Source organism: Anopheles funestus, unplaced genomic scaffold (genome assembly GCF_943734845.2).
Source record: "Anopheles funestus unplaced genomic scaffold, idAnoFuneDA-416_04 scaffold_8_ctg1, whole genome shotgun sequence".
NCBI lineage: Eukaryota > Metazoa > Arthropoda > Insecta > Diptera > Culicidae > Anopheles > Anopheles funestus.
In genome coordinates, this window is record NW_026045349.1 from 1 (window position 1) to 61,271 (window position 61,271).

Here is a 61,271-nt window from a genome sequence, read left to right on the forward strand (position 1 = left end):
GCCAAGACACATTAGCCAAGACACATTAGCCAAGACACCTTAGCCAAGACACCTTAGCCAAGACACCTTAGCCAAGACACATTAGCCGAGACACATTAGCCAAGACACATTAGCCAAGACACCTTAGCCAAGACACCTTAGCCGAGACACATTAGCCAAGACACCTAAGCCAAGACACTTTAGCCTAGACACATTAGCCAAGACACCTTAGCCAAGACACCTTAGCCAAGACACCTTAGCCAAGACACATTAGCCGAGACACATTAGCCAAGACACATTAGCCAAGACACCTTAGCCAAGACACATTAGCCAAGACACCTTAGCCAAGACACCTTAGCCGAGACACATTAGCCAAGACACCTAAGCCAAGACACTTTAGCCTAGACACCTTAGCCAAGACACCTTAGCCAAGACACCTTAGCCAAGACACATTAGCCAAGACACCTTAGCCAAGACACCTTAGCCAAGACACATTAGCCAAGACACCTTAGCCAAGACACCTTAGCCAAGACACCTTAGCCAAGACACATTAGCCAAGACACATTAGCCGAGACACATTAGCCAAGACACCTTAGCCAAGACACCTTAGCCAAGACACCTTAGCCAAGACACCTTAGCCAAGACACATTAGCCAAGACACCTTAGCCAAGACACCTTAGCCGAGACACATTAGCCAAGACACCTTAGCCAAGACACCTTAGCCAAGACACCTTAGCCAAGACACCTTAGCCAAGACACCTTAGCCAAGACACTTTAGCAAAGACACCTTAGCCAAGACACCTTAGCCAAGACACCTTAGCCAAGACACATTAGCCAAGACACCTTAGCCAAGACACCTTAGCCGAGACACATTAGCCAAGACACCTTAGCCAAGACACCTTAGCCAAGACACCTTAGCCAAGACACCTTAGCCAAGACACCTTAGCCAAGACACTTTAGCAAAGACACCTTAGCCAAGACACCTTAGCCAAGACACCTTAGCCAAGACACCTTAGCCGAGACACATTAGCCAAGACACCTTAGCCAAGACACCTTAGCCAAGACACCTTAGCCAAGACACTTTAGCAAAGACACCTTAGCCAAGACACCTTAGCCAAGACACCTTAGCCAAGACACATTAGCCGAGACACATTAGCCAAGACACCTTAGCCAAGACACATTAGCCGAGACACATTAGCCGAGACACATTAGCCAAGAAACCTTAGCCAAGACACATTAGCCAAGACACATTAGCCAAGACACATTAGCCAAGACACCTTAGCCAAGACACCTTAGCCAAGACACCTTAGCCAAGACACATTAGCCAAGACACCTTAGTCAAGACACCTTAGCCAAGACACATTAGCCGAGACACATAAGCCAAGACACCTTAGCCAAGACACCTTAGCCAAGACACCTTAGCCAAGACACCTTAGCCAAGACACATTAGAAAAGACACATTAGCCAAGACACCTTAGCCAAGACACATTAGCCAAGACACCTTAGCCAAGACACCTTAGCCGAGACACATTAGCCAAGACACCTAAGCCAAGACACTTTAGCCAAGACACATTAGCCAAGACACCTTAGCCAAGACACCTTAGCCAAGACACATTAGCCAAGACACATTAGCCAAGACACCTTAGCCAAGACACCTTAGCCAAGACACATTAGCCGAGACACATTAGCCAAGACACCGTAGCCAAGACACCTTAGCCAAGACACCTTAGCCAAGACACCTTAGCCAAGACACCTTAGCCAAGACACCTTAGCCAAGACACCTAAGCCGAGACACATTAGCCGAGACACCTTAGCCAAGACACCTTAGCCAAGACACCTTAGCCAAGACACCTTAGCCAAGACACCTTAGCCAAGACACTTTAGCAAAGACACCTTAGCCAAGACACCTTAGCCAAGACACCTTAGCCAAGACACATTAGCCAAGACACCTTAGCCAAGACACCTTAGCCGACACACATTAGCCAAGACACCTTAGCCAAGACACCTTAGCCAAGACACCTTAGCCAAGACACCTTAGCCAAGACACTTTAGCCAAGACACCTTAGCCAAGACACCTTAGCCAAGACACCTTAGCCAAGACACCTTAGCCGAGACACATTAGCCAAGAAACCTTAGCCAAGACACCTTAGCCAAGACACCTTAGCCAAGACACCTTAGCCAAGACACTTTAGCAAAGACACCTTAGCCAAGACACCTTAGCCAAGACACCTTAGCCAAGACACATTAGCCAAGACACCTTAGCCGAGACACATTAGCCAAGACACCTTAGCCGAGACACATTAGCCAAGACACATTAGCCAAGACACCTTAGCCAAGACACATTAGCCGAGACACATTAGCCAAGACACCTTAGCCAAGACACATTAGCCAAGACACCTTAGCCAAGACACCTTAGCCAAGACACCTTAGCCAAGACACCTTAGCCAAGACACCTTAGCCAAGACACATTAGCCGAGACACATTAGCCGAGACACATTAGCCAAGACACCTTAGCCAAGACACCTTAGCCAAGACACATTAGCCAAGACACCTTAGCCAAGACACCTTAGCCAAGACACCTTAGCCAAGACACCTTAGCCAAGACACATTAGCCAAGACACTTTAGCCAAGACACCTTAGCCAAGACACCTTAGCCAAGACACCTTAGCCAAGACACCTTAGCCAAGACACTTTAGCAAAGACACCTGAGCCAAGACACCTTAGCCAAGACACCTTAGCCAAGACACATTAGCCAAGACACCTTAGCCAAGACACCTTAGCCGAGACACATTAGCCAAGACACCTTAGCCAAGACACCTTAGCCAAGACACCTTAGCCAAGACACCTTAGCCAAGACACTTTAGCAAAGACACCTTAGCCAAGACACCTTAGCCAAGACACCTTAGCCAAGACACCTTAGCCGAGACACATTAGCCAAGAAACCTTAGCCAAGACACCTTAGCCAAGACACCTTAGCCAAGACACCTTAGCCAAGACACTTTAGCAAAGACACCTTAGCCAAGACACCTTAGCCAAGATACCTTAGCCAAGACACATTAGCCGAGACACATTAGCCAAGACACCTTAGCCAAGACACATTAGCCGAGACACCTTAGCCAAGACACCTTAGCCAAGACACCTTAGCCAAGACACCTTAGCGGAGACACCTTAGCCAAGACACCTTAGCCAAGACACATTAGCCGAGACACATTAGCCAAGACACCTTAGCCAAGACACCTTAGCCAAGACACCTTAGCCAAGACACCTTAGCCAAGACACCTTAGCCAAGACACCTTAGCCAAGACACCTTAGCCGAGACACCTTAGCCAAGACACCTTAGCCAAAACACATTAGCCAAGACACCTTAGCCAAGACACCTTAGCCAAGACACATTAGCCGAGACACATTAGCCAAGACACCTTAGCCAAGACACCTTAGCCGAGACACCTTAGCCAAGAAACCTTAGCCAAGACACCTTAGCCAAGACACCTTAGCCAAGACACATTAGCCAAGACACCTTAGCCAAGACACTTTAGCCAAGACACCTTAGCCAAGACACCTTAGCCAAGACACCTTAGCGGAGACACCTTAGCCAAGACACCTTAGCCAAGACACATTAGCCGAGACACATTAGCCAAGACACCTTAGCCAAGACACATTAGCCGAGACACATTAGCCAAGAAACCTTAGCCAAGACACATTAGCCAAGACACATTAGCCAAGACACATTAGCCAAGACACCTTAGCCAAGACACCTTAGCCAAGACACATTAGCCAAGACACCTTAGTCAAGACACCTTAGCCAAGACACATTAGCCGAGACACATTAGCCAAGACACCTTAGCCAAGACACCTTAGCCAAGACACCTTAGCCAAGACACCTTAGCCAAGACACATTAGCCAAGACACCTTAGCCAAGACACATTAGCCAAGACACCTTAGCCAAGACACCTTAGCCAATACACCTTAGAAAAGACACATTAGCCAAGACACCTTAGCCAAGACACATTAGCCAAGACTCCTTAGCCAAGACACCTTAGCCAAGACACATTAGCCAAGACACCTTAGCCAAAACACATTAGCCAAGACACATTAGCCAAGACACATTAGCCAAGACACCTTAGCCAAGACACATTAGCCAAGACACCTTAGTCAAGACACATTAGCCAAGACACCTTAGCCAAGACACATTAGCCAAGACACCTTAGCCAAGACACCTTAGCCAAGACACATTAGCCAAGACACCTTAGCCAAAACACATTAGCCAAGACACATTAGCCAAGACACATTAGCCAAGACACCTTAGCCAAGACACCTTAGCCAAGACACCTTAGCCAAGACACTTTAGCCGAGACACATTAGCCAAGACACCTTAGCCAAGACACCTTAGCCAAGACACCTTAGCCAAGACACATTAGCCAAGACACATTAGCCAAGACACCTTAGCCAAGACACCTTAGCCAAGACACATTAGCCAAGACACCTTAGCCAAGACACCTTAGCCAAGACACCTTAGCCAAGACACCTTAGCCAAGACACATTAGCCAAGACACCTTAGCCGAGACACATTAGCCAAGACACCTTAGCCAAGACATCTTAGCCAAGACACCTTAGCCAAGACACCTTAGCCAAGACACCTTAGCCAAGACACCTTAGCCAAGACACCTTAGCCAAGACACCTTAACCGAGACACATTAGCCAAGACACCTTAGCCAAGACACATTAGCCAAGACACCTAAGCCAAGACACTTTAGCCAAGACACATTAGCCAAGACACCTTAGCCAAGACACCTTAGCCGACACACCTTAGCGGAGACACATTAGCCAAGACACCTTAGCCAAGACACCTTAGCCAAGACACCTTAGCCAAGACACCTTAGCCAAGACACCTTAGCCAAGACACTTTAGCCAAGACACCTTAGCCGAGACACATTAGCCAAGACACCTTAGCCAAGATACCTTAGCCAAGACACCTTAGCGGAGACACATTAGCCAAGACACCTTAGCCAAGACACCTTAGCCGAGACACATTAGCCAAGACACCTTAGCCAAGACACCTTAGCCAAGACACCTTAGCCAAGACACATTAGCCAAGACACCTTAGCCAAGACACCTTAGCCAAGACACCTTAGCCAAGACACCTTAGCCAAGACACCTTAGCCAAGACACCTTAGCCGAGACACCTTCGCCAAGACACCTTAGCCAAGACACCTTAGCCAAGACACCTTAGCCAAGACACCTTAGCCAAGACACTTTAGCCAAGACACCTTAGCCGAGACACATTAGCCAAGACACCTTAGCCAAGACACCTTAGCCGAGACACCTTAGCGGAGACACATTAGCCAAGACACCTTAGCCAAGACACCTTAGCCAAGACACCTTAGCCAAGACACCTTAGCCAAGACACCTTAGCCAAGACACATTAGCCGAGACACCTTAGCCAAGACACCTTAGCCAAGACACCTTAGCCAAGACACCTTAGCCAAGACACCTTAGCCAAGACACATTAGCCAAGACACATTAGCCAAGACACCTTAGCCAAGACACATTAGCCAAGACACCTTAGCCAAGACACCTTAGCCAAGACACCTTAGAAAAGACACATTAGCCAAAACACATTAGCCAAGACACATTAGCCAAGACACATTAGCCAAGACACCTTAGCCAAGACACCTTAGCCAAGACACCTTAGCCAAGACACTTTAGCCGAGACACATTAGCCAAGACACCTTAGCCAAGACACCTTAGCCAAGACACCTTAGCCAAGACACCTTAGCCAAGACACATTAGCCGAGACACATTAGCCAAGAAACCTTAGCCAAGACACATTAGCCAAGACACCTTAGCCAAGACACCTTAGCCAAGACACCTTAGCCAAGACACCTTAGCCAAGACACCTTAGCCAAGACACCTTAGCCAAGACACATTAGCCAAGACACCTTAGCCGAGACACATTAGCCAAGACACCTTAGCCAAGACACATTAGCCAAGACACCTTAGCCAAGACACCTTAGCCAAGACACCTTAGCCAAGACACCTTAGCCGAGACAGCCGAGACACATTAGCCAAGACACCTTAGCCAAGACACCTTAGCCAAGACACCTTAGCCAAGACACATTAGCCAAGACACCTTAGCCAAGACACCTTAGCCAAGACACCTTAGCCAAGACACATTAGCCAAGACACCTTAGCCAAGACACCTTAGCCAAGACACATTAGCCAAGACACCTTAGCCGAGACACATTAGCCAAGACACCTTAGCCAAGACACCTTAGCCAAGACACCTTAGCCAAGACACATTAGCCAAGACACCTTAGCCAAGACACCTTAGCCAAGACACATTAGCCAAGACACCTTAGCCGAGACACATTAGCCAAGACACCTTAGCCAAGACACCTTAGCCAAGACACCTTAGCCAAGACACCTTAGCCAAGACACCTTAGCCAAGACACCTTAGCCGAGACACATTAGCCAAGACACATTAGCCAAGACACATTAGCCAAGACACCTTAGCCAAGACACCTTAGCCGAGACACATTAGCCAAGACACCTTAGCCAAGACACCTTAGCCAAGACACCTTAGCCAAGACACCTTAGCCAAGACACATTAGCCAAGACACCTTAGCCAAGACACCTTAGCCAAGACACCTTAGCCAAGACACCTTAGCGGAGACACATTAGCCAAGACACCTTAGCCAAGACACCTTAGCCAAGACACCTTAGCCAAGACACCTTAGCCAAGACACCTTAGCCAAGACACCTTAGCCAAGACACATTAGCCAAGACACCTTAGCCGAGACACATTAGCCAAGACACCTTAGCCAAGACACCTTAGCCAAGACACCTTAGCCAAGACACATTAGCCAAGACACCTTAGCCAAGACACCTTAGCCAAGACACCTTAGCCAAGACACCTTTGCCAAGACACATTAGCCAAGACACCTTAGCCAAGACACCTTAGCCAAGACACCTTAGCCAAGACACCTTAGCCAAGACACCTTACCCAAGACACTTTAGCAAAGACACCTTAGCCAAGACACCTTAGCCAAGACACCTTAGCCAAGACACCTCAGCCAAGACACCTTAGCCAAGACACCTTAGCCGAGACACATTAGCCAAGAAACCTTAGCCAAGACACCTTAGCCAAGACACCTTAGCCAAGACACTTTAGCAAAGACACCTTAGCCAAGACACCTTAGCCAAGACACCTTAGCCAAGACACCTTAGCCGAGACACATTAGCCAAGACACCTTAGCCAAGACACCTTAGCCAAGACACCTTAGCCAAGACACCTTAGCCAAGACACCTTAGCCAAGACACCTTAGCCGAGACACATTAGCCAAGACACCTTAGCCAAGACACCTTAGCCAAGACACATTAGCCAAGACACATTAGCCAAGACACCTTAGCCAAGACACATTAGCCAAGACACCTTAGCCGAGACACATTAGCCAAGACACCTTAGCCAAGACACCTTAGCCAAGACACATTAGCCAAGACACCTTAGCCAAGACACCTTAGCCAAGACACCTTAGCCAAGACACCTTAGCCAAGACACATTAGCCAAGACACATTAGCCAAGACACCTTAGCCAAGACACCTTAGCCAAGACACATTAGCCGAGACACATTAGCCAAGACACCGTAGCCAAGACACCTTAGCCAAGACACCTTAGCCAAGACACATTAGCCAAGACACTTTAGCAAAGACACCTTAGCCAAGACACCTTAGCCAAGACACCTTAGCCAAGACACCTTAGCCAAGACACCTTAGCCAAGACACATTAGCCGAAACACATTAGCCAAGACACATTAGCCAAGACACATTAGCCAAGACACATTAGCCAAGACACCTTAGCCAAGACACATAAGCCAAGACACCTTAGCCAAGACACATTAGCCAAGACACATTAGCCAAGACACATTAGCCGAGACACATTAGCCAAGACACATTAGCCAAGACACCTTAGCCAAGACACCTTAGCCAAGACACTTTAGCCAAGACACATTAGCCAAGACACCTTAGCCGAGACACATTAGCCAAGACACATTAGCCAAGACACATTAGCCAAGACACCTTAGCCAAGACACCTTAGCCAAGACACCTTAGCCAAGACACCTTAGCCAAGACACCTTAGCCAAGACACCTTAGCCAAGACACTTTAGCCAAGACACATTAGCCAAGACACCTTAGCCAAGACACATTAGCCAAGACACTTTAGCCAAGACACATTAGCCAAGACACATAAGCCGAGACACATTAGCCAAGACACATTAGCCAAGACACCTTAGCCAAGACACATAAGCCAAGACACCTTAGCCAAGACACCTTAGCCAAGACACCTTAGCCAAGACACATTAGCCGAGACACCTTAGCCAAGACACCTTAGCCAAGACACCTTAGCCAAGACACCTTAGCCAAGACACCTTAGCCAAGACACATTAGCCAAGACACTTTAGCCAAGACACCTTAGCCAAGACACTTTAGCCGAGACACATTAGCCAAGACACATTAGCCAAGACACCTTAGCCAAGACACCTTAGCCAAGACACATTAGCCAAGACACATTAGCCAAGACACCTTAGCCAAGACACCTTAGCCGAGACACATTAGCCAAGACACATTAGCCAAGACACCTTAGCCAAGACACTTTAGCCAAGACACATTAGCCAAGACACCTTAGCCAAGACACCTTAGCCGAGACACATTAGCCAAGACACCTTAGCCAAGACACTTTAGCCAAGACACCTTAGCCAAGACACATTAGCCAAGACACCTTAGCCAATACACATTAGCCAAGACACCTTAGCCAAGACACCTAAGCCAAGACACCTTAGCCAAGACTCCTTAGCCAAGACACCTTAGCCAAGACACCTTAGCCAAGACACCTTAGCCAAGACACCTTAGCCAAAACACATTAGCCAAGACACCTTAGCTAAGACACCTTAGCCAAGACACATTAGCCGAGACACCTTAGCCAAGACACCTTAGCCAAGACACCTTAGCCGAGACACATTAGCCAAGACACCTTAGCCAAGACACTTTAGCCAAGACACATTAGGCAAGACACCTTAGCCAAGACACCTTAGCCAAGACACCTTAGCCGAGACACATTAGCCAAGACATATTAGCCAAGATACCTTAGCCAAGACACCTTAGCCAAGACACCTTAGCCAAGACACCTTAGCCAAGACACCTTAGCCAAGACACCTTAGCCAAGACACTTTAGCCAAGACACATTAGCCAAGACACCTTAGCCGAGACACATTAGCCAAGACACATTAGCCAAGACACCTTAGCCAAGACACCTTAGCCAAGACACCTTAGCCAAGACACCTTAGCCAAGACACCTTAGCCAAGACACTTTAGCCAAGACACATTAGCCAAGACACCTTAGCCGAGACACATTAGCCAAGACACTTTAGCCAAGACACCTTAGCCGAGACACATTAGCCAAGACACCTTAGCCAAGACACCTTAGCCAAGACACATTAGCCAAGACACCTTAGCCAAGACACTATAGCCGAGACACATTAGCCAAGACACCTTAGCCAAGACACCTTAGCCAAGACACATTAGCCAAGACACCTTAGCCAAGACACCTTAGCCGAGACACATTAGCCAAGACACCTAAGCCAAGACACTTTAGCCAAGACACATTAGCCAAGACACCTTGGCCAAGACACCTTAGCCAAGACACATTAGCCAAGACACCTTAGCCAAGACACCTTAGCCGAGACACATTAGCCAAGACACCTTAGCCAAGACACATTAGCCAAGACACCTTAGCCAAGACACCTTAGTCAAGACACCTTAGCCAAGACACCTTAGCCAAGACACCTTAGCCAAGACACCTTAGCCAAGACACATTAGCCAAGACACCTTCGCGGAGACACCTTAGCTAAGACACCTTAGTCAAAACACATTAGCCAAGACACATTAGCCAAGACACCTTAGCCAAGACACCTTAGCCAAGACACATTAGCCAAGACACCTTAGCCAAGACACCTTAGCTAAGACACCTTAGCCAAGACACATAAGCCAAGACACCTTAGCCAAGACACCTTAGCCAAGACACCTTAGCCAAGACACCTTAGCCAAGACACATAAGCCAAGACACCTTAGCCAAGACACCTTAGCCAAGACACCTTAGCCAAGACACCTTAGCCAAGACACTTTAGCCAAGACACCTTAGCCAAGACACCTTAGCCAAGACACCTTAGCCAAGACACATAAGCCAAGACACCTTAGCCAAGACACCTTAGCCAAGACACCTTAGCCAAGACACCTTAGCCAAGACACCTTAGCCAAGACACCTTAGCCAAGACACTTTAGCCGAGACACATTAGCCAAGACACCTTAGCCAAGACACCTTAGTCAAGACACCTTAGCCAAGACACCTTAGCAAAGACACCTTAGCCAAGACACCTTAGCCAAGACACCTTAGCCAAGACACATTAGCCAAGACACCTTCGCGGAGACACCTTAGCTAAGACACCTTAGTCAAAACACATTAGCCAAGACACATTAGCCAAGACACCTTAGCCAAGACACCTTAGCCAAGACACATTAGCCAAGACACCTTAGCCAAGACACCTTAGCTAAGACACCTTAGCCAAGACACATAAGCCAAGACACCTTAGCCAAGACACCTTAGCCAAGACACCTTAGCCAAGACACCTTAGCCGAGACACATTAGCCAAGACACCTTAGCCAAGACACCTTAGCCAAGACACCTTAGCCAAGACACCTTAGCCAAGACACCTTAGCCAAGACACATTAGCCAAGACACATTAGCCAAGACACCTTAGCCAAGACACCTTAGCCAAGACACCTTAGCCAAGACACATTAGCCAAGACACCTTAGCCAAGACACCTTAGCCAAGACACCTTAGCTAAGACACCTTAGCCAAGACACATAAGCCAAGACACATAAGCCAAGACACCTTAGCCAAGACACCTTAGCCAAGACACCTTAGCCAAGTACCTTAGCCAAGACACATTAGCCGAGACACATTAGCCAAGACACCTCAGCGAAGACATCTTAGCCAAGACACATTAGCCAAGACACCTTAGCCAAGACACATAAGCCAAGACACCTTAGCCAAGACACCTTAGCCAAGACACATTAGCCAAGACACATAAGCCGAGACACATTAGCCAAGACACATTAGCCAAGACACCTTAGCCAAGACACATTAGCCAAGACACCTTAGCCAAGACACCTTAGCCAAGACACCTTAGCCAAGACACTTTAGCCGAGACACATTAGCCAAGACACCTTAGCCAAGACACCTTAGCCAAGACACCTTAGCCAAGACACCTTAGCCGAGACACATTAGCCAAGACACCTTAGCCAAGACACATAAGCCAAGACACCTTAGCCAAGACACCTTAGCCAAGACACCTTAGCCAAGACACCTTAGCCAAGACACTTTAGCCAAGACACCTTAGCCAAGACACCTTAGCCAAGACACCTTAGCCAAGACACATTAGCCAAGACACCTTAGCCAAAACACATTAGCCAAGACACCTTAGCTAAGACACCTTAGCCAAGACACATTAGCCAAAACACCTTAGCCAAGACACCTTAGCCAAGACACATTAGCCGAGACACCTTAGCCAAGACACCTTAGCCAAGACACCTTAGCCAAGACACCTTAGCCAAGACACCTTAGCCAAGACACCTTAGCCAAGACACTTTAGCCAAGACACCTTAGCCAAGACACTTTAGCCGAGACACATTAGCAAAGACACATTAGCCAAGACACCTTAGCCAAGACACCTTAGCCAAGACACCTTAGCCAAGACACCTTAGCCAAGACACATTAGCCAAGACACCTTAGCCAAGACACCTTAGCCAAGACACCTTAGCCAAGACACATTAGCCAAGACACATTAGCCAAGACACATTAGCCAAGACACCTTAGCCAAGACACCTCAGCCAAGACACTTTAGCCAAGACACATTAGCCAAGACACCTTAGCCAAGACACCTTAGCCAAGACACATTAGAAGAGACACATTAGCCAAGACACATTAGCCAAGACACCTTAGCCAAGACACCTTAGCCGAGACACATTAGCCAAGACACCTTAGCCAAGACACTTTAGCCAAGACACATTAGCCAAGACACCTTAGCCAAGACACCTTAGCCGAGACACATTAGCCAAGACACCTTAGCCAAGACACCTTAGCCAAGACACATTAGCCAAGACACCTTAGCCAAGACACCTTAGCCAAGACACCTTAGCCAAGACACCTTAGCCAAGACACCTTAGCCAAGACACCTTAGCCAAGACACATTAGCCAAGACACCTTAGCCAAGACACCTTAGCCAAGACACCTTAGCTAAGACACCTTAGCCAAGACACATTAGCCGAGACACCTTAGCCAAGACACCTTAGCCAAGACACCTAAGCCGAGACACATTAGCCAAGACACCTTAGCCAAGACACTTTAGCCAAGACACATTAGCCAAGACACCTTAGCCAAGACACCTTAGCCAAGTACCTTAGCCAAGACACATTAGCCAAGACACCTTAGCCAAGACACCTTAGCCAAGACACTTTAGCCAAGACACATTAGCCAAGACACCTTAGCCGAGACAAATTAGCCAAGACACCTTAGCCAAGACACCTTAGCCAAGACACCTTAGCCAAGACACCTTAGCCAAGACACTTTAGCCGAGACACATTAGCCGAGACACCTTAGCCAAGACACCTTAGCCAAGACACCTTAGCCAAGACACCTTAGCCAAGACACCTTAGCCAAGACACTTTAGCCAAGACACCTTAGCCAAGACACCTTAGCCAAGACACCTTAGCCAAGACACCTTAGCCAAGACACATTAGCCAAGACACATTAGCCAAGACACCTTAGCCAAGACACCTTAGCCAAGTACCTTAGCCAAGTACCTTAGCCGAGACACCTTAGCCAAGACACCTTAGCCAAGACACCTTAGCCAAGACACCTTAGCCAAGACACCTTAGCCAAGACACCTTAGCCAAGACACCTTAGCCAAGACACCTTAGCCAAGACACATTAGAAGAGACACATTAGCCAAGACACATTAGCCAAGACACCTTAGCCAAGACACCTTAGCCGAGACACATTAGCCAAGACACCTTAGCCAAGACACCTTAGCCAAGACACTTTAGCCGAGACACATTAGCCGAGACACCTTAGCCAAGACACCTTAGCTAAGACACCTTAGCCAAGACACCTTAGCCAAGACACCTTAGCCAAGACACTTTAGCCAAGACACCTTAGCCAAGACACCTTAGCCAAGACACCTTAGCCAAGACACATTAGAAGAGACACATTAGCCAAGACACATTAGCCAAGACACCTTAGCCAAGACACCTTAGCCGAGACACATTAGCCAAGACACCTTAGCCGAGACACATTAACCGAGACACCTTAGCCAAGACACCTTAGCTAAGACACCTTAGCCAAGACACCTTAGCCAAGACACCTTAGCCAAGACACTTTAGCCAAGACACCTTAGCCAAGACACCTTAGCCAAGACACCTTAGCCAAGACACCTTAGCCAAGACACATTAGAAGAGACACATTAGCCAAGACACCTTAGCCAAGACACCTTAGCCAAGACACCTTAGCTAAGACACCTTAGCCAAGACACATAAGCCAAGACACCTTAGCCAAGACACCTTAGCCAAGACACCTTAGCCAAGACACTTTAGCCAAGACACATTAGCCGAGACACATTAGCCAAGACACCTCAGCGAAGACATCTTAGCCAAGACACATTAGCCAAGACACCTTAGCCAAGACGCATAAGCCAAGACACCTTAGCCAAGACACCTTAGCCAAGACACATTAGCCAAGACACATAAGCCGAGACACATTAGCCAAGACACATTAGCCAAGACACCTTAGCCAAGACACATTAGCCAAGACACCTTAGCCAAGACACCTCAGCCAAGACACTTTAGCCAAGACACATTAGCCAAGACACATTAGCCGAGACACCTTAGCCAAGACACCTTAGCTAAGACACTTTAGCCAAGACACCTTAGCCAAGACACCTTAGCCAAGACACTTTAGCCAAGACACCTTAGCCAAGACACCTTAGCCAAGACACCTTAGCCAAGACACCTTAGCCAAGACACATTAGCCAAGACACATTAGCCAAGACACCTTAGCCAAGACACCTTAGCCAAGTACCTTAGCCAAGACACATTAGCCAAGACACCTTAGCCAAGACACCTTAGCCAAGACACTTTAGCCAAGACACATTAGCCAAGACACCTTAGCCGAGACAAATTAGCCAAGACACCTTAGCCAAGACACCTTAGCCAAGACACCTTAGCCAAGACACCTTAGCCAAGACACTTTAGCCGAGACACATTAGCCAAGACACATTAGCCAAGACACCTTAGCCAAGACACCTTAGCCAAGACACCTTAGCCGAGACACATTAGCCAAGACACCTTAGCCAAGACACCTTAGCCAAGTACCTTAGCCAAGACACATTAGCCAAGACACCTTAGCCAAGACACCTTAGCCAAGACACTTTAGCCAAGACACATTAGCCAAGACACCTTAGCCGAGACAAATAAGCCAAGACACCTTAGCCAAGACACCTTAGCCAAGACACCTTAGCCAAGACACCTTAGCCAAGACACTTTAGCCGAGACACATTAGCCAAGACACCTTAGCCAAGACACCTTAGCCAAGACACCTTAGCCAAGACACCTTAGCCGAGACACATTAGCCAAGACACCTTAGCCAAGACACATAAGCCAAGACACCTTAGCCAAGACACCTTAGCCAAGACACCTTAGCCAAGACACCTTAGCCAAGACACTTTAGCCAAGACACCTTAGCCAAGACACCTTAGCCAAGACACCTTAGCCAAGACACATTAGCCAAGACACCTTAGCCAAAACACATTAGCCAAGACACCTTAGCTAAGACACCTTAGCCAAGACACATTAGCCAAGACACCTTAGCCAAGACACCTTAGCCAAGACACATTAGCCGAGACACCTTAGCCAAGACACCTTAGCCAAGACACCTTAGCCAAGACACCTTAGCCAAGACACCTTAGCCAAGACACTTTAGCCAAGACACCTTAGCCAAGACACCTAAGCCGAGACACATTAGCCAAGACACCTTAGCCAAGACACTTTAGCCAAGACACCTTAGCCAAGACACCTTAGCCAAGACACCTTAGCCAAGACACATTAGCCAAGACACCTTAGCCAAGACACCTTAGCCAAGACACCTTAGCCAAGACACATTAGCCAAGACACCTTAGCCAAGACACCTTAGCCAAGACACCTTAGCTAAGACACCTTAGCCAAGACACATAAGCCAAGACACCTTAGCCAAGACACCTTAGCCAAGACACCTTAGCCAAGACACTTTAGCCAAGACACATTAGCCGAGACACATTAGCCGAGACACCTCAGCCAAGACATCTTAGCCAAGACACATTAGCCAAGACACCTTAGCCAAGACACATTAGCCAAGACACCTTAGCCAAGACACCTCAGCCAAGACACTTTAGCCAAGACTCATTAGCCAAGACACATTAGCCGAGACACCTTAGCCAAGACACCTTAGCTAAGACACCTTAGCCAAGACACCTTAGCCAAGACACCTTAGCCAAGACACTTTAGCCAAGACACCTTAGCCAAGACACCTTAGCCAAGACACCTTAGCCAAGACACATTAGCCAAGACACATTAGCCAAGACACCTTAGCCAAGACACCTTAGCCAAGTACCTTAGCCAAGACACATTAGCCAAGACACCTTAGCCAAGACACCTTAGCCAAGACACTTTAGCCAAGACACATTAGCCAAGACACCTTAGCCGAGACACCTTAGCCAAGACACCTTAGCCAAGACACCTTAGCCAAGACACCTTAGCCAAGACACCTTAGCCAAGACACTTTAGCCGAGACACATTAGCCAAGACACCTTAGCCAAGACACCTTAGCCAAGACACCTTCGCCAAGACACCTTAGCCGAGACACATTAGCCAAGACACCTTAGCCAAAACACCTTAGCCAAGAACCTTAGCCAAGACACATTAGCCAAGACACCTTAGCCAAGACACCTTAGCCAAGACACTTTAGCCAAGACACATTAGCCAAGACACCTTAGCCGAGACAAATTAGCCAAGACACCTTAGCCAAGACACCTTAGCCAAGACACCTTAGCCAAGACACCTTAGCCAAGACACTTTAGCCGAGACACATTAGCCAAGACACCTTAGCCAAGACACCTTAGCCAAGACACCTTAGCCAAGACACCTTAGCCGAGACACATTAGCCAAGACACCTTAGCCAAGACACATAAGCCAAGACACCTTAGCCAAGACACCTTAGCCAAGACACCTTAGCCAAGACACCTTAGCCAAGACACTTTAGCCAAGACACCTTAGCCAAGACACCTTAGCCAAGACACCTTAGCCAAGACACCTTAGCCAAGACACCTTAGCCAAAACACATTAGCCAAGACACCTTAGCTAAGACACCTTAGCCAAGACACATTAGCCAAGACACCTTAGCCAAGACACCTTAGCCAAGACACATTAGCCGAGACACCTTAGCCAAGACACCTTAGCCAAGACACCTTAGCCAAGACACCTTAGCAGAGACACCTTAGCCAAGACACCTTAGCCAAGACACTTTAGCCAAGACACCTTAGCCAAGACACTTTAGCCGAGACACATTAGCAAAGACACATTAGCCAAGACACCTTAGCCTAGACACCTTAGCCAAGACACCTTAGCCAAGACACCTTAGCCAAGACACATTAGCCAAGACACCTTAGCCAAGACACCTTAGCCAAGACACCTTAGCCAAGACACATTAGCCAAGACACCTTAGCCAAGACACCTTAGCCAAGACACCTTAGCTAAGACACCTTAGCCAAGACACATAAGCCAAGACACCTTAGCCAAGACACCTTAGCCAAGACACCTTAGCCAAGACACCTTAGCCAAGACACTTTAGCCAAGACACATTAGCCGAGACACATTAGCCAAGACACCTCAGCGAAGACACCTTAGCCAAGACACCTTAGCCAAGACACTTTAGCCAAGACACCTTAGCCAAGACACCTTAGCCAAGACACCTTAGCCAAGACACCTTAGCCAAGACACCTTAGCCAAGACACCTTAGCCTAGACACCTTAGCCAAGACACCTTAGCCAAGACACCTTAGCCAAGACACATTAGCCAAGACACCTTAGCCAAGACACCTTAGCCAAGACACCTTAGCCAAGACACCTTAGCAGAGACACCTTAGCCAAGACACCTTAGCCAAGACACTTTAGCCAAGACACCTTAGCCAAGACACTTTAGCCGAGACACATTAGCAAAGACACATTAGCCAAGACACCTTAGCCTAGACACCTTAGCCAAGACACCTTAGCCAAGACACCTTAGCCAAGACACATTAGCCAAGACACCTTAGCCAAGACACCTTAGCCAAGACATATAAGCCAAGACACCTTAGCCAAGACACATAAGCCAAGACACCTTAGCCAAGACACCTTAGCCAAGACACATTAGCCAAGACACATAAGCCGAGACACATTAGCCAAGACACATTAGCCAAGACACCTTAGCCAAGACACATTAGCCAAGACACCTTAGCCAAGACACCTCAGCCAAGACACTTTAGCCAAGACACATTAGCCAAGACACATTAGCCGAGACACCTTAGCCAAGACACCTTAGCTAAGACACCTTAGCCAAGACACCTTAGCCAAGACACCTTAGCCAAGACACTTTAGCCAAGACACCTTAGCCAAGACACCTTAGCCAAGACACCTTAGCCAAGACACCTTAGCCAAGACACATTAGCCAAGACACATTAGCCAAGACACCTTAGCCAAGACACCTTAGCCAAGTACCTTAGCCAAGACACATTAGCCAAGACACCTCAGCGAAGACATCTTAGCCAAGACACATTAGCCAAGACACCTTAGCCAAGACACATAAGCCAAGACACCTTAGCCAAGACACCTTAGCCAAGACACATTAGCCAAGACACATAAGCCGAGACACATTAGCCAAGACACATTAGCCAAGACACCTCAGCGAAGACATCTTAGCCAAGACACATTAGCCAAGACACCTTAGCCAAGACACATTAGCCAAGACACCTTAGCCAAGACACCTCAGCCAAGACACTTTAGATAAGACACATTAGCCAAGACACATTAGCCGAGACACCTTAGCCAAGACACCTTAGCTAAGACACCTTAGCCAAGACACCTTAGCCAAGACACCTTAGCCAAGACACTTTAGCCAAGACACCTTAGCCAAGACACCTTAGCCAAGACACCTTAGCCAAGACACCTTAGCCAAGACACATTAGCCAAGACACATTAGCCAAGACACCTTAGCCAAGACACCTTAGCCAAGTACCTTAGCCAAGACACATTAGCCAAGACACCTCAGCGAAGACATCTTAGCCAAGACACATTAGCCAAGACACCTTAGCCAAGACACATAAGCCAAGACACCTTAGCCAAGACACCTTAGCCAAGACACATTAGCCAAGACACTTAAGCCGAGACACATTAGCCAAGACACATTAGCCAAGACACCTTAGCCAAGACACATTAGCCGAGACACATTAGCCAAGACACCTTAGCCAAGACACCTTAGCCAAGACACCTTAGCCAAGACACATTAGCCAAGACACATTAGCCAAGACACCTTAGCCAAGACACCTTAGCCAAGTACCTTAGCCAAGACACATTAGCCAAGACACCTTAGCCAAGACACCTTAGCCAAGACACTTTAGCCAAGACACATTAGCCAAGACACCTTAGCCGAGACAAATTAGCCAAGACACCTTAGCCAAGACACCTTAGCCAAGACACCTTAGCCAAGACACCTTAGCCAAGACACTTTAGCCGAGACACAATAGCCAAGACACCTTAGCCAAGACACCTTAGCCAAGACACCTTAGCCAAGACACCTTAGCCGAGACACATTAGCCAAGACACCTTAGCCAAGACACATAAGCCAAGACACCTTAGCCAAGACACCTAAGCCAAGACACCTTAGCCAAGACACCTTAGCCAAGACACTTTAGCCAAGACACCTTAGCCAAGACACCTTAGCCAAGACACTTTAGCCGAGACACATTAGCCAAGACACCTTAGCCAAGACACCTTAGCCAAGACACCTTAGCCAAGACACCTTAGCCAAGACACATTAGCCAAGACACCTTAGCCAAGACACATTAGCCGAGACACCTTAGCCAAGACACATTAGCCAAGACACATTAGCCAAGACACATTAGCCAAGACACCTTAGCCAAGACACCTTAGCCAAGACACATTAGCCAAGACACCTTAGCCAAGACACCTTAGCCAAGACACATTAGCCAAGACACCTTAGCCAAGACACCTTAGCCAAGACACATTAGCCAAGACACCTTAGCCAAGACACCTTAGCCAAGACACATTAGCCAAGACACCTTAGCCAAGACATATTAGCCAAGACACCTTAGCCAAGACACCTTAGCCAAGACACCTTAGCCAAGACACCTTAGCCAAGACACCTTAGCCAAGACACATTAGCCAAGACACATTAGCCAAGACACCTTAGCCAAGACACATTAGCCAAGACACATTAGTCAAGACACCTTAGCCAAGACACCTTAGCCAAGACACCTTAGCCAAGACACATTAGCCGAGACACCTTAGCCAAGACACCTTAGCCAAGACACATTAGCCAAGACACCTTAGCCAAGACACCTTAGCCAAGACACATTAGCCAAGACACATTAGCCAAGACACATTAGCCAAGACACCTTAGCCAAGACACCTTAGCCAAGACACATTAGCCGAGACACCTTAGCCAAGACACCTTAGCCAAGACACATTAGCCAAGACACCTTAGCCAAGACACCTTAGCCAAGACACATTAGCCAAGACACAATAGCCAAGACACCTTAGCCGAGACACATTAGCCAAGACACATTAGTCAAGACACCTTAGCCAAGACACCTTAGCCAAGACACCTTAGCCAAGACACATTAGCCGAGACACCTTAGCCAAGACACCTTAGCCAAGACACATTAGCCAAGACACCTTAGCCAAGACACCTTAGCCAAGACACCTTAGCCAAGACACATTAGCCAAGACACCTTAGCTAAGACACCTTAGCCAAGAAACATTAGCCAAGACACCTTAGCCAAGACACCTTAGCCAAGACACATTAGCCGAGACACCTTAGCCAAGACACCTTAGCCAAGACACCTTAGCCAAGACACCTTAGCCAAGACACCTTAGCCAAGACACCTTAGCCAAGACACTATAGCCAAGACACCTTAGCCAAGACACTTTAGCCGAGACACATTAGCAAAGACACATTAGCCAAGACACCTTAGCCAAGACACCTTAGCCAAGACACCTTAGCCAAGACACCTTAGCCAAGACACATTAGCCAAGACACCTTAGCCAAGACACCTTAGCCAAGACACCTTAGCCAAGACACATTAGCCAAGACACATTAGCCAAGACACATTAGCCAAGACACCTTAGCCAAGACACCTCAGCCAAGACACTTTAGCCAAGACACATTAGCCAAGACACCGTAGCCAAGACACCTTAGCCAAGACACATTAGAAGAGACACATTAGCCAAGACACATTAGCCAAGACACCTTAGCCAAGACACCTTAGCCGAGACACATTAGCCAAGACACCTTAGCCAAGACACTTTAGCCAAGACACATTAGCCAAGACACCTTAGCCAAGACACCTTAGCCGAGACACATTAGCCAAGACACCTTAGCCAAGACACCTTAGCCAAGACACATTAGCCAAGACACCTTAGCCAAGACACCTTAGCCAAGACACCTTAGCCAAGACACCTTAGCCAAGACACCTTAGCCAAGACACATTAGCCAAGACACCTTAGCCAAAACACATTAGCCAAGACACCTTAGCTAAGACACCTTAGCCAAGACACATTAGCCGAGACACCTTAGCCAAGCCACCTTAGCCAAGACACCTAAGCCGAGACACATTAGCCAAGACACCTTAGCCAAGACACTTTAGCCAAGACACATTAGGCAAGACACCTTAGCCAAGACACCTTAGCCGAGACACATTAGCCAAGACATATTAGCCAAGACACCTTAGCCAAGACACCTTAGCCAAGACACCTTAGCCAAGACACCTTAGCCAAGACACCTTAGCCAAGACACTTTAGCCAAGACACATTAGCCAAGACACCTTAGCCGAGACACATTAGCCAAGACACATTAGCCAAGACACATTAGCCAAGACACCTTAGCCAAGACACCTTAGCCAAGACACCTTACCCAAGACACCTTAGCCAAGACACCTTAGCCAAGACACCTTAGCCAAGACACCTTAGCCAAGACACATTAGCCAAGACACTTTAGCCAAGACACCTTAGCCGAGACACATTAGCCAAGACACCTTAGCCAAGACACCTTAGCCAAGACACCTTAGCCAAGACACTTTAGCCGAGACACATTAGCCAAGACACCTTAGCCAAGACACTTTAACCAAGACACATTAGCCAAGACACCTTAGCCAAGACACCTTAGCCGAGACACATTAGCCAAGACACCTAAGCCAAGACACTTTAGCCAAGACACATTAGCCAAGACACCTTAGCCAAGACACCTTAGCCAAGACACATTAGCCAAGACACCTTAGCCAAGACACCTTAGCCGAGACACATTAGCCAAGACACCTTAGCCAAGACACATTAGCCAAGACGCCTTAGCCAAGACACCTTAGTCAAGACACCTTAGCCAAGACACCTTAGCCAAGACACCTTAGCCAAGACACCTTAGCCAAGACACCTTAGCCAAGACACATTAGCCAAGACACCTTGGCGGAGACACCTTAGCCAAGACACCTTAGTCAAAACACATTAGCCAAGACACATTAGCCAAGACACCTTAGCCAAGACACCTTAGCCAAGACACATTAGCCAAGACACCTTAGCCAAGACACCTTAGCTAAGACACCTTAGCCAAGACACATAAGCCAAGACACCTTAGCCAAGACACCTTAGCCAAGACACCTTAGCCAAGACACCTTAGCCGAGACACATTAGCCAAGACACCTTAGCCAAGACACCTTAGCCAAGACACCTTAGCCAAGACACCTTAGCCAAGACACCTTAGCCAAGACACATTAGCCAAGACACATTAGCCAAGACACCTTAGCCAAGACACCTTAGCCAAGACACCTTAGCCAAGACACCTTAGCCAAGACACATTAGCCAAGACACCTTAGCCAAGACACCTTAGCCAAGACACCTTAGCTAAGACACATTAGCCAAGACACATAAGCCAAGACACCTTAGCCAAGACACCTTAGCCAAGACACATTAGCCAAGACACATTAGCCAAGACACCTTAGCCAAGACACCTTAGCCAAGACACCTTAGCCAAGACACATTAGCCAAGACACCTTAGCCAAGACACTTTAGCCAAGACACATTAGCCGAGACACATTAGCCAAGACACCTCAGCGAAGACATCTTAGCCAAGACACATTAGCCAAGACACCTTAGCCAAGACACATTAGCCAAGACACCTTAGCCAAGACACTTTAGCCAAGACACATTAGCCAAGACACACAAGCCGAGACACATTAGCCAAGACACATTAGCCAAGACACCTTAGCCAAGACACATTAGCCAAGACACCTTAGCCAAGACACCTCAGCCAAGACACTTTAGCCAAGACACATTAGCCAAGACACATTAGCCGAGACACCTTAGCCAAGACACCTTAGCCAAGACACCTTAGCCAAGACACCTTAGCCAAGACACCTTAGCCAAGACACTTTAGCCAAGACACCTTAGCCAAGACACTTTAGCCGAGACACATTAGCCAAGACACCTTAGCCAAGACACCTTAGCCAAGACACATTAGCCGAGACACATTAGCCAAGACACATTAGCCAAGACACCTTAGCCAAGACACCTTAGCCGAGACACATTAGTTTAGACACCTTAGCCAAGACACTTTAGCCAAGACACATTAGCCAAGACACCTTAGCCAAGACACCTTAGCCGAGACACATTAGCCAAGACACTTTAGCCAAGAAACATTAGCCAAGACACCTTAGCCGAGACACATTAGCCAAGACACTTTAGCCAAGACACCTTAGCCGAGACACATTAGCCAAGACACCTTAGCCAAGACACCTTAGCCAAGACACCTTAGCCAAGACACCTTAGCCAAGACACTTTAGCCGAGACACATTAGCCAAGACACCTTAGCCAAGACACTTTAGCCAAGACACATTAGCCAAGACACATTAGCCAAGACACCTTAGCCAAGACACCTCAGCCAAGACACTTTAGCCAAGACACATTAGCCAAGACACCTTAACCAAGACACCTTAGCCAAGACACATTAGAAGAGACACATTAGCCAAGACACATTAGCCAAGACACCTTAGCCAAGACACCTTAGCCAAGACACATTAGCCAAGACACCTTAGCCAAGACACATTAGCCAAGACACCTTAGCCAAGACACTTTAGCCAAGACACATTAGCCAAGACACATAAGCCGAGACACATTAGCCAAGACACATTAGCCAAGACACCTTAGCCAAGACACATAAGCCAAGACACATTAGCCAAGACACCTTAGCCAAGACACCTTAGCCAAGACACATAAGCCGAGACACCTTAGCCAAGACACCTTAGCCAAGACACCTTAGCCAAGACACCTTAGCCAAGACACCTTAGCCAAGACACCTTAGCCAAGACACCTTAGCCAAGACACATTAGCCGAGACACATTAGCCAAGACACCTTAGCCAAGACACCTTAGCCAAGACACCTTAGCCAAGACACCTTAGCCAAGACACCTTAGCCAAGACACATTAGCCAAGACACCTTAGCCAAGACACCTTAGCCAAGACACCTTAGCCGAGACACATTAGCCAAGACACCTTAGCCAAGACACTTTAGCTGAGACACATTAGCCAAGACACCTAAGCCAAGACTCTTTAGCCAAGACACATTAGCCAAGACACCTTAGCCAAGACACCTTAGCCAAGACACATTAGCCAAGACACCTTAGCCAAGACACATTAGCCAAGACACATTAGCCGAGACACATTAGCCAAGACACCTTAGCCAAGACACATTAGCCGAGACACATTAGCCAAGACACCTTAGCCAAGACACCTTAGCCAAGACACCTTAGCCAAGACACCTTAGCCAAGACACATTAGCCAAGACACTTTAGCCAAGACACATTAGCCAAGACACCTTAGCCAAGACACCTTAGCCAAGACACATTAGCCAAGACACCTTAGTCAAGACACCTTAGCCAAGACACATTAGCCAAGACACTTTAGCCGAGACACATTAGCCAAGACACCTTAGCCAAGACACCTTAGCCAAGACACATTAGCCAAGACACCTTAGCCAAGACACCTTAGCCAAGACACCTTAGCCAAGACACCTTAGCCAAGACACATTAGCCAAGACACCTTAGCCAAGACACCTTAGCCAAGACACCTTAGCCGAGACACATTAGCCAAGACACCTAAGCCAAGACACTTTAGCCAAGACACATTAGCCAAGACACCTAAGCCAAGACACCTTAGCCAAGACACATTAGCCAAGACACATTAGCCAAGACACCTTAGCCAAGACACCTTAGCCAAGACACATTAGCCAAGACACATTAGCCAAGACACCTTAGCCAAGACACATTAGCCAAGACACATTAGCCAAGACACCTTAGCCAAGACACCTTAGCCAAGACACATTAGCCAAGACACCTTAGCCAAGACACCTTAGCCAAGACACCTTAGCCAAGACACCTTAGCCAAGACACCTTAGCCAAGACACCTTAGCCAAGACACATTAGCCAAGACACTTTAGCCAAGACACATTAGCCAAGACACCTTAGCCAAGACACATTAGCCAAGACACATTAGCCAAGACACCTTAGTCAAGGCACCTTAGCCAAGACACATTAGCCGAGACACATTAGCCAAGACACCTTAGCCAAGACACATTATCCAAGACACCTTAGCAAAGACACCTTAGCCGAGACACATTAGCCAAGACACATTAGCCAAGACACCTTAGCCAAGACACCTTAGCCGAAGCACATTAGCCAAGACACCTAAGCCAAGACACTTTAGCCAAGACACATTAGCCAAGACACCTTAGCCAAGACACCTTAGCCAAGACACATTAGCCAAGACACCTTAGCCAAGACACCTTAGCCAAGACACATTAGAAAAGACACCTTAGTCAAGACACCTTAGCCGAGACACATTAGCCAAGACACCTAAGCCAAGACACTTTAGCCAAGACACATTAGCCAAGACACCTTAGCCAAGACACCTTAGCCAAGACACATTAGCCAAGACACCTTAGCCAAGACACCTTAGCCGAGACACATTAGCCAAGACACCTAAGCCAAGACACTTTAGCCAAGACACATTAGCCAAGACACCTTAGCCAAGACACCTTAGCCAAGACACATTAGCCAAGACACATTAGCCAAGACACCTTAGCCAAGACACCTTAGCCAAGACACATTAGCCAAGACACATTAGCCAAGACACCTTAGCCAAGACACATTAGCCAAGACACATTAGCCAAGACACCTTAGCCAAGACACCTTAGCCAAGACACCTTAGCCAAGACACTTTAGCCAAGACACATTAGCCAAGACACCTTAGCCGAGACACATTAGCCAAGACACCTTACCCAAGACACATTAGCCAAGACACATTAGCCGAGACACATTAGCCAAGACACCTTAGCCAAGACACCTTAGCCAAGACACCTTAGCCAAGACACCTTAGCCAAGACACATTAGCCAAGACACATTAGCCAAGACACCTTAGCCAAGACACCTTAGACAAGACACTTTAGCCAAGACACCTTAGCCAAGACACCTTAGCCGAGACACATTAGCCAAGACACCTTAGCCAAGACACATTAGCCAAGACACATTAGCCGAGACACATTAGTCAAGACACCTTAGCCAAGACACATTAGCCAAGACACCTTAGCCATGACACCTTAGCCAAGACACATTAGCCGAGACACATTAGCCAAGACACCTTAGCCAAGACACCTTAGCCAAGACACCTTAGCCAAGACACATTAGCCAAGACACATTAGCCAAGACACCTTAGCCAAGACACCTTAGCCAAGACACCTTAGCCAAGACACTTTAGCCAAGACACCTTAGCCAAGACACATTAGCCAAGACACATTAGCCAAGACACCTTACCCAAGACACATTAGCCAAGACACATTAGCCGAGACACATTAGCCAAGACACCTTAGCCAAGACACATTAGCCAAGACACATTAGCCAAGACACCTTAGCCAAGACACCTTAGCCAAGACACCTTAGCCAAGACACTTTAGCCAAGACACATTAGCCAAGACACCTTAGCCGAGACACATTAGCCAAGACACCTTACCCAAGACACATTAGCCAAGACACATTAGCCGAGACACATTAGCCAAGACACCTTAGCCAAGACACCTTAGCCAAGACACCTTAGCCAAGACACCTTAGCCAAGACACATTAGCCAAGACACATTAGCCAAGACACCTTAGCCAAGACACCTTAGCCAAGACACTTTAGCCAAGACACCTTAGCCAAGACACCTTAGCCGAGACACATTAGCCAAGACACCTTAGCCAAGACACATTAGCCAAGACACATTAGCCGAGACACATTAGTCAAGACACCTTAGCCAAGACACATTAGCCAAGACACCTTAGCCATGACACCTTAGCCAAGACACATTAGCCGAGACACATTAGCCAAGACACCTTAGCCAAGACACATTAGCCAAGACACCTTAGCCAAGACACCTTAGCCAAGACACCTTAGCCAAGACACATTAGCCAAGACACCTTAGCCAAGACACCTTAGCCGAGACACCTTAGCCGAGACACATTAGCCAAGACACCTTAGCCAAGACACCTTAGCCAAGACACCTTAGCCAAGACACCTTAGCCAAGACACCTTAGCCAAGACACATTAGCCAAGACACATTAGCCAAGACACCTTAGCCAAGACACCTTAGCCAAGACACATTAGCCGAGACACATTAGCCAAGACACCTTAGCCAAGACACCTTAGCCAAGACACCTTAGCCAAGACACCTTAGCCAAGACACCTTAGCCAAGACACATTAGCCAAGACACTTTAGCTGAGACACATTAGCCAAGACACCTTAGCCAAGACACCTTAGCCAAGACACCTTAGCCAAGACACCTTAGCCAAGACACTTTAGCCAAGACACATTAGCCAAGACACCTTAGCCAAGACACCTTAGCCGAGACACATTAGCCAAGACACCTAAGCCAAGACACATTAGCCAAGACACTTTAGCCAAGACAAATTAGCCGAGACACATTAGCCAAGACACATTAGCCAAGACACATTAGCCAAGACACCTTAGCCAAGACACCTTAGCCAAGACACCTTAGCCAAGACACCTTAGCCAAGACACATTAGCCAAGACACCTTAGCCAAGACACATTAGCCAAGACACATAAGCCAAGACACATTAGCCAAGACACATTAGCCAAGACACCTTAGCCAAGACACATTATCCAAGACACATTAGCCAAGACACATTAGCCAAGACACATTAGCCAAGACACCTTAGCCAAGACATCTTAGCCAAGACACATTAGCCAAGACATCTTAGCCAAGACACCTTAGCCAAGACACCTTAGCCGAGACACATTAGCCAAGACACCTTAGCCAAGACACCTTAGCCGAGATATATTAGCCAAGACACCTAAGCCAAAACACTTTAGCCAAGACACATTAGCCAAGACACCTTAGCCAAGACACCTTAGCCGAGATATATTATCCAAGACACCTAAGCCAAAACACTTTAGCCAAGACACATTAGCCAAGACACCTTAGCCAAGACACCTTAGCCAAGACACATTAGCCAAGACACCTTAGCCAAGACACCTTAGCCAAGACACATTAGCCAAGACACCTTAGCCAAGACACCTTAGCCGAGACACATTAGCCAAGACACCTAAGCCAAGACACTTTAGCCAAGACACATCAGCCAAGACACCTTAGCCAAGACACCTTAGCCAAGACACATTAGCCAAGACACATTAGCCAAGACACCTTGGCCAAGACACCTTAGCCAAGACACATTAGCCAAGACACATTAGCCAAGACACCTTAGCCAAGACACCTTAGCCAAGACACATTAGCCAAGACACCTTAGCCAAGACACCTTAGCCAAGACACCTTAGCCAAGACACTTTAGCCAAGACACATTAGCCAAGACACCTTAGCCGAGACACATTAGCCAAGACACCTTAGCCAAGACACATTAGCCAAGACACATTAGCCAAGACACCTTAGCCAAGACACCTTAGCCAAGACACCTTAGCCAAGACACTTTAGCCAAGACACATTAGCCAAGACACCTTAGCCGAGACACATTAGCCAAGACACCTTAGCCAAGACACATTAGCCAAGACACATTAGCCGAGACACATTAGCCAAGACACCTTAGCCAAGACACATTAGCCAAGACACCTTAGCCAAGACACCTTAGCCAAGACACATTAGCCGAGACACATTAGCCAAGACACCTTAGCCAAGACACCTTAGCCAAGACACCTTAGCCAAGACACCTTAGCCAAGACACATTAGCCAAGACACCTTAGCCAAGACACCTTAGCCAAAACACCTAAGCCAAGACACTTTAGCCAAGACACATTAGCCAAGACACCTTAGCCAAGACACCTTAGCCAAGACACATTAGCCAAGACACCTTAGCCAAGACACCTTAGCCGAGACACATTAGCCAAGACACCTAAGCCAAGACACTTTAGCCAAGACACATTAGCCAAGACACCTTAGCCAAGACACCTTAGCCAAGACACATTAGCCAAGACACATTAGCCAAGACACCTTGGCCAAGACACCTTAGCCAAGACACATTAGCCAAGACACCTTAGCCAAGACACCTTAGCAGAGACACATTAGCCAAGACACATTAGCCAAGACACCTTAGCCAAGACACCTTAGCCAAGACACCTTAGCCAAGACACTTTAGCCAAGACACATTAGCCAAGACACCTTAGCCGAGACACATTAGCCAAGACACCTTAGCCAAGACACATTAGCCAAGACACATTAGCCGAGACACATTAGCCAAGACACCTTAGCCGAGACACATTAGCCAAGACACCTTAGCCAAGACACCTTAGCCAAGACACATTAGCCGAGACACATTAGCCAAGACACCTTAGCCAAGACACCTTAGCCAAGACACCTTAGCCAAGAGACTTTAGCCAAGACACATTAGCCAAGACACCTTAGCCAAGACACCTTAGCCAAGACACCTTAGCCGAGACACATTAGCCAAGACACCTTAGCCAAGACACCTTAGCCGAGACACATTAGCCAAGACACCTAAGCCAAGACACTTTAGCCAAGACACATTAGCCAAGACACCTTAGCCAAGACACCTTAGCCAAGACACATTAGCCAAGACACCTTAGCCAAGACACATTAGCCAAGACACATTAGCCAAGACACATTAGCCAAGACACATTAGCCGAGACACATTAGCCAAGACACCTTAGCCAAGACACCTTAGCCAAGACACATTAGCCGAGACACATTAGCCAAGACACCTTAGCCAAGACACCTAAGCCAAGACACCTTAGCCAAGACACCTTTGCCAAGACACATTAGCCAAGACACTTTAGCCAAGACACATTAGCCAAGACACCTTAGCCAAGACACCTAAGCCAAGACACATTAGCCAAGACACCTTAGTCAAGACACCTTAGCCAAGACACATTAGCCGAGACACCTTAGCCAAGACACCTTAGCCAAGACACCTTAGCCAAGACACCGTAGCCAAGACACCTTAGCCAAGACACATTAGCCAAGACACATTAGCCAAGACACCTTAGCCAAGACACATTAGCCAAGACACCTTAGCCAAGACACCTTAGCCGAGACACATAAGCCAAGACACCTTAGCCAAGACACTTTAGCCAAGACACATTAGCCAAGACACCTTAGCCAAGACACCTTAGCCAAGACACATTAGTCAAGACACATTAGCCAAGACACCTTAGCCAAGACACCTTAGCCAAGACACATTAGCCAAGACACATTAGCCAAGACACCTTAGCCAAGACACATTAGCCAAGACACATTAGCCAAGACACCTTAGCCAAGACACCTTAGCCAAGACACCTTAGCCAAGACACTTTAGCCAAGACACATTAGCCAAGACACCTTAGCCGAGACACATTAGCCAAGACACCTTAGCCAAGACACCTTAGCCAAGACACCTTAGCCAAGACACATTAGCCAAGACATATTAGCCAAGACACATTAGTTTAGACACCTTAGCCAAGACACTTTAGCCAAGACACATTAGCCAAGACACCTTAGCCAAGACACCTTAGCCGAGACACATTAGCCAAGACACTTTAGCCAAGAAACATTAGCCAAGACACCTTAGCCGAGACACATTAGCCAAGACACTTTAGCCAAGACACCTTAGCCGAGACACATTAGCCAAGACACCTTAGCCAAGACACCTTAGCCAAGACACCTTAGCCAAGACACCTTAGCCAAGACACTTTAGCCGAGACACATTAGCCAAGACACCTTAGCCAAGACACTTTAGCCAAGACACATTAGCCAAGACACATTAGCCAAGACACCTTAGCCAAGACACCTCAGCCAAGACACTTTAGCCAAGACACATTAGCCAAGACACCTTAGCCAAGACACCTTAGCCAAGACACATTAGAAGAGACACATTAGCCAAGACACTTTAGCCAAGACACATTAGCCAAGACACCTTAGCCAAGACACCTAAGCCAAGACACATTAGCCAAGACACCTTAGTCAAGACACCTTAGCCAAGACACATTAGCCGAGACACCTTAGCCAAGACACCTTAGCCAAGACACCTTAGCCAAGACACCGTAGCCAAGACACCTTAGCCAAGACACATTAGCCAAGACACATTAGCCAAGACACCTTAGCCAAGACACATTAGCCAAGACACCTTAGCCAAGACACCTTAGCCGAGACACATAAGCCAAGACACCTTAGCCAAGACACTTTAGCCAAGACACATTAGCCAAGACACCTTAGCCAAGACACCTTAGCCAAGACACCTTAGCCAAGACACATTAGCCAAGACACCTTAGCCAAGACACCTTAGCCAAGACACATTAGCCAAGACACATTAGCCAAGACACCTTAGCCAAGACACATTAGCCAAGACACATTAGCCAAGACACCTTAGCCAAGACACCTTAGCCAAGACACCTTAGCCAAGACACTTTAGCCAAGACACCTTAGCCAAGACACTTTAGCCAAGACACATTAGCCAAGACACCTTAGCCAAGACACCTTAGCCAAGACACATTAGCCAAGACACCTTAGCCAAGACACATTAGCCAAGACACATTAGCCAAGACACCTTAGCCAAGACACCTTAGCCGAGACACATAAGCCAAGACACCTTAGCCAAGACACTTTAGCCAAGACACATTAGCCAAGACACCTTAGCCAAGACACCTTAGCCAAGACACATTAGTCAAGACACATTAGCCAAGACACCTTAGCCAAGACACCTTAGCCAAGACACATTAGCCAAGACACATTAGCCAAGACACCTTAGCCAAGACACATTAGCCAAGACACATTAGCCAAGACACCTTAGCCAAGACACCTTAGCCAAGACACCTTAGCCAAGACACTTTAGCCAAGACACATTAGCCAAGACACCTTAGCCGAGACACATTAGCCAAGACACATTAGCCAAGACACCTTAGCTAAGACACCTTAGCCAAGACACCTTAGCCAAGACACCTTAGCCGAGACACATTAGTTTAGACACCTTAGCCAAGACACTTTAGCCAAGACACATTAGCCAAGACACCTTAGCCAAGACACCTTAGCCGAGACACATTATCCAAGACACTTTAGCCAAGAAACATTAGCCAAGACACCTTAGCCGAGACACATTAGCCAAGACACTTTAGCCAAGACACCTTAGCCGAGACACATTAGCCAAGACACCTTAGCCAAGACACCTTAGCCAAGACACCTTAGCCAAGACACCTTAGCCAAGACACTTTAGCCGAGACACATTAGCCAAGACACCTTAGCCAAGACACTTTAGCCAAGACACATTAGCCAAGACACATTAGCCAAGACACCTTAGCCAAGACACCTCAGCCAAGACACTTTAGCCAAGACACATTAGCCAAGACACCTTAGCCAAGACACCTTAGCCAAGACACATTAGAAGAGACACATTAGCCAAGACACATTAGCCAAGACACCTTAGCCAAGACACCTTAGCCAAGACACATTAGCCAAGACACCTTAGCCAAGACACATTAGCCAAGACACCTTAGCCAAGACACTTTAGCCAAGACACATTAGCCAAGACACATAAGCCGAGACACATTAGCCAAGACACATTAGCCAAGACACCTTAGCCAAGACACATAAGCCAAGACACCTTAGCCAAGACACCTTAGCCAAGACACCTTAGCCAAGACACATTAGCCGAGACACCTTAGCCAAGACACCTTAGCCAAGACACCTTAGCCAAGACACCTTAGCCAAGACACCTTAGCCAAGACACCTTAGCCAAGACACCTTAGCCAAGACACATTAGCCGAGACACATTAGCCAAGACACCTTAGCCAAGACACCTTAGCCAAGACACCTTAGCCAAGACACCTTAGCCAAGACACCTTAGCCAAGACACATTAGCCAAGACACCTTAGCCAAGACACCTTAGCCAAGACACCTTAGCCGAGACACATTAGCCAAGACACCTTAGCCAAGACACCTTAGCCGAGACACATTAGCCAAGACACCTAAGCCAAGACACTTTAGCCAAGACACATTAGCCAAGACACCTTAGCCAAGACACCTTAGCCAAGACACATTAGCCAAGACACCTTAGCCAAGACACATTAGCCAAGACACATTAGCCAAGACACATTAGCCAAGACACATTAGCCGAGACACATTAGCCAAGACACCTTAGCCAAGACACATTAGCCGAGACACATTAGCCAAGACACCTTAGCCAAGACACCTTAGCCAAGACACCTTAGCCAAGACACCTTAGCCAAGACACCTTAGCCAAGACACATTAGCCAAGACACTTTAGCCAAGACACATTAGCCAAGACACCTTAGCCAAGACACCTTAGCCAAGACACATTAGCCAAGACACCTTAGTCAAGACACCTTAGCCAAGACACATTAGCCAAGACACTTTAGCCGAGACACATTAGCCAAGACACCTTAGCCAAGACACCTTAGCCAAGACACATTAGCCAAGACACCTTAGCCAAGACACCTTAGCCAAGACACCTTAGCCAAGACACCTTAGCCAAGACACATTAGCCAAGACACATTAACCAAGACACCTTAGCCAAGACACCTTAGCCGAGACACATTAGCCAAGACACCTAAGCCAAGACACTTTAGCCAAGACACATTAGCCAAGACACCTAAGCCAAGACACCTTAGCCAAGACACATTAGCCAAGACACATTAGCCAAGACACCTTAGCCAAGACACCTTAGCCAAGACACATTAGCCAAGACACATTAGCCAAGACACCTTAGCCAAGACACATTAGCCAAGACACATTAGCCAAGACACCTTAGCCAAGACACCTTAGCCAAGACACATTAGCCAAGACACCTTAGCCAAGACACCTTAGCCAAGACACCTTAGCCAAGACACCTTAGCCAAGACACCTTAGCCAAGACACATTAGCCAAGACACTTTAGCCAAGACACATTAGCCAAGACACCTTAGCCAAGACACATTAGCCAAGACACATTAGCCAAGACACCTTAGTCAAGGCACCTTAGCCAAGACACATTAGCCGAGACACATTAGCCAAGACACCTTAGCCAAGACACATTATCCAAGACACCTTAGCAAAGACACCTTAGCCAAGACACATTAGCCAAGACACATTAGCCAAGACACCTTAGCCAAGACACCTTAGCCGAAGCACATTAGCCAAGACACCTAAGCCAAGACACTTTAGCCAAGACACATTAGCCAAGACACCTTAGCCAAGACACCTTAGCCAAGACACATTAGCCAAGACACCTTAGCCAAGACACCTTAGCCAAGACACATTAGAAAAGACACCTTAGTCAAGACACCTTAGCCGAGACACATTAGCCAAGACACCTAAGCCAAGACACTTTAGCCAAGACACATTAGCCAAGACACCTTAGCCAAGACACCTTAGCCAAGACACATTAGCCAAGACACCTTAGCCAAGACACCTTAGCCGAGACACATTAGCCAAGACACCTAAGCCAAGACACTTTAGCCAAGACACATTAGCCAAGACACCTTAGCCAAGACACCTTAGCCAAGACACATTAGCCAAGACACATTAGCCAAGACACCTTAGCCAAGACACCTTAGCCAAGACACATTAGCCAAGACACATTAGCCAAGACACCTTAGCCAAGACACATTAGCCAAGACACATTAGCCAAGACACCTTAGCCAAGACACCTTAGCCAAGACACCTTAGCCAAGACACTTTAGCCAAGACACATTAGCCAAGACACCTTAGCCGAGACACATAAGCCAAGACACCTTACCCAAGACACATTAGCCAAGACACATTAGCCGAGACACATTAGCCAAGACACCTTAGCCAAGACACCTTAGCCAAGACACCTTAGCCAAGACACCTTAGCCAAGACACATTAGCCAAGACACATTAGCCAAGACACCTTAGCCAAGACACATTAGCCAAGACACATTAGCCAAGACACCTTAGCCAAGACACCTTAGCCAAGACACCTTAGCCAAGACACTTTAGCCAAGACACATTAGCCACGACACCTTAGCCGAGACACATTAGCCAAGACACCTTAGCCAAGACACATTAGCCAAGACACATTAGCCGAGACACATTAGTCAAGACACCTTAGCCAAGACACATTAGCCAAGACACCTTAGCCATGACACCTTAGCCAAGACACATTAGCCGAGACACATTAGCCAAGACACCTTAGCCAAGACACATTAGCCAAGACACCTTAGCCAAGACACCTTAGCCAAGACACATTAGCCAAGACACATTAGCCAAGACACCTTAGCCAAGACACCTTAGCCGAGACACCTTAGCCGAGACACATTAGCCAAGACACCTTAGCCAAGACACCTTAGCCAAGACACCTTAGCCAAGACACCTTAGCCAAGACACCTTAGCCAAGACACATTAGCCAAGACACATTAGCCAAGACACCTTAGCCAAGACACCTTAGCCAAGACACATTAGCCGAGACACATTAGCCAAGACACCTTAGCCAAGACACCTTAGCCAAGACACCTTAGCCAAGACACCTTAGCCAAGACACCTTAGCCAAGACACATTAGCCAAGACACTTTAGCTGAGACACATTAGCCAAGACACCTTAGCCAAGACACCTTAGCCAAGACACCTTAGCCAAGACACCTTAGCCAAGACACCTTAGCCAAGACACTTTAGCCAAGACACATTAGCCAAGACACCTTAGCCAAGACACCTTAGCCGAGACACATTAGCCAAGACACCTAAGCCAAGACACATTAGCCAAGACACTTTAGCCAAGACAAATTAGCCGAGACACATTAGCCAAGACACATTAGCCAAGACACATTAGCCAAGAAACCTTAGCCAAGACACCTTAGCCAAGACACCTTAGCCAAGACACCTTAGCCAAGACACATTAGCCAAGACACCTTAGCCAAGACACATTAGCCAAGACACATAAGCCAAGACACATTAGCCAAGACACATTAGCCAAGACACCTTAGCCAAGACACATTATCCAAGACACATTAGCCAAGACACATTAGCCAAGACACATTAGCCAAGACACCTTAGCCAAGACATCTTAGCCAAGACACATTAGCCAAGACATCTTAGCCAAGACACCTTAGCCAAGACACCTTAGCCGAGACACATTAGCCAAGACACCTTAGCCAAGACACCTTAGCCGAGATATATTAGCCAAGACACCTAAGCCAAAACACTTTAGCCAAGACACATTAGCCAAGACACCTTAGCCAAGACACCTTAGCCAAGACACATTAGCCAAGACACCTTAGCCAAGACACCTTAGCCGAGACACATTAGCCAAGACACCTAAGCCAAGACACTTTAGCCAAGACACATCAGCCAAGACACCTTAGCCAAGACACCTTAGCCAAGACACATTAGCCAAGACACATTAGCCAAGACACCTTGGCCAAGACACCTTAGCCAAGACACATTAGCCAAGACACATTAGCCAAGACACATTAGCCAAGACACCTTAGCCAAGACACATTAGCCAAGACACCTTAGCCAAGACACCTTAGCCAAGACACCTTAGCCAAGACACTTTAGCCAAGACACATTAGCCAAGACACATTAGCCAAGACACCTTAGCCGAGACACATTAGCCAAGACACCTTAGCCAAGACACATTAGCCAAGACACATTAGCCAAGACACCTTAGCCAAGACACCTTAGCCAAGACACCTTAGCCAAGACACTTTAGCCAAGACACATTAGCCAAGACACCTTAGCCGAGACACATTAGCCAAGACACCTTAGCCAAGACACATTAGCCAAGACACATTAGCCGAGACACATTAGCCAAGACACCTTAGCCAAGACACATTAGCCAAGACACCTTAGCCAAGACACCTTAGCCAAGACACATTAGCCGAGACACATTAGCCAAGACACCTTAGCCAAGACACCTTAGCCAAGACACCTTAGCCAAGACACCTTAGCCAAGACACATTAGCCAAGACACCTTAGCCAAGACACCTTAGCCAAGACACCTTAGCCAAGACACATTAGCCGAGACACATTAGCCAAGACACCTTAGCCAAGACACCTTAGCCAAGACACCTTAGCCAAGACACCTTAGCCAAGACACTTTAGCCAAGACACATTAGCCGAGACACATTAGCCAAGACACCTTAGCCAAGACACCTTAGCCAAGACACATTAGCCAAGACACCTTAGCCAAGACACCTTAGCCGAGACACATTAGCCAAGACACCTAAGCCAAGACACTTTAGCCAAGACACATTAGCCAAGACACCTTAGCCAAGACACCTTAGCCAAGACACATTAGCCAAGACACATTAGCCAAGACACCTTGGCCAAGACACCTTAGCCAAGACACATTAGCCAAGACACCTTAGCCAAGACACCTTAGCAGAGACACATTAGCCAAGACACATTAGCCAAGACACCTTAGCCAAGACACCTTAGCCAAGACACCTTAGCCAAGACACTTTAGCCAAGACACATTAGCCAAGACACCTTAGCCGAGACACATTAGCCAAGACACCTTAGCCAAGACACTTTAGCCAAGACACATTAGCCGAGACACATTAGCCAAGACACCTTAGCCGAGACACATTAGCCAAGACACCTTAGCCAAGACACCTTAGCCAAGACACATTAGCCGAGACACATTAGCCAAGACACCTTAGCCAAGACACCTTAGCCAAGACACCTTAGCCAAGACACCTTAGCCAAGAGACTTTAGCCAAGACACATTAGCCAAGACACCTTAGCCAAGACACCTTAGCCAAGACACCTTAGCCGAGACACATTAGCCAAGACACCTTAGCCAAGACACCTTAGCCGAGACACATTAGCCAAGACACCTAAGCCAAGACACTTTAGCCAAGACACATTAGCCAAGACACCTTAGCCAAGACACCTTAGCCAAGACACATTAGCCAAGACACCTTAGCCAAGACACATTAGCCAAGACACATTAGCCAAGACACATTAGCCAAGACACATTAGCCGAGACACATTAGCCAAGACACCTTAGCCAAGACACCTTAGCCAAGACACATTAGCCGAGACACATTAGCCAAGACACCTTAGCCAAGACACATTAGCCGAGACACCTTAGCCAAGACACCTTAGCCAAGACACCTTAGCCAAGACACCGTAGCCAAGACACCTTAGCCAAGACACATTAGCCAAGACACATTAGCCAAGACACCTTAGCCAAGACACATTAGCCAAGACACCTTAGCCAAGACACCTTAGCCGAGACACATAAGCCAAGACACCTTAGCCAAGACACTTTAGCCAAGACACATTAGCCAAGACACCTTAGCCAAGACACCTTAGCCAAGACACATTAGTCAAGACACATTAGCCAAGACACCTTAGCCAAGACACCTTAGCCAAGACACATTAGCCAAGACACATTAGCCAAGACACCTTAGCCAAGACACATTAGCCAAGACACATTAGCCAAGACACCTTAGCCAAGACACCTTAGCCAAGACACCTTAGCCAAGACACTTTAGCCAAGACACATTAGCCAAGACACCTTAGCCGAGACACATTAGCCAAGACACCTTAGCCAAGACACCTTAGCCAAGACACCTTAGCCAAGACACATTAGCCAAGACACATTAGCCAAGACACCTTAGCCAAGACACATTAGCCAAGACACATTAGCCAAGACACCTTAGCCAAGACACCTTAGCCAAGACACCTTAGCCAAGACACTTTAGCCAAGACACATTAGCCAAGACACCTTAGCCGAGACACATTGGCCAAGACACCTTAGCCAAGACACATTAGCCAAGACACATTAGCCAAGACACCTTAGCCAAGACACCTTAGCCAAGACACCTTATCCAAGACACCATAGCCAAGACACCTTAGCCAAGACACCTTAGCCAAGACACATTAGCCAAGACACATTAGCCGAGACACATTAGCCAAGACACCTTAGCCAAGACACCTTAGCCAAGACACCTTAGCCAAGACACCTTAGCCAAGACACCTTAGCCAAGACACATTAGCCAAGACACCTTAGCCAAGACACCTTAGCCAAGACACCTTAGCCGAGACACATTAGCCAAGACACCTTAGCCAAGACACCTTAGCCGAGACACATTAGCCAAGACACCTAAGCCAAGACACTTTAGCCAAGACACATTAGCCAAGACACCTTAGCCAAGACACCTTAGCCAAGACACATTAGAAAAGACACCTTAGCCAAGACACATTAGCCAAGACACATTAGCCAAGACACATTAGCCGAGACACATTAGCCAAGACACCTAAGCCAAGACACTTTAGCCAAGACACATTAGCCAAGACACCTTAGCCAAGACACCTTAGCCAAGACACATTAGCCTAGACACCTTAGCCAAGACACATTAGCCAAGACACATTAGCCAAGACACATTAGCCAAGACACATTAGCCAAGACACCTTAGCCAAGACACATTAGCCAAGACACCTTAGTCAAGACACCTTAGCCAAGACACCTTAGCCGAGACACATTAGCCAAGACACCTTAGCCAAGACACCTTAGCCAAGACACCTTAGCCAAGACACATTAGCCAAGACACATTAGCCGAGACACATTAGCCAAGACACCTTAGCCAAGACACATTAGCCAAGACACATTAGCCAAGACACCTTAGCCGAGACACATTAGCCAAGACACCTTAGCCAAGACACCTTAGCCAAGACACCTTAGCCAAGACACCTTAGCCAAGACACTTTAGCCAAGACACATTAGCCAAGACACCTTAGCCGAGACACATTAGCCAAGACACCTTAGCCAAGACACCTTAGCCAAGACACCTTAGCCAAGACACATTAGCCAAGACACATTAGCCAAGACACCTTAGCCAAGACACATTAGCCAAGACACATTAGCCAAGACACCTTAGCCAAGACACCTTAGCCAAGACACCTTAGCCAAGACACTTTAGCCAAGACACATTAGCCAAGACACCTTAGCCGAGACACATTGGCCAAGACACCTTAGCCAAGACACATTAGCCAATACACATTAGCCAAGACACCTTAGCCAAGACACCTTAGCCAAGACACCTTAGCCAAGACACCATAGCCAAGACACCTTAGCCAAGACACATTAGCCAAGACACATTAGCCAAGACACCTTAGCCAAGACACCTTAGCCAAGACACATTAGCCAAGACACCTTAGCCAAGACACCTTAGCCAAGACACATTCGCCAACACACATTAGCCGAGACACATTAGCCAAGACACCTTAGCCAAGACACATTAGCCAAGACACCTTAGCCAAGACACCTTAGCCAAGACACATTAGCCGAGACACATTAGCCAAGACACCTTAGCCAAGACACCTTAGCCAAGACACATTAGCCTAGATACATTAGCCAAGACACATTAGCCAAGACACCTTAGCCAAGACACCTTAGCCAAGACACCTTAGCCAAGACACCTTAGCCAAGACACATTAGCCAAGACACCTTAGCCAAGACACATTAGCCAAGACACCTTAGCCAAGACACCTTAGCCAAGACACATTAGCCAAGACACCTTAGCCAAGACACCTTAGCCAAGACACCTTAGCCAAGACACATTAGCCAAGACACATTTGCCAAGACACATTAGCCAAGACACCTTAGCCAAGACACCTTAGCCAAGACACATTAGCCAAGACACCTTAGCCAAGACACCTTAGCCAAGACACATTAGCCAAGACACATTAGCCAAGACACCTTAGCCAAGACACCTTAGCCAAGACACATTAGCCAAGACACCTTAGCCAAGACACCTTAGCCAAGACACATTAGCCAAGACACATTAGCCGAGACACATTAGCCAAGACACCTTAGCCAAGACACATTAGCCAAGACACCTTAGCCAAGACACCTTAGCCAAGACACATTAGCCGAGACACATTAGCCAAGACACCTTAGCCAAGACACCTTAGCCAAGACACATTAGCCTAGATACATTAGCCAAGACACATTAGCCAAGACACCTTAGCCAAGACACCTTAGCCAAGACACCTTAGCCAAGACACCTTAGCCAAGACACATTAGCCAAGACACCTTAGCCAAGACACCTTAGCCAAGACACATTAGCCAAGACACCTTAGCCGAGACACATTAGCCAAGACACCTTAGCCAAGACACATTAGCCAAGACACCTTAGCCAAGACACCTTAGCCAAGACACATTAGCCAAGACACCTTAGCCAAGACACCTTAGCCAAGACACCTTAGCCAAGACACCTTAGCCAAGACACCTTAGCCAAGACACATTAGCCAAGACACCTTAGCCAAGACACCTTAGCCAAGACACATTAGCCAAGACACATTAGCCAAGACACCTTAGCCAAGACACCTTAGCCAAGACACATTAGCCAAGACACATTAGCCAAGACACCTTAGCCAAGACACCTTAGCCAAGACACATTAGCCAAGACACCTTAGCCAAGACACCTTAGCCAAGACACATTAGCCAAGACACATTAGCCAAGACACCTTAGCCAAGACACCTTAGCCAAGACACCTTAGCCAAGACACTTTAGCCAAGACACATTAGCCAAGACACATTAGCCAAGACACATTAGCCAAGACACCTTAGCCAAGACACCTTAGCCAAGACACATTAGCCAAGACACCTTAGCCAAGACACCTTAGCCAAGACACCTTAGCCAAGACACCTTAGCCAAGACACCTTAGCCAAGACACATTAGCCAAGACACATTAGCCAAGACACCTTAGCCGAGACACCTTAGCCAAGACACCTTAGCCAAGACACCTTAGCCAAGACACTTTAGCCAAGACACATAAGCCAAGACACCTTAGCCGAGACACATTAGCCAAGACACACTAGCCAAGACACCTTAGCCAAGACACCTTAGCCAAGACACATTAGCCAAGACACATAAGCCAAGACACCTTAGCCAAGACACATTAGCCAAGACACATTAGCCAAGACACCTCAGCCGAGACACATTAGCCAAGACACCTAAGCCAAGACACTTTAGCCAAGACACATTAGCCAAGACACATTAGCCGAGACACATTAGCCAAGACACCTTAGCCAAGACACTTTAGCCAAGACACATTAGCCAAGACACCTTAGCCAAGACACATTAGCCGAGACACATTAGCCAAGACACCTTAGCCAAGACACCTAAGCCAAGACACCTTAGCCAAGACACCTTAGCCAAGACACGTTAGCCAAGACACCTTAGCCAAGACACATTAGCCAAGACACATTAGCCAAGACACCTTAGCCAAGACACATTAGCCAAGACACATTAGCCAAGACACCTTAGCCGAGACACATTAGCCAAGACACCTAAGCCAAGACACTTTAGCCAAGACACATTAGCCAAGACACATTAGCCGAGACACATTAGCCAAGACACCTTAGCCAAGACACATTAGCCAAGACACCTTAGCCAAGACACCTTAGCCAAGACACATTAGCCAAGACACCTTAGCCAAGACACATTAGCCAAGACACATTAGCCAAGACACATTAGCCAAGACACATTAGCCAAGACACATTAGCCAAGACACCTTAGCCGAGACACATTAGCCAAGACACCTAAGCCAAGACACTTTAGCCAAGACACATTAGCCAAGACACATTAGCCGAGACACATTAGCCAACACACCTTAGCCAAGACACATTAGCCAAGACACCTTAGCCAAGACACCTAAGCCAAGACACCTTAGCCAAGACACCTTTGCCAAGACACATTAGCCAAGACACTTTAGCCAAGACACCTTAGCCAAGACACCTAAGCCAAGACACATTAGCCAAGACACCTTAGCCAAGACACCTTAGCCAAGACACATTAGCTGAGACACCTTAGCCAAGACACCTTAGCCAAGACACATTAGCCGAGACACATTAGCCAAGACACCTTAGCCAAGACACCTTAGCCAAGACACCTTAGCCAAGACACCTTAGCCAAGAGACTTTAGCCAAGACACAATAGCCAAGACACCTTAGCCAAGACACCTTAGCCAAGACACCTTAGCCGAGACACATTAGCCAAGACACCTTAGCCAAGACACCTTAGCCGAGACACATTAGCCAAGACACCTAAGCCAAGACACTTTAGCCAAGACACATTAGCCAAGACACCTTAGCCAAGACACCTTAGCCAAGACACATTAGCCAAGACACCTTAGCCAAGACACATTAGCCAAGACACATTAGCCAAGACACATTAGCCAAGACACATTAGCCAAGACACCTTAGCCAAGACACATTAGCCGAGACACATTAGCCAAGACACCTTAGCCAAGACACCTTAGCCAAGACACCTTAGCCAAGACACATTAGCCAAGACACATTAGCCAAGACACCTTAGCCAAGACACATTAGCCAAGACACCTTAGCCAAGACACCTTAGCCAAGACACCATAGCCAAGACACCTTAGCCAAGACACATTAGCCAAGACACATTAGCCAAGACACATTAGCCAAGACACCTTAGCCAAGACACCTTAGCCAAGACACCTTAGCCAAGACACATTAGCCAAGACACCTTAGCCAAGACACATTAGCCAAGACACATTAGCCAAGACACATTAGCCAAGACACATTAGCCAAGACACATTAGCCAAGACACATTAGCCGAGACACCTTAGCCAAGACACATTAGCCAAGACACCTTAGCCAAGACACCTTAGCCAAGACACATTCGCCAAGACACATTAGCCGAGACACATTAGCCAAGACACCTTAGCCAAGACACATTAGCCAAGACACCTTAGCCAAGACACCTTAGCCAAGACACATTAGCCGAGACACATTAGCCAAGACACCTTAGCCAAGACACCTTAGCCAAGACACATTAGCCTAGATACATTAGCCAAGACACATTAGCCAAGACACCTTAGCCAAGACACCTTAGCCAAGACACCTTAGCCAAGACACCTTAGCCGAGACACATTAGCCAAGACACCTTAGCCAAGACACATTAGCCAAGACACCTTAGCCAAGACACCTTAGCCAAGACACATTAGCCAAGACACCTTAGCCAAGACACCTTAGCCAAGACACCTTAGCCAAGACACATTAGCCAAGACACATTAGCCAAGACACCTTAGCCGAGACACATTAGCCAAGACACCTTACCCAAGACACATTAGCCAAGACACCTTAGCCAAGACACCTTAGCCAAGACACATTAGCCAAGACACCTTAGCCAAGACACCTTAGCCAAGACACCTTAGCCAAGACACCTTAGCCAAGACACCTTAGCCAAGACACATTAGCCAAGACACCTTAGCCAAGACACCTTAGCCAAGACACATTAGCCAAGACACATTAGCCAAGACACCTTAGCCAAGACACATTAGCCAAGACACATTAGCCAAGACACCTTAGCCAAGACACCTTAGCCAAGACACATTAGCCAAGACACCTTAGCCAAGACACCTTAGCCAAGACACATTAGCCAAGACACATTAGCCAAGACACCTTAGCCAAGACACCTTAGCCAAGACACCTTAGCCAAGACACTTTAGCCAAGACACATTAGCCAAGACACATTAGCCAAGACACCTTAGCCAAGACACCTTAGCCAAGACACATTAGCCAAGACACATTAGCCAAGACACCTTAGCCAAGACACCTTAGCCAAGACACCTTAGCCAAGACACTTTAGCCAAGACACATTAGCCAAGACACATTAGCCAAGACACATTAGCCAAGACACCTTAGCCAAGACACCTTAGCCAAGACACATTAGCCAAGACACCTTAGCCAAGACACCTTAACCAAGACACCTTAGCCAAGACACCTTAGCCAAGACACCTTAGCCAAGACACATTAGCCAAGACACCTTAGCCGAGACACCTTAGCCAAGACACCTTAGCCAAGACACCTTAGCCAAGACACTTTAGCCAAGACACATTAGCCAAGACACCTTAGCCGAGACACATTAGCCAAGACACACTAGCCAAGACACCTTAGCCAAGACACCTTAGCCAAGACACATTAGCCAAGACACATAAGCCAAGACACCTTAGCCAAGACACATTAGCCAAGACACATTAGCCAAGACACCTCAGCCGAGACACATTAGCCAAGACACCTAAGCCAAGACACTTTAGCCAAGACACATTAGCCAAGACACATTAGCCGAGACACATTAGCCAAGACACCTTAGCCAAGACACTTTAGCCAAGACACATTAGCCAAGACACCTTAGCCAAGACACATTAGCCGAGACACCTAAGCCAAGACACCTTAGCCAAGACACCTTAGCCAAGACACGTTAGCCAAGACACCTTAGCCAAGACACATTAGCCAAGACACATTAGCCAAGACACATTAGCCAAGACACATTAGCCAAGACACCTTAGCCAAGACACATTAGCCAAGACACATTAGCCAAGACACCTTAGCCGAGACACATTAGCCAAGACACCTAAGCCAAGACACTTTAGCCAAGACACATTAGCCAAGACACATTAGCCGAGACACATTAGCCAAGACACCTTAGCCAAGACACATTAGCCAAGACACCTTAGCCAAGACACCTTAGCCAAGACACATTAGCCAAGACACCTTAGCCAAGACACATTAGCCAAGACACATTAGCCAAGACACATTAGCCAAGACACATTAGCCAAGACACATTAGCCAAGACACCTTAGCCGAGACACATTAGCCAAGACACCTAAGCCAAGACACTTTAGCCAAGACACATTAGCCAAGACACATTAGCCGAGACACATTAGCCAACACACCTTAGCCAAGACACATTAGCCAAGACACCTTAGCCAAGACACCTTAGCCGAGACACATTAGCCAAGACACCTAAGCCAAGACACTTTAGCCAAGACACATTAGCCAAGACACCTTAGCCAAGACACCTTAGCCAAGACACCTTAGCCAAGACACCTTAGCCAAGACACATTAGCCAAGACACCTTAGTCAAGACACCTTAGCCAAGACACATTAGCCGAGACACATTAGCCAAGACACCTTAGCCAAGACACATTAGCCAAGACACCTTAGCCGAGACACATTAGCCAAGACACCTTAGCCGAGACACCTTAGCCAAGACACATTAGCCAAGACACCTTAGCCAAGACACCTTAGCCAAGACACCTTAGCCGAGACACATTAGCCAAGACACCTTAGCCAAGACACATTAGCCGAGACACATTAGCCAAGACACCTAAGCCAAGACACTTTAGCCAAGACACATTAGCCAAGACACCTTAGCCAAGACACCTTAGCCAAGACACATTAGCCGAGACACATTAGCCAAGACACATTAGCCAAGACACCTTAGCCAAGACACCTTAGCCAAGACACCTTAGCCAAGACACCTTAGCCAAGACACATTAGCCTAGATACATTAGCCAAGACACATTAGCCAAGACACCTTAGCCAAGACACCTTAGCCAAGACACCTTAGCCAAGACACCTTAGCCAAGACACATTAGTCAAGACACCTTAGCCGAGACACCTTAGCCAAGACACCTTAGCCAAGACACATTAGCAAAGACACCTTAGCCAAGACACCTTAGCCAAGACACATTAGCCAAGACACCTTAACCAAGACACCTTAGCCAAGACACCTTAGCCGAGACACATTAGCCAAGACACCTTAGCCAAGACACCTTAGCCAAGACACCTTAGCCAAGACACATTAGCCAAGACACCTTAGCCAAGACACATTAGCCAAGACACCTTAGCAAAGACACCTTAGCCAAGACACTTTAGCCAAGACACCTTAGCCAAGACACCTTAGCCAAGACACCTTAGCCGAGACACATTAGCCAAGACACCTTAGCCAAGACACCTTAGCCAAGACACCTTAGCCAAGACACATTAGCAAAGACACCTTAGCCAAGACACCTTAGCCAAGACACCTTAGCCGAGACACATTAGCCAAGACACCTTAGCCAAGACACCTTAGCCAAGACACATTAGCCAAGACAAATTAGCCAAGACACCTTAGCCAAGACACCTTAGCCAAGACACATTAGCCAAGACACATTAGCCAAGACACCTTAGCCAAGACACATTAGCCAAGACACATTAGCCAAGACACCTTAGTCTAGACACCTTAGCCAAGACACCTTAGCCAAGACACTTTAGCCAAGACACATTAGCCAAGACACCTTAGCCGAGACACATTAGCCAAGACACCTTAGCCAAGACACCTTAGCCAAGACACATTAGCCAAGACACATTAGCCAAGACACATTAGCCAAGACACCTTAGCCAAGACACATTAGCCAAGACACCTTAGCCAAGACACCTTAGCCAAGACACCTTAGCCAAGACACCTTATCCAAGACACTTTAGCCAAGACACATTAGCCAAGACACCTTAGCCGAGACACATTAGCCAAGACACCTTAGCCAAGACACCTTAGCCAAGACACCTTAGCCAAGACACATTAGCCAAGACACATTAGCCAAGACACCTTAGCAGAGACACATTAGCCAAGACACATTAGCCAAGACACCTTAGCCAAGACACCTTAGCCAAGACACATTAGCCAAGACACCTTAGCCAAGACACCTTAGCCGAGACACATTAGCCAAGACACCTAAGCCAAGACACTTAAGCCAAGACACATTAGCCAAGACACCTTAGCCAAGACACCTTAGCCAAGACACATTAGCCAAGACACATTAGCCAAGACACCTTAGCCAAGACACCTTAGCCAAGACACATTAGCCAAGACACATTAGCCAAGACACCTTAGCCAAGACACATTAGCCAAGACACATAAGCCAAGACACCTTAGCCAAGACACCATAGCCAAGACACCTTAGCCAAGACACTTTAGCCAAGACACATTAGCCAAGACACCTTAGCCGAGACACATTAGCCAAGACACCTTAGCCAAGACACCTTAGCCAAGACACCTTAGGCAAGACACATTAGCCAAGACACATTAGCCAAGACACCTTAGCCAAGACACATTAGCCAAGACACATTAGCCAAGACACATTAGCCAAGACACCTTAGCCAAGACACCTTAGCCAAGACACCTTATCCAAGACACTTTAGCCAAGACACATTAGCCAAGACACCTTAGCCAAGACACATTAGCCAAGACACATTAGCCAAGACACCTTAGCCAAGACACATTAGCCAAGACACCTTAGCCAAGACACATTAGCCAAGACACCTTACCCAAGACACCTTAGCCAAGACACCTTAGGCAAGACACATTAGCCAAGACACATTAGCCAAGACACCTTAGCCAAGACACATTAGCCAGGACACATTAGCCAAGACACATTAGCCAAGACACCTTAGCCAAGACACCTTAGCCAAGACACCTTATCCAAGACACCTTAGCCAAGACACATTAGCCAAGACATCTTAGCCAAGACACATTAGCCAAGACACATTAGCCAAGACACCTTAGTCTAGACACCTTAGCCAAGACACCTTAGCCAAGACACATTAGCCAAGACACCTTAGCCGAGACACATTAGCCAAGACACCTTAGCCAAGACACCTTAGCCAAGACACCTTAGCCAAGACACCTTAGCCAAGACACATTAGCCAAGACACATTAGCCAAGACACCTTAGCCAAGACACATTAGCCAAGACACCTTAGCCAAGACACATTAGCCAAGACACATTAGCCAAGACACCTTAGCCAAGACACCTTAGCCAAGACACATTATCCAAGACACTTTAGCCAAGACACATTAGCCAAGACACCTTAGCCGAGACACATTAGCCAAGACACCTTAGCCAAGACACCTTAGCCAAGACACCTTAGCCAAGACACATTAGCCAAGACACATTAGCCAAGACACCTTAGCCAAGACACCTTAGCCAAGACACATTAGCCAAGACACATTAGCCAAGACACCTCAGCCAAGACACATTAGCCAAGACACCTTAGCCAAGACACCTTAGCCGAGACACATTAGCCAAGACACCTAAGCCAAGACACCTTAGCCAAGACACATTAGCCAAGACACCTTAGCCAAGACACATTAGCCAAGACACCTTAGCCAAGACACCTTAGCCAAGACACCTTAGCCAAGACACCTTAGCCAAGACACCTTAGCCAAGACACTTTAGCCAAGACACATTAGCCAAGACACCTTAGCCGAGACACATTAGCCAAGACACCTTAGCCAAGACACCTTAGCCAAGACACCTTAGCCAAGACACATTAGCCAAGACACATTAGCCAAGACACCTTAGCAGAGACACATTAGCCAAGACACATTAGCCAAGACACATTAGCCAAGACACCTTAGCCAAGACACATTAGCCAAGACACCTTAGCCAAGACACCTTAGCCGAGACACATTAGCCAAGACACCTAAGCCAAGACACTTTAGCCAAGACACATTAGCCAAGACACATTAGCCGAGACACATTAGCCAAGACACATTAGCCGAGACACATTAGCCAAGACACATAAGCCAAGACACCTTAGCCGAGACACATTAGCCAAGACACCTAAGCCAAGACACTTTAGCCAAGACACATTAGCCAAGACACATTAGCCGAGACACATTAGCCAAGACACCTTAGCCAAGACACATTAGCCAAGACACCTTAGCCAAGACACCTTAGCCGAGACACATTAGCCAAGACACCTTAGCCAAGACACTTTAGCCAAGACACATTAGCCAAGACACCTTAGCCAAGACACCTTAGCCAAGACACCTTAGCCAAGACACATTAGCCAAGACACCTTAGCCAAGACACCTTAGCCAAGACGCATTAGCCAAGACACCTTAGCCAAGACACATTAGCCAAGACACCTTAGCCAAGACACATTAGCCAAGACACATAAGCCAAGACACCTTAGCCAAGACACCATAGCCAAGACACCTTAGCCAAGACACATTAGCCAAGACACATTAGCCAAGACACCTTAGCCAAGACACATTAGCCAAGACACATAAGCCAAGACACCTTAGCCGAGACACATTAGCCAAGACACCTAAGCCAAGACACTTTAGCCAAGACACATTAGCCAAGACACATTAGCCGAGACACATTAGCCAAGACACCTTAGCCAAGACACATTAGCCAAGACACCTTAGCCAAGACACCTTAGCCGGGACACATTAGCCAAGACACCTTAGCCAAGACACTTTAGCCAAGACACATTAGCCAAGACACCTTAGCCAAGACACCTTAGCCAAGACACCTTAGTCAAGACACCTTAGCCAAGACACATTAGCCGAGACACATTAGCCAAGACACCTTAGCCAAGACACATTAGCCAAGACACCTTAGCCAAGACACCTTAGCCAAGACACCTTAGCCGAGACACATTAGCCAAGACACTTAAGCCAAGACACCTTAGCCAAGACACCTTAGCCGAGACACATTAGCCAAGACACTTAAGCCAAGACACTTTAGCCAAGACACATTAGCCAAGACACCTTAGCCAAGACACCTTAGCCAAGACACATTAGCCAAGACACCTTAGCCAAGACACCTTAGCCGAGAAACATTAGCCAAGACACCTTAGCCAAGACACATTAGCCAAGACACCTTAGCCAAGACACATTAGCAAAGACACCTTAGCCAAGACACCTTAGCCAAGACACCTTAGCCGAGACACATTAGCCAAGACACCTTAGCCAAGACACCTTAGCCAAGACACATTAGCCAAGACAAATTAGCCAAGACACCTTAGCCAAGACACCTTAGCCAAGACACATTAGCCAAGACACATTAGCCAAGACACCTTAGCCAAGACACATTAGCCAAGACACATTAGCCAAGACACCTTAGTCTAGACACCTTAGCCAAGACACCTTAGCCAAGACACTTTAGCCAAGACACATTAGCCAAGACACCTTAGCCGAGACACATTAGCCAAGACACCTTAGCCAAGACACCTTAGCCAAGACACATTAGCCAAGACACATTAGCCAAGACACCTTAGCCAAGACACATTAGCCAAGACACCTTAGCCAAGACACATTAGCCAAGACACCTTAGCCAAGACACCTTAGCCAAGACACCTTAGCCAAGACACCTTATCCAAGACACTTTAGCCAAGACACATTAGCCAAGACACCTTAGCCGAGACACATTAGCCAAGACACCTTAGCCAAGACACCTTAGCCAAGACACCTTAGCCAAGACACATTAGCCAAGACACATTAGCCAAGACACCTTAGCAGAGACACATTAGCCAAGACACATTAGCCAAGACACATTAGCCAAGACACCTTAGCCAAGACACATTAGCCAAGACACCTTAGCCAAGACACCTTAGCCGAGACACATTAGCCAAGACACCTAAGCCAAGACACTTAAGCCAAGACACATTAGCCAAGACACCTTAGCCAAGACACCTTAGCCAAGACACATTAGCCAAGACACATTAGCCAAGACACCTTAGCCAAGACACCTTAGCCAAGACACATTAGCCAAGACACATTAGCCAAGACACCTTAGCCAAGACACATTAGCCAAGACACATAAGCCAAGACACCTTAGCCAAGACACCATAGCCAAGACACCTTAGCCAAGACACTTTAGCCAAGACACATTAGCCAAGACACCTTAGCCGAGACACATTAGCCAAGACACCTTAGCCAAGACACCTTAGCCAAGACACCTTAGGCAAGACACATTAGCCAAGACACATTAGCCAAGACACCTTAGCCAAGACACTTTAGCCAAGACACATTAGCCAAGACACATTACCCAAGACACCTTAGCCAAGACACCTTAACCAAGACACCTTATCCAAGACACTTTAGCCAAGACACATTAGCCAAGACACCTTAGCCAAGACACATTAGCCAAGACACATTAGCCAAGACACCTTAGCCAAGACACATTAGCCAAGACACCTTAGCCAAGACACATTAGCCGAGACACCTTAGCCAAGACACCTTAGCCAAGACACCTTAGGCAAGACACATTAGCCAAGACACATTAGCCAAGACACCTTAGCCAAGACACATTAGCCAAGACACATTAGCCAAGACACATTAGCCAAGACACCTTAGCCAAGACACCTTAGCCAAGACACCTTATCCAAGACACCTTAGCCAAGACACATTAGCCAAGACACCTTAGCCAAGACACATTAGCCAAGACACATTAGCCAAGACACCTTAGTCTAGACACCTTAGCCAAGACACCTTAGCCAAGACACATTAGCCAAGACACCTTAGCCGAGACACATTAGCCAAGACACCTTAGCCAAGACACCTTAGCCAAGACACCTTAGCCAAGACACCTTAGCCAAGACACATTAGCCAAGACACATTAGCCAAGACACCTTAGCCAAGACACATTAGCCAAGACACCTTAGCCAAGACACATTAGCCAAGACACATTAGCCAAGACACCTTAGCCAAGACACCTTAGCCAAGACACCTTATCCAAGACACTTTAGCCAAGACACATTAGCCAAGACACCTTAGCCGAGACACATTAGCCAAGACACCTTAGCCAAGACACCTTAGCCAAGACACCTTAGCCAAGACACATTAGCCAAGACACATTAGCCAAGACACCTTAGCCAAGACACCTTAGCCAAGACACATTAGCCAAGACACATTAGCCAAGACACCTCAGCCAAGACACATTAGCCAAGACACCTTAGCCAAGACACCTTAGCCGAGACACATTAGCCAAGACACCTAAGCCAAGACACCTTAGCCAAGACACATTAGCCAAGACACCTTAGCCAAGACACATTAGCCAAGACACCTTAGCCAAGACACCTTAGCCAAGACACCTTAGCCAAGACACCTTATCCAAGACACTTTAGCCAAGACACATTAGCCAAGACACCTTAGCCGAGACACATTAGCCAAGACACCTTAGCCAAGACACCTTAGCCAAGACACCTTAGCCAAGACACATTAGCCAAGACACATTAGCCAAGACACCTTAGCAGAGACACATTAGCCAAGACACATTAGCCAAGACACATTAGCCAAGACACCTTAGCCAAGACACATTAGCCAAGACACCTTAGCCAAGACACCTTAGCCGAGACACATTAGCCAAGACACCTAAGCCAAGACACTTTAGCCAAGACACATTAGCCAAGACACATTAGCCGAGACACATTAGCCAAGACACATTAGCCGAGACACATTAGCCAAGACACATAAGCCAAGACACCTTAGCCGAGACACATTAGCCAAGACACCTAAGCCAAGACACTTTAGCCAAGACACATTAGCCAAGACACATTAGCCGAGACACATTAGCCAAGACACCTTAGCCAAGACACATTAGCCAAGACACCTTAGCCAAGACACCTTAGCCGAGACACATTAGCCAAGACACCTTAGCCAAGACACTTTAGCCAAGACACATTAGCCAAGACACCTTAGCCAAGACACCTTAGCCAAGACACATTAGCCAAGACACCTTAGTCAAGACACCTTAGCCAAGACACATTAGCCAAGACACCTTAGCCAAGACACCTTAGCCAAGACGCATTAGCCAAGACACCTTAGCCAAGACACATTAGCCAAGACACCTTAGCCAAGACACCTTAGCCAAGACACATAAGCCAAGACACCTTAGCCAAGACACCATAGCCAAGACACCTTAGCCAAGACACATTAGCCAAGACACATTAGCCAAGACACCTTAGCCAAGACACATTAGCCAAGACACATAAGCCAAGACACCTTAGCCGAGACACATTAGCCAAGACACCTAAGCCAAGACACTTTAGCCAAGACACATTAGCCAAGACACATTAGCCGAGACACATTAGCCAAGACACCTTAGCCAAGACACATTAGCCAAGACACCTTAGCCAAGACACCTTAGCCGGGACACATTAGCCAAGACACCTTAGCCAAGACACTTTAGCCAAGACACATTAGCCAAGACACCTTAGCCAAGACACCTTAGCCAAGACACATTAGCCAAGACACCTTAGTCAAGACACCTTAGCCAAGACACATTAGCCGAGACACATTAGCCAAGACACCTTAGCCAAGACACATTAGCCAAGACACCTTAGCCAAGACACCTTAGCCAAGACACCTTAGCCGAGACACATTAGCCAAGACACTTAAGCCAAGACACCTTAGCCAAGACACCTTAGCCGAGACACATTAGCCAAGACACTTAAGCCAAGACACTTTAGCCAAGACACATTAGCCAAGACACCTTAGCCAAGACACCTTAGCCAAGACACATTAGCCAAGACACCTTAGCCAAGACACCTTAGCCGAGAAACATTAGCCAAGACACCTTAGCCAAGACACATTAGCCAAGACACCTTAGCCAAGACACCTTAGCCAAGACACATTAGCCAAGACACATTAGCCAAGACACCTTAGCCAAGACACATTAGCCAAGACACCTTAGCCAAGACACTTTAGCCAAGACACATTAGCCAAGACACCTTAGCCGAGACACATTAGCCAAGACACCTTAGCCAAGACACCTTAGCCAAGACACATTAGCCAAGACACATTAGCCAAGACACCTTAGCCAAGACACTTTAGCCAAGACACATTAGCCAAGACACCTTAGCCAAGACACCTTAGCCAAGACACATTAGCCAAAACACATTAGCCAAGACACCTTAGCCAAGACACATTAGCCAAGACACATTAGCCAAGACACCTTAGCCAAGACACCTTAGCCAAGACACCTTAGCCAAGACACTTTAGCCAAGACACATTAGCCAAGACACCTTAGCCGAGACACATTAGCCAAGACACCTTAGCCAAGACACCTTAGCCAAGACACATTAGCCAAGACACATTAGCCAAGACACCTTAGCCAAGACACCTTAGCCAAGACACATTAGCCAAGACACCTTAGTCAAGACACCTTAGCCAAGACACATTAGCCGAGACACATTAGCCAAGACACCTTAGCCAAGACACCTTAGCCAAGACACATTAGCCAAGACACCTTAGCCAAGACACCTTAGCCGAGAAACATTAGCCAAGACACCTTAGCCAAGACACATTAGCCAAGACACCTTAGCCAAGACACCTTAGCCAAGACACATTAGCCAAGACACCTTAGCCAAGACACCTTAGCCAAGACACCTTAGCCAAGACACATTAGCCAAGACACATTAGCCAAGACACCTTAGCCAAGACACATTAGCCAAGACACATTAGCCAAGACACATTAGCCAAGACACCTTAGCCGAGACACATTAGCCAAGACACCTAAGCCAAGACACTTTAGCCAAGACACATTAGCCAAGACACATTAGCCGAGACACATTAGCCAAGACACATTAGCCGAGACACATTAGCCAAGACACCTTAGCCAAGACACATTAGCCAAGACACCTTAGCCAAGACACCTTAGCCAAGACACATTAGCCGAGACACATTAGCCAAGACACCTTAGCCAAGACACCTTAGCCAAGACACCTTAGCCAAGACACCTTAGCCAAGACACCTTAGCCAAGACACATTAGTCAAGACACCTTAGCCAAGACACCTTAGCCAAGACGCATTAGCCAAGACACCTTAGCCAAGACACATTAGCCAAGACACCTTAGCCAAGACACATTAGCCAAGACACATAAGCCAAGACACCTTAGCCAAGACACCATAGCCAAGACACCTTAGCCAAGACACATTAGCCAAGACACATTAGCCAAGACACCTTAGCCAAGACACATTAGCCAAGACACATAAGCCAAGACACCTTAGCCGAGACACATTAGCCAAGACACCTAAGCCAAGACACTTTAGCCAAGACACATTAGCCAAGACACATTAGCCGAGACACATTAGCCAAGACACCTTAGCCAAGACACATTAGCCAAGACACCTTAGCCAAGACACCTTAGCCGAGACACATTAGCCAAGACACCTTAGCCAAGACACTTTAGCCAAGACACATTAGCCAAGACACCTTAGCCAAGACACCTTAGCCAAGACACATTAGCCAAGACACCTTAGTCAAGACACCTTAGCCAAGACACTTTAGCCGAGACACATTAGCCAAGACACCTTAGCCAAGACACATTAGCCAAGACACCTTAGCCAAGACACCTTAGCCAAGACACCTTAGCCGAGACACATTAGCCAAGACACTTAAGCCAAGACACCTTAGCCAAGACACCTTAGCCGAGACACATTAGCCAAGACACTTAAGCCAAGACACTTTAGCCAAGACACATTAGCCAAGACACCTTAGCCAAGACACCTTAGCCAAGACACATTAGCCAAGACACCTTAGCCAAGACACCTTAGCCGAGAAACATTAGCCAAGACACCTTAGCCAAGACACATTAGCCAAGACACCTTAGCCAAGACACCTTAGCCAAGACACATTAGCCAAGACACCTTAGCCAAGACACATTAGCCAAGACACATTAGCCAAGACACCTTAGCCAAGACACATTAGCCAAGACACCTTAGCCAAGACACCTTAGCCAAGACACCTTAGCCAAGACACTTTAGCCAAGACACATTAGCCAAGACACCTTAGCCGAGACACATTAGCCAAGACACCTTAGCCAAGACACCTTAGCCAAGACACATTAGCCAAGACACATTAGCCAAGACACCTTAGCCAAGACACCTTAGCCAAGACACATTAGCCAAGACACCTTAGTCAAGACACCTTAGCCAAGACACATTAGCCGAGACACATTAGCCAAGACACCTTAGCCAAGACACCTTAGCCAAGACACATTAGCCAAGACACCTTAGCCAAGACACCTTAGCCGAGAAACATTAGCCAAGACACCTTAGCCAAGACACATTAGCCAAGACACCTTAGCCAAGACACCTTAGCCAAGACACATTAGCCAAGACACCTTAGCCAAGACACCTTAGCCAAGACACCTTAGCCAAGACACATTAGCCAAGACACATTAGCCAAGACACCTTAGCCAAGACACATTAGCCAAGACACCTTAGCCAAGACACCTTAGCCAAGACACCTTAGCCAAGACACATTAGCCAAGACACCTTAGCCAAGACACCTTAGCCAAGACACATTAGCCAAGACACCTTAGCCAAGACACCTTAGCCAAGACACCTTAGCCGAGACACATTAGCCAAGACACTTAAGCCAAGACACCTTAGCCAAGACACCTTAGCCGAGACACATTAGCCAAGACACTTAAGCCAAGACACTTTAGCCAAGACACATTAGCCAAGACACCGTAGCCAAGACACCTTAGCCAAGACACATTAGCCAAGACACCTTAGCCAAGACACCTTAGCCGAGAAACATTAGCCAAGACACCTTAGCCAAGACACATTAGCCAAGACACCTTAGCCAAGACACCTTAGCCAAGACACATTAGCCAAGACACCTTAGCCAAGACACATTAGCCAAGACACATTAGCCAAGACACCTTAGCCAAGACACATTAGCCAAGACACATTAGCCAAGACACCTTAGCCGAGACACATTAGCCAAGACACCTAAGCCAAGACACTTTAGCCAAGACACATTAGCCAAGACACATTAGCCGAGACACATTAGCCAAGACACATTAGCCGAGACACATTAGCCAAGACACCTTAGCCAAGACACATTAGCCAAGACACCTTAGCCAAGACACCTTAGCCAAGACACATTAGCCGAGACACATTAGCCAAGACACCTTAGCCAAGACACCTTAGCCAAGACACCTTAGCCAAGACACCTTAGCCAAGACACCTTAGCCAAGACACCTTAGCCAAGACACATTAGTCAAGACACCTTAGCCAAGACACCTTAGCCAAGACGCATTAGCCAAGACACCTTAGCCAAGACACATTAGCCAAGACACCTTAGCCAAGACACATTAGCCAAGACACATAAGCCAAGACACCTTAGCCAAGACACCATAGCCAAGACACCTTAGCCAAGACACATTAGCCAAGACACATTAGCCAAGACACCTTAGCCAAGACACATTAGCCAAGACACATAAGCCAAGACACCTTAGCCGAGACACATTAGCCAAGACACCTAAGCCAAGACACTTTAGCCAAGACACATTAGCCAAGACACATTAGCCGAGACACATTAGCCAAGACACCTTAGCCAAGACACATTAGCCAAGACACCTTAGCCAAGACACCTTAGCCGAGACACATTAGCCAAGACACCTTAGCCAAGACACTTTAGCCAAGACACATTAGCCAAGACACCTTAGCCAAGACACCTTAGCCAAGACACATTAGCCAAGACACCTTAGTCAAGACACCTTAGCCAAGACACTTTAGCCGAGACACATTAGCCAAGACACCTTAGCCAAGACACATTAGCCAAGACACCTTAGCCAAGACACCTTAGCCAAGACACCTTAGCCGAGACACATTAGCCAAGACACTTAAGCCAAGACACCTTAGCCAAGACACCTTAGCCGAGACACATTAGCCAAGACACTTAAGCCAAGACACTTTAGCCAAGACACATTAGCCAAGACACCTTAGCCAAGACACCTTAGCCAAGACACATTAGCCAAGACACCTTAGCCAAGACACCTTAGCCGAGAAACATTAGCCAAGACACCTTAGCCAAGACACATTAGCCAAGACACCTTAGCCAAGACACCTTAGCCAAGACACATTAGCCAAGACACCTTAGCCAAGACACATTAGCCAAGACACATTAGCCAAGACACCTTAGCCAAGACACATTAGCCAAGACACCTTAGCCAAGACACTTTAGCCAAGACACATTAGCCAAGACACCTTAGCCGAGACACATTAGCCAAGACACCTTAGCCAAGACACCTTAGCCAAGACACATTAGCCAAGACACATTAGCCAAGACACCTTAGCCAAGACACCTTAGCCAAGACACATTAGCCAAGACACCTTAGCCAAGACACCTTAGCCAAGACACATTAGCCAAAACACATTAGCCAAGACACCTTAGCCAAGACACATTAGCCAAGACACATTAGCCAAGACACCTTAGCCAAGACACCTTAGCCAAGACACCTTAGCCAAGACACCTTAGCCAAGACACTTTAGCCAAGACACATTAGCCAAGACACCTTAGCCGAGACACATTAGCCAAGACACCTTAGCCAAGACACCTTAGCCAAGACACATTAGCCAAGACACATTAGCCAAGACACCTTAGCCAAGACACCTTAGCCAAGACACATTAGCCAAGACACATTAGCCAAGACACCTTAGCCAAGACACATAAGCCAAGACACATTAGCCAAGACACCTTAGCCAAGACACCTTAGCCAAGACACCTTAGCCAAGACACCTTAGCCAAGACACTTTAGCCAAGACACATTAGCCAAGACACCTTAGCCGAGACACATTAGCCAAGACACCTTAGCCAAGACACCTTAGCCAAGACACCTTAGCCAAAACACATTAGCCAAGACACATTAGCCAAGACACCTTAGCCAAGACACATTAGCCAAGACACATTAGCCAAGACACCTTAGCCAAGACACCTTAGCCAAGACACCTTAGCCAAGACACTTTAGCCAAGACACATAAGCCAAGACACCTTAGCCGAGACACATTAGCCAAGACACCTAAGCCAAGACACTTTAGCCAAGACACATTAGCCAAGACACATTAGCCGAGACACATTAGCCAAGACACCTTAGCCAAGACACATTAGCCAAGACACATTAGCCAAGACACATTAGCCAAGACACATTAGCCAAGACACATTAGCCAAGACACCTTAGCCAAGACACCTTAGCCAAGACACCTTAGCCAAGACACTTTAGCCAAGACACATTAGCCAAGACACCTTAGCCGAGACACATTAGCCAAGACACCTTAGCCAAGACACCTTAGCCAAGACACATTAGCCAAGACACTTTAGCCAAGACATCTTAGCCAAGACACATTAGCCAAGACACATTAGCCGAGACACCTTAGCCAAGACACCTTAGCCAAGACACCTTAGCCAAGACACTTTAGCCAAGACACATTAGCCAAGACACATTAGCCGAGACACATTAGCCAAGACACCTTAGCCAAGACACATTAGCCAAGTCACCTTAGCCAAGACACCTTAGCCAAGACACATTAGCCGAGACACATTAGCCAAGACACCTTAGCCAAGACACCTTAGCCAAGACACCTTAGCCAAGACACCTTAGCCAAGACACCTTAGCCAAGACACATTAGCCAAGACACCTTAGCCAAGACACCTTAGCCAAGACACATCCCAGTCATGCAAAAGCAAGTTCATGCGGTCGAGTTTCTTTTGTTCTCATGGTCCCTAACGGGTCTGTTCGGAATCCACCGCGGAGTCCCGGAGGAAGACATTTAGCGACCACACGCACACACTCAAACCGGGTTGGTATATAAAGCCCCGCGTAGCCACGCCCGCTTCAGTCGCCCGCGAGCGTTTGTAGCGTGTGGATCTATGCCGGATTTTAGCAAAAAAAAATGAATGAATTCCAGAAAATAAAAACGCCAGGGGGGTTCCTCAAATTCACTCTCTCGTGAGAGCGTGAGAGAATCTTTTTTCCCCATACAACTTCCTTGGAGCTTTTGCTGAAATGATAGAGAACATTAGATTAGAAATTGGTGTAGAAGAAAGTCATGCTTACATTTGCGCCATCCTACCAGTCGTTGAGGGGGTACGTTGTGTACCGTATATAAATGAAGCTGAATGGGAATGGATTTCACTGCACGTATGATGCAAAAAATAATTCTTTCGTGCTTTTAGATATTTTTGGGGAAAAATATTGCATAACAGGTTTGTTTCCTACCATACGGTCGTACCGATAAAAAATATTAGACGCTGTTTGAACCTTTTTAACTACCCTTAAGGTGTGGCTTTATGGAAAATTTCTATAAACGCACAGAAATACGAGGTAGCTGCTACACGTGCTAATTTTTTCCCATGAGCGTTCAGACAGACGACAGGTAACTAGCACTGTTCGTTGTCGCTACGCGCCTATACATGCGGAAGGTGTGACTGGTTCTTGTAGGCAGGTAATGAACACAGGATGCTATGTAGGTTCGACTAGGGGAAACCGAATACCTCTGATGATAGCTGAGTTATACCACAAACCATTGCTTGGCCAAGAAATGCTTACCGGATAAACACCGACTCGCTTACCAGTGATGCGTACATAGGTAAAGAATATGAATGTAACAGGATGCGTCGATTAGGTGTCGAACGATGGGACTACAGGCAGTGAACGATCAATTTAAAAGCTGTTCAGAAGTCCTAAATTTTTCATAACTGTTGTTCATAAGTAGGTCAACACTGTCCTTTACACTTTTATCCAAATCGTATGTTTGATTGAATTTAAAAATTAAATTTGTGACGCTGAAGCAATCCCCGATATATTTAATCAAAATAACATGGTTAATCATTTGTATAAAAATTTATAAAAATCTTTGAAAGATGCAAAATGTTATTCTTTACAACTTTGTAGAACATCATTTTTGTCTAGCTCTTCAACTGTTTTAGTTATTCGATAAAAACCAAAGCCAGTACGTTACGGGCGGCCACGAGGAAATAGCTAAAGCAAGGCAT

At 47.2% G+C, this 61,271-nt stretch overlaps 2 long non-coding RNA genes across 2 annotated transcripts; both read right to left on the bottom strand.

The window, feature by feature from the left end:
* Positions 1-1,211: 1,211 nt before the first annotated feature.
* LOC125774441 (uncharacterized) lies at positions 1,212-52,660 on the bottom strand. The gene is made up of 3 exons (XR_007420898.1): positions 51,739-52,660; positions 7,804-7,943; positions 1,212-1,382 (listed from the first exon to the last, which is right to left on the bottom strand). It is a non-coding gene; the product is annotated as an uncharacterized LOC125774441 (long non-coding RNA).
* Positions 25,900-48,505, bottom strand: LOC125774449 (uncharacterized). The gene is made up of 3 exons (XR_007420907.1): positions 48,253-48,505; positions 43,983-44,920; positions 25,900-26,244 (listed from the first exon to the last, which is right to left on the bottom strand). It is a non-coding gene; the product is annotated as an uncharacterized LOC125774449 (long non-coding RNA).
* Positions 52,661-61,271: the final 8,611 nt, after the last annotated feature.